The sequence below is a fragment of the Coffea arabica genome, chromosome 9e (genome assembly GCF_036785885.1).
Source record: "Coffea arabica cultivar ET-39 chromosome 9e, Coffea Arabica ET-39 HiFi, whole genome shotgun sequence".
Classification (NCBI taxonomy): domain Eukaryota; kingdom Viridiplantae; phylum Streptophyta; class Magnoliopsida; order Gentianales; family Rubiaceae; genus Coffea; species Coffea arabica.
Window position 1 is genome coordinate 9,307,474 of NC_092327.1, and position 72,089 is coordinate 9,379,562.

Here is a 72,089-nt window from a genome sequence, read left to right on the forward strand (position 1 = left end):
TGTATGAAAAGGTGCATGTCTGAAATTGTATGAAAAATCCAAGTGTTTGTGTGCAAGTGTATGAAATATAGTGATAAGTGCATATAGGTGCAATTAAGTGCAATTTTGTGAAGTAGAAATCAAAATGAACAATAAGGAAAGGAAAAGTGATGAGGAAATGTGAATTAAAAAATGAGTAAGTGATAAATGAGAATGAATGAACGTAAACGAATGCATCAGGTCGGGTATGGGAATGACTCCTAACTTTTCGACTTTCATTTTCCCTTTGATTAGAAGCAAAACTAGCGTGCTAAGGCTATCGAGTAGCCACACTCGCTCGTTTCCCTTATCAGAAGGGGACTCTTCAGGCAAATGTACCCTAACTAGCATGAGATGCAAGACCTAAAAATGAGAGGAAAAAAGGGGTTCGAGGAACATGGCAATGATAAAACTAAGAAAAATGCATGACATGTAGTGAACATGCAAATATGCACTAACAAAAGGGGATGGCCTATTGGGTCTAGCGTTGGACTAGCCCTTTCTATGGATTCCTACTAGCGTTGGACTAGTGGAAACGTACATTCATCCATCACATTCATTCATAGCTATGGAAAGCAAGTAGACATGTCCAACACTTATAAACACGTAGCACATAACACTTAGCATGCTCGACTAGATGCAAGAGCCTAATAAAGCAAATTAACACATAGTGACTAAACATGCAAGACACATAAAGCAATTAAACCCCTAACTATTACATTTGCTAGCTAGGCACATGTCTTCAACAGGTCTTCATCGAATGCTCCTCCAAGCCCTATCTATTACAAGCCAAGAGGTGTACACATACCCCATAATGAAATGCTTAAATAAAAGTAAAAGTAAATGAAACAAATGCAAGGAATTAAGTAAAGGCAAGGAAAGTGAAATAGGCATGCATATTCACATAACACGTAGGAGCACGTAGGAAAAATAAACTCAAGAATATAGAAGTTACCTCCCTTGCAATGGAAATCGAGTAAATGAGATATTAGCTTCAAAACAATAAAAAGGTCAAGGTACCAATTTATTTGGCAAATAATCACAAAGGATAAAAAATAAGCATGAATTTGAATCAATTAAATCATGTCGACAACCCACATTCAAGAAGTCAAAAGAAGAAAGGACTTGATCGCACAAATTAACAAAGTTTGGAGGTCAAAATTAAAGAAAAATAAAGTTCAGGGACCTATTTGCAATTAATTAAGGACCGAATTGAAAGAAGTTGAAAATGTCCAGGGCCACAATACAGCTAAGGAGAAATTCAGGGGCTGATTTGCAAAAACGTTTTCTGGTCTCCTAATGGACCAAACCATTGGGCCATTTCCTTTATTTGTTTGGGCCAAAAGCTTCCCAGCCCAATGGAAATCCAGAACAAAAAGGAATGGGCCATTTTATTTGTTCGTTTGGGCCAAACCCTTCCTGGCCCAACCGAAAACTCTAAGAAGCAAGCAGGCCAGCCTATCTTTAAGCCCAGACAAAGTGCAACTAGAACAGATGGGCTTCACCTCTCAAGCCCATGTCAAAGACCCAGAAAAACAAGTCATTAATCCTTTTGTCAAGCCCAAACAACAACTCTAAATCAGATCTCACCTTATTTCATGAAAGCCCAGTATGATAAAATCCAACTAAAATTTATTACACATTAAATCGCAGCATTAATCTACCCAGAAATCACACACAATATGCAAACAGGGGATTAAGCTTAAGGGGGAGAAATTAGTTTGAATTTTCCAGATTTTGAGCCTCAATGAAATTAGACAGAAATTGAGGGTTTAAATGGCAATTCTTTTGGAAAACCCAAACAAACTTACGAAGAACAGGTTTCTTTCTCATTTAGACAAAAGCTTCTGCAACTCAGCAATTCACAAACCCAACTCACAAACACAATCAAATCTAGCTTAATCTTGAACAAACAAAGCTACTACCTATACCTTTACTTTGCAACATGCAACCTCTAAATTTAAACCCAGAAGTCAGACAAAAGAGCATGCCAACATCAAAACAACATTCTGCAATTTTCCGGCTGCAAGCCGAAAATGGTGACCATGCGCAGTAATGGAAATGAGTACGTCGTGATCTGTCCACCCAACTCATATGAATTCCAAGTCCTCAAATTTATCATAATTCAAGTATAGTTGTCTATCACTAGTAATCCCAACAGAGAGTATCCAGGCAAGAAAACAAGAAGAACAGAAGATGCAAAACATCGATTCATCAGAATTTTCTCAAATGCAAAAAATTGAACTTGCTAACTTATTCAGTTTCTTCACACGCAAAAATGCAGACCAATTATCTTTTAATTAGAACACTTAGTTGGGCATTTCATCGAACAGGTTGTAGGCATCAAAATCCTACCAGATTTCTGCTCAAATTGAAGCATGACTAACCCAGAGATTTGTCAAAAACCAAGGAAATCAGTCCAAAACTTTATCAGCAACCCAAGAGAATTAAATCTAATCGATACGTGTATGTTCGACAAATTCAGACAATTTAACAGGAAAAATTGCACTAAAGCAAAACCACGGGGAATCTGTATCAAAACTTGAAAAAGAAAACGGAAATCTTAAAGAACAAAGGCAGCTTACAGTGCTCTGCTTGGCAAACTTTCGCCGATAACGACGATGGTGGTTCCAGCGGTAGTGAAGGTTGAAAGATGCGGCAGAGGTGGACTCGGCGAGGCGGTGACGGCATGAGCGGCGGTGGTTCCGGCAACTCTTCGGATGGACTCCCCTGCTTTCCTCCCTCTGTTTTCCTTTCCAGCTGCAAGCTGTAGCCGTTGCCCAGATTTCCCCATTGAAGATTTGAGGGCTCCGTGAAGGGAAGCCAAAGGCACCGCCTCCTGCTGCCTTTTTCTTAGCCTTTCTTTTCCTCGCCTAGCCGTGGCTCTGTTTTTGTTCTTTCTTTTAGACCCAGTTCCCTATTCTTGCTGATTTTTTAACTCCTCCCTCAATCTCCCCCTCTCGGTCTTTAATCCGCCGCCTCCCTTTGCTTGTGAAACCTTCTCCCTTCAAATTTCTCTAATCCGTCCCAAACCCTCTCCCAATTCTCAGATTTCCTCTTTTTCAAGCTCTCAATTTCCTCTGCTTTTTTCGCTGAAGCCTATCTCCCCTATTCCCCTTCTCTGTTTTCTTTTGTTATCCGCCGCCCTTCCGTTGTTTTTTTTTTGCTTGTTCTTTCTCCGTTCTGCCCAGACGTTGCAATCATCTTGTCTCTCTGTTTCCTCTTTCTCTCTGTTTCCTCTTTCTCAGCCCTCCTCTGTTTTTCTTGTTTCAGCCGTAGCTATTTTTCTTTTTTTTTCCATGCCCGATAGCTCCCTTCTCTAATTGTCCTCTCCCTCATTGCTTGCGGCTCCTCTCTTTTTAAGGCACCTCCCGAAAGAAAAACTAAACCTAAGATGAAGGGCTAAGATTTAATCCTCTAAAAATAGGCTTATGTGCAAAAATAAAATAGGATAAAGTAAAACCCTAATATTGAAACAAATTAAACTAAAAATTAAATGATTTAATTAAATGATAAAATGACTTAAAATAAAAATAAAAAATAAAAAATAAAAATTGAAATTAATCAAAAAAAATAGAAAAAATAGCAAACAAAAATCCTTAAAAATTTGGTGTCTACAAATATCATAATCCCGCACGAATTTTATTACATGTTTCACACTGAGCAACTACACATCTCTTCTTGAAGTGTCCATTCTTTCTTTTCTTCCTCTCTTTATCCTTCATAGCAAATTCATTTTCATACATCTCTTTATGTTTCCCTTTAATATCGCGAGTACTTCCTTCACCCCTTTTATCTTTATTATTAGAAATGTCTTGAGATGCTATTCGACTAGACGAATGCACTAATTCAAACTTATTCCGCACCTCTTCCAGAATCCATTCGTATTTCTTTTTCAGTTCTATGTTCTTGTGCAATAGCTCAATTTTCTCCAAATATTCTTGTTTCCATTGCCCTTCCTAGTGCTTAGCTAATCTCTTTTGGAACTCTACTTCCTTTCGAAAAATCTCTATTTCCTTATACATATCAGCCAAATATGTCATCTCACCAATTCTCTTAAACTCAAGTGATAGCCTGCCAGGCAAATCAATGGATCAAAATAAGTAACTAATTACAATTGGAAACTCTAACCATATACTTTTAAGTTTATTCACTTCCAATCCAACCACGAGAGATTAAACTTAACTATTCTCAAATGAGATAAACAGGAAAGTAGAACACAGGTGGGTAATATCTTAAGATACTATGCCACTTATTTCTTATTCTGGCATCTTAACACAAGGGGTATCCTTATCACTTATGTTCATAACGAAACCCTAAAGCATACTTCGTATATCAAAAGCTCCACACCATATCTCAAGGTTTTTGCATATAGGTATAGAACCCAAATCCCTTTTCTCAAATCCCTATACATAATTTCAAAACTCTCGATCTCGGCACGATAATAATCAAACCGAGTCCATACTTTGACATTAATGGATAGGTATTAAAGAAGTATAGGTAAGGGTAGTTCATCGAGAACCAAACTACGGGTATCAAATATCACAAGAGAGGTAAAAATACCACTATAGTTGCAGTTAAACTGCCTCAAAATCAAATAAACACTTATCAAGTTCTCACGTTCATAGGAGAAAGGAAACAGGTCTTCATCACTAATTTTCCAATGTACACTACAATCTAGCCACCATCTATACAAACCCTAACCAGACTATTATTAGATTAGTCCATGATAGCACTCTTAGATCTAATCCCCTCGATCAGTTCAATTACTAGGTCAAATGTTAGAATCTTCCGTGCCTTGACCTTTGCCATCAAAACTTACCTCAAGTGCAATCAAGATACAGACCCTTATTCTAGTGCCCTCCGCTTTTTGGTACTCAAGTACAAGAATCCACAATAAGATAATTCACAACTCGAACCGGCCGGTCCCAAGAGTAAATCACCCATATTAGAGATTACTACCTAACGTACATATCTATCTTCCCCAAGTACAACAAACGGAACTAAATTTGGAGTTTCGAGTATCGAGATACATCAGTTCAAATTTGGTCGCATTTTGCAAACTGTTCAGTCATTTTTCAGATTTGAAAAGCTATCTTTGAAGTATGATTTAGCCATCGAAATGGCATTGAAAATACACCAAATTTGGTACACTAAATCTGGCATATGTGAAATATATCTCTACCAAATTTTATGTGAAAACTCACGTGGGAAGACAGTTAACAAAATAGTCAAAGTTCAGGAAAATTTCAAAGCAAATCTGCCGTCCGTGGTTCTCTTTCCTTTTCAAACGTTTTGTCCCACACAATCAACCTCAATTAGCTCAAATGTTGAAACTAAGGTTCCATAAACATCCAATGAGTAATTTAGAGGTAATTTATGTGGCGACCCCACTTCTCCCTAAGGCGAACCAGAGGGTTGGCGGGTCGCCTGCCTAGCTCTCGTCAGGACTCACGCAAGCAAACCGACTAATTTTTCACGTATAACCTAAACCAAAACACCATACGTCTCCCGAACAAGCCAAACCTTTACAACCAGAATACTAAGAACACATTAACTTCAGAGATAACATTGCCATTGGACATCTGAACGTTCACTCTTAAACACATCTCCAACCAGCTCAACACATAACTACAAAATATATATATATATTACAAACCACACAGCGAATTCATAAAGTTCAAATAAATTTATACAAGCCAAAACTTATGGTTTGCACTTTTCCAGGTTCAAGTGGCAACCCAAAACAAAAGATACACAGACGATTCGAAACAACATTTACAAAAGCTAAAAGCAGACCTCAAATCTCTCGAATGCCAACACCTGTTAAGGAAAACAAATATCGTGTGGTGAGCTAAAGCTCAGTGGTGCCCCAAAACATGCAATCATATAACACAAATAGTAAATCATAACTTCAAGCTTAAATTCAGCAAGTAGAAAAGCGTATAACAGCACAGAGTAGGATACAGGGCTCTCAGGAGCCATTTTCCACGCACTTGATCAAAATTAACCACAGTTGACCCTCCGTCAACTCTTACTATCTAAAGTCCATGTAGATTCATTATTTTTTTTTTCTTAACACGTTCCAACCAACTTACTCCCACCGGGCCCGTTCTTCTCACGAGAGAGTTTGGTATTACTCGAGTATACCTTTTTGTAAACTAGTCGAGAAATTCATCCAACGACGTCACATTATAAACTAGTCGAGGGATTCACCCAACGACGTCACATTATAAACTAGTCGAGGGATTCACCCAACGACGTCACAACACGTTTTTACCAAGAGAGGATAAGAGGCCCTCCCACCCTAAGGTTGTAGACACCAAATTTTGAATAATTTTATGTAGCATCTATTTCATGATTTTCATTTTAGATTGCTTGCATTTTAGTTCGTTATTGTGTGTTTTGCACTTTTAGTTGTTATGATATTTTAGTTTTATTCATTTTCGCCCTTTTAGTTGACCTATTTCATTTGCTATTTATTCTTATTTACTTTTAGTTTTAGTTTTTAGTTTTAGCTTTTAAGTTTAAGATTAGCATAGAAGTTTTTAGAAAAAGAAAAGGAAAACATCAAAAAACATGTTTTAGTCATTTTTGCTTTTATTCAATGCTTTCTTGAAGAAAAAGAAGGAAAAAGAAGAGAAATTCAAAAAAATAGGTTTTAGTTGGCTTGGAAAAATAGAAAGAAAGAAAAGGGAAAATTGGTCACAAAAATACGTTCAAATTCAATCTTTTGGCATTTTGTTTTATTTTGTTAATTTATTTTGAAAAGAAAGGAAAAAAGAAAAATAGCGAAAACTGAGAAAAATGAAAAATGGAAAGTTGTGTTTTTGTTATTTCTAGTTTATTTTTATCTAACGATAATTAAGTTGTTCTCGTCATTAATCATTATTGTTTTGTTATTATCTTTTTGTTGTTTAACTAATTAATTAGTTTTTTTTTAAAAAAAAAAAAAAAAAAAAAATAGCAGAGCATGCACGCTGCAATTTTTTGCAGCGTGCAAAGGACAGCCACGGATAGCCATCGGATGGCTGGATGGAAAGGGAAGGACAAGCCTTCATCCTCACCATTGGGGTGAGGGTTTAGTGGCCTGGGGTTCCATATAAAAGGCAACAAGAAGGTTCAGCCGGGGAAGGGAGGTTTTTTAGAGAAAGGAGCGGCTGAAAAATCTGAGGAGAGGGTTAAGCAGAGAGTGTGGAGTGAAATCTGGAACGGCGGCTAGGGGTTTGAGGGAGTGAATGAAAGGAGAAACCCACGAAGAGCGAGAGAGGGTAGAGAAAAGCAAAAGAAAAACCAGGGGAGTTTGGAGAGTTAACGGGTTAAGAGGAGAGATGGCTAGGGTAGCCGCAAGGAGAGAGGGGGCCGTAGGATGAGGGGTTTGGTGAATGGGGGTTTTACATTTTGACAGCAGCCGCAAAGAAGAGAGGGAGGGGAGATAGAGAGTAACGGTGGGAAATCTGAAAAAGGAAAAAGGAAAAGAACAGAAGAGAGGGATCCAAGTTGACGGCTGCAAAATCAAACCGCGACAGGGGAAAGAGAGTTTGGAAGGCAGTGAGCCGAGAGGGAGCAAAAACTTGAGGGTTGAGAGAACGGCTGAGTTGAAAGATAGAGAGAACTGAAGGAGAAAGGGAGGAGCTTTGGGAGGAGGAAGATCTGGAAGAAACAGGGAAGGAAAGCGAAGGAGGTGGACATATAGAGCTAAGAAAAGGCGGCGGGCTGAGCAACGGAAAAGCAAAGAACACTGGACCAACTTTGGGCAGTGAGGGTTTTGGCTAAGGGAAGAGAGAGAGAAAATCTGGAAGGGAAGAAACCAGAAACAGGAAAATTTGTTGCAAAGAGCTGCGTTCGAACAGGCTGGGTTTCGGGTCACCTGGTGACCAACTTTCCGCTTCCCTGGAAGCTTGGCTTGATTGGATATTGATTTCTGCATAAATTAGTGAATCAGTAGAGCAAGTTTGTTTCAGAATGTTTACACAAAAAGCATCGACAAGACCCTTGAATCTGGTCCCCAAATCCGCAGCTTTGACTTCGCTGGTGCAGGTTCGGAGCCGCAACTTCAGTCGCTCTTTCACGGCGTTTCTTGTCCTGATTTCGATTCAACAAGCTACATCAGGTACTCCGCTAAACTGATGCCTTAGTTCCTTTCATCTTCATTTGTTTTGGGTCGTGATTTTGAGTTGCTTGTTCGTTGTTTTTGTTCGCATTTCTGTTTTCTTTTCCGAAGTAGCTGGACGAGCATTCTTCCATGTTTCATCCATGCCGTGATCCTTTTGTTAATGTCCATTGCATATCGGAAGTCAGCCTTTCCAGTCCCATATTTACTTGATGAGTTGTATCGAAGTAGATCAACATAGGAATTATGGAGTTGATATTGCAATTCATGAGCTGAAGTCCATTTTTGCTGCTCTTTGACCTCAGTTGCATAGTCTAGGCTTGCGGTAGTGTCTACAAATCCTTTTCCTTACTTTGGTTGCTGGGGTTTTTACTTAAAGCTGCATTTCATTGGTTTGAATTGGAACATGCGACATTGCAGCAGTAAATTGCAGCAAACATTTTTTTTGCTTGTGGAGTGTTTTGGATTGTTTGAAAGGTTTCTTTCGCGGGTTGCTGAGAGGTTTGGTTCGCGGTTCGCTGAACCATAGCGAGAAATGTAGCGTTGGTTTACTTACTCCTACATTAGATATTATGCCGCAAGCTTTACTAAATTGCAGATGCTTTAATAGCGAGTTGACCAGCCGTCTTTGCATGAAAATTCCAGAAAATGATTGTCTTTTGGTGCTTGTTTGGATGTTGAGGTCACGTGGTTTGTTGTTTAGCTTCAAATTACGATTTTGGTCCGAAAAATCTTCGGGTCAAACTGCATGTTTAGGTCTGAAATTTGGGAAGGAAATAAAAATGCAGCAAGTCTCATTGTTGTTATCGCAGAAAGCTTTGCTGCACTTTTTCTTTTTTCCTTCTTTTGCCGTTAGTTTTGGCCCCTTGATGATCAGCTCCCTTTCTTGATTCAGTCATGTAATGAGGTTGCATGATTAGTGAATGATGGATAGGCAGGATTTTGGTGTTGGATAAATCTGTTTTGCATGATGAATTGGATAGAATTGCGGCTGGAAAATTGCCGCAAGCTTGGAAGCAAAAGTCAGCAGATTTCATTCTTTTTTTTTTAGCTGCAGATTTTGAAGCCCTTTACGTATGCATGCATGAAAGCTTTAACAAAAATTACACTTTGGCCCCTCAAGTTTCCCCTTATGCCACTATGACCCAACCAATTGGATAATGTCCTCAATTTGGTCCTTGGCAGCCTTAATTTTTGTAATTTTCATTGTTTGTTTGCTTCAAATAATTACCATGCTTTGTTTCAATTGCACTTAATTCATGACTTTAGGGGCTTTATGACCAAGTGAGCTTGTGTTTGCCTATTTTTCCAAATAAATTGGTACCTTGACCATTTCTTTTATTTTGGAGGATAAATAAACGATTCCACTCCATTTAGGGCATCGATTCAAGGGAGGTACACTCTATCCCTCACTTGCACTTCATTTGACCCTACGTGCTCCTACGTGTTATGTGAACATGCATGTCTACTCCGCTTTCCTTACCTCCTTGCGTGCATCTACTTGCTTTTTATTTTATTTAAGTTTTATGGGGTATGTGTACACCTCTTGGCTTGTAATAGATAGGGCTCGGAGAGCATCTTGTCCATTTCCCTTTCCCCTTTTATGCTTTTATGGGGTATGTGTACACCTCTTGGCTTGTAATAGATAGTGCTCGGAGAGCATCTGGTCCACTTCCCCTTCCCCTTGGTTGCTTGTGTTTGTTGCTACGTGTTTAATCGCTTTATTAGGCTCTTGCATCTAGTCGAGCATGCTAAATGCTATGTGCTATGTGTTTACGAGTATTTTGGCATGTCTACTTGCTTTCATAGCCATGAATGAATGGAATGGATGAATGTACGTTTCCGCTAGTCCAACGCTAGTCGGAATTCATAGGATGGGCTAGTCCAACGCTAGACCCTTAGGGATTTCCCCTCGTTAGCACATCATTTGCTTGTTCACCACATATCATGCATTTTTCTTAGTTTTATCACTTGGCATGCTCCTCGAACCCCCCCTTTCCTTCATTTTAGGATTTTTTGCATTTCATGCTAGTTACAGGGTTCATTTGCTTGAGAATCCCCTTAAATATGGGATATAGACGAGTGTGGCTTTTTCTAAAGCCTTAGCACGCTTATATCCTCTCTATAAAAGGGCAAATTGAGTCACGATTTAGGTCTCCCCGTCCCACTTTGCATGAATTCCCTAGGCTCATGCATTCTAAGTCCACTCCATCATTACACTTTCACTTTCCCTCTCATTTGCACACGTACACCTTTTTATCCTTTCACTTGCACATGAACACTTTTCCTCCCATTGTTGCACACGTGCACCCTTGAGTTTCTTCACTTGCACACGAACACTTTTATCATTACTTGCACACATGCACTTCATATTATCATTTCACATACCGTACATTGCCCACTCACGTGCACACTTTCATTTACATACTTATTTTCTTTTATTACTTTTTCAAACTCATGTCCTCACATTGCACGCATGCATTTCATTCATTTGCATCCCACTTGCATTATTCGTGACTTCTTCAAAGGATTGATATTGGGCTTCACAATTAATGTGATTGGCACCACTCAACCTTTGAAGGGAAATTTCCCCCAATTCCCCTAGGTCTAGGGTTTGCATTCATGTAGGGCACTCAAATGTAATAAATTCTTTGGTTAAAACAAGAAAATCTTTGATTAAATCAACGCAACTAGCCTTGGCTAGGTCAAAGGGGTGCCCTGGATTCTATCCTTGCCTTCCCCTTTGTCAAACGTGACTCCCGAACCTTTTTTTCTTTGGTTTACGTAGACTAGGAGTCGTTTTAAAAAGGGTTTATTACTACTTGACTTCAAAACTCATTTTTGGGTGACTTGGTACACCTTAAACCATTACCAAGTGGCGACTCCAAACTTTTCATTTCAAAACCCTTTTTTAAAACTATTTTTTGGCCAAATCGTCGCTTTCCAAAGTCCCATGGCCTTTACTTTTACTTTGCACACGTTCACACACCACACTTCACACACATACATTCGACGATCGAAAAGTGGGGCGCGACTAAGGTGTGGTACATTCCCCTGCCTGGTAGATTAGTTGACGAGTCCACGCTCCAGTCAACAATTGCCAGATATTCGAGAAAACATTTCAAGCAAGTCACCACTCGAAAGGCTAGTGCGATAAAGTACACACTGCCACTTCGATGGTTCAGGAAAACCACTTTCCAATAATCACATAACAAGTCAAGAAAGCACCTTAACACTTAGTCAAAGAACAAGCACGGACACTCACCAAAAGTGAAGCTCAAAAGTCAAGCTGGGAATCGGAGTCCACGTCCTCGCTAAACCCTAGAAAACCAAGTTTTAAAAACTATAAGTTTTACTATACGAACTCTTGGTTTAAATGCAAAAGATTATCTGGTATAAAACTAATTTATTTTCTCGGAATAACTCAATAAATCTCTTAGAATTAAAGCTAGTAAAGTAATAAAATATTTCGGATGATTCCTTTAAAGCTACTTTTCCTTCCAGAGGTGCCACTAAAACCAAATTAATTCAAACAAGTTTTCTTGCTGAACAAGTTTTCTAAGCCCCCTTTTTTTAAAAAAAATTATTAAACTCTCACACTTTTAACAATTTTCCTCAAAACAACTAGCCAAGGATAATTTCATGAAAAACTTAAAGTTTGGAAATTAATACAATTACTTCTTAAAGGTAATAAAGCTAGTTTGAGCAAAGAAAAGACTTAACTAGTTGTCAAGGTTTTTAAAAAAAATCCCGACATTTACTTTAATATTAACGTACTATACTCAACTTATATAACTCGATATTAAGATAAGATATTTCAATAAAGCTTGATCAAAAATACTCGAATTCAAAAGACCAAAACGGACTTCACGATTCCAACTCATTTGCACTTTGAATTCCAAGTCACCAATTTAGTAAAATCACAATCCAAACATCAATTTCACTAGGGCTTCATCAATCATTAGCCCTAGGTCTCAACAGATTCAATTCCAAACAAAATTCACCAAAAATTAACTCTTGCGAAAATTACTCAAATGGCCAAGAGCTTCATCAATCATTAGCTCTTGGCATCAAACAAATATTTCTTACAACAAGTCAACTAGAACTTTAACTCAAACATAAAAGAAATTCACGGTTAGCTTACTCACAAATTCCCTTAGAAATTCAGATTTTCATTTCTTGTTTCGACAATCAAGGAAAAAAAATTCCAGCAATTGCCAAATCCAAATGTCCATTAAATCTCCATCTTTTACTTGCTAGAAACACTAAGCATACGGCTTATAATCCGCCCAACCTAAACTAAAACAAATAACACACAATTCCAGAAAATAACCTCCCCAAAAGTCTCAACTAATACGGCTAGTAACCATGTGCAAATCCAGCAAATGTAACAGTTTACTTATAGAGCTTTGCCCCTAATTTTCTTAAATTTTTACTTCAACTCAACATGCAAAAGGTGATTAGCAGCTACAAACTAGTCTTAAACATCCAATACTAGAATCTTAGCTAAAATTCGAAGGAAAACTAGTCAAGTGCTCAACTCCTTTCTCTCGGCCATGCTGGAAAATATTTTCCTTCAATAATTACTTCAGTTCATGTTCCAATTCACCAGCTTTTCAAGTGTTAAAATCAATAAGATAAACATGAAAACTAGAACAATATGTTATGAGACGTTTTACTTAGGATTATAGCCAATTATCATGGAATTTTCGAAATTAACAAGAGAGTTTCAGCCTTCACTCTCTCGGCCAACAAAACAGATTTTCCAGCAAGTTACTTCGAAATTTTCAACAAGGTTTCCATCCAGAAAATTCAACATGCAATACTAGATATAAGTCGTATAGGGCATACAATAAAATTTTCCAGCTTCAATTCACCAAAACATCCCTTAAAACTCAAAAGAACCACCATCGGCTAAGCTGGAATTTTTTTCCAACACCCTGCAGTCCTCCAAACAAGAATTCCAGCAACAAAACTCAAGCTTGTCACCATAAAACTTACATGCATCACCAAATAAAAAGCTATCTATCAGATTTGATCCAAAACCAAGTTCGAATGTCATCAAAAGTCACAATCTAACCAGAAATTCATCCAAATCCTCTCGGTTGACATGCATGCAACCAGATTTTTTTGTATTCCTTAAATTTTCTTGCTTTCTCACAGCTAATTAACTTCATGCAAAGCTTGATCATCCAATTTTTGGTTAGTTAAATACACATCTAAGCTCAGATTATCACAGATTGGCCAATTAAAGCTGTAAATTTTCCAGCTTACTCATTCGGCAACTCCAATTCTTTTGAAACCAGTTTTCTTGTGACTTAATCCTTCATCCAACCACACAACCACCACATGCAAGCTTATAATCAACATCATCTACCCCTAAACAACTAGTCTAGGTCCAGGAATTACCTCAGCTTGGTGTTCACACACACGGCTAGCAGCAGAAATATTTGCCTCCTCTCGGCAGTCCAGAAATTGCAGCCCGCTAGCTCTCTCTCTCCCTTGCTGAAGCTTGCGACTAGGATGGAGGAAATTTGGCTCTCAATCTCTTCACCAGTTCACGGATGGAAGGAAGAATGAACCGCAAGTCTCTCTCTTCCCTCTCTAGTTTACGGACAGAAAGGAAAAAGAATAAAAGGCTCAGCTCTTTCTCTCTTGCTCTCCACTCTCGACTCACGGTAGAAAAGAAAATGGAAGGTTGATGTTGTGGTGGATTGGAAATGGTATAAGAGAGTGTGGTAGTGGAGGATATATAATGAAGTGTTTTAAGTGGACTGAGTCGGCATTAATGATGGTGGGTGCTGGAATGAAAAGTGGAAACACACAAAAAAAAAATGGAACCGACAGAAATTGGAAGTGTTTGGAATGGAAGCTTGTTCGCGAATTGTTCCATGGCTGCATGGTAAATTTTGAGATGGAGGAAGGCTATTTCGGTCTTTTAACAACTTGTTCGCCCTTCCACTTAAGCTCTCATTCGTAAACTAACTCCAAGATCTTACCCCAAATGAAATTCGATAGCCTACTAGCATACTCGTCTCGCAAAAATTAAACTATCGAGATTCAATGTCCTAAGCGTAATTATAAAAAGTTTTGACTTAAAACGTTTCCGTCTTAATTCCAGGTTCCCGTTAACACCTAACGTTATTAACGCTTACAATTAGCTATTGAAATTCAAGGAATTAATATTAAAGCAATAAAACACTCTACGTCAAGAAATATTAATTTAACTTGGCAAAAATTCAAATAATCTAATATTTTGCACAATTAACCTATTTGCGACTTTAAACTTATTTTTACATACTTATCTAAGAACCAATAATAATAAAATTCATTCAAAGTCTAAAATGTACAAGCAACAAGTATAAATATATGTAAGTATATATTTATTTACTATTATTTTATTATTATATTTTTTTTTTCAAGGTTCTCACATCCTCCCCCCCTTAAAAAGAATTTTGTCCTCAAAATTCTCACCTTCTAATGAAATAACTCAGGGTATTCCCTCTGCATAGCTGCTTCCAGTTCCCAAGTTGCTTCCTCTATTTCATGATTTTTCCATAGAATCTTCACCAAAGGAATTTTCTTATTTCGCAAGTCCTTCACTTCTCTTTCCAAAATCTTAACTAGTCCTTCCTCATAAGTTAATGACTCATCCACTTCAATACCTTCTAATTGCAACACGTGGCTTGGATCGGGGTGATATTTCTTGAGCATAGAAACATGAAATACATTGTGAATCTTGGCCATGCTCGAAGGCAATTGCAGTTGATACGCCACTTTTCCGATTCATTTCAAAATTTCAAAAGGTCCAATATACCTCGGTTTTAACTTTTTACCCTTCTTGAACACTACTCCGCCCTTCACGGGTTTAACTCTTAGAAAAACTTTGTCTCCTACTTCAAATTCCAGATCTTTCCTCCTTGTGTCGGCGTAGCTCTTTTGTCGACTCTGGGCCGTTTGAAGCCTTTCCCTAATTACTTTCACTTTCTCACGAGCTTCTTCCATCCAAGGTATAACCGTCGGATCTAAAATTTTCTTCTCTCCTACTTCATCCCAATGAATCAGAGATCGACACCTTCTCCCATACAATGCTTCATAAGGTGCCATTTGAATTGAAGCGTGATAGCTATTATTATATGTAAATTCTACTAAAGCCATTTACTGGCTCCATTTACCTCCAAAATCCAATATACACGACCTCAGCATGTCCTCCAAAGTCTGAATTATCCTTTCCGACTGCCCATCTGTTTGGGGATGATAAGCGGTACTAAACCTCAACTTGGTCCCCAATGTCTCTTGAAATTTCTGCCAAAAACGCGAGACAAACCTTGGATCATGATCAGACACAATGCTTATAGGAATACCATGCAATCTCATGATCTCTTCTGTGTACAACTTGGCTAATTTTTCCAAAGAAAAGCTCATATTCACAGGTAGAAAATGCGCGGACTTGGTAAGCCTGTCAACTATCACCCAAACCGCATCAAATCCTTTTTGACTTCGAGGCAATCCCGTTACAAAATCCATGGTTATGTGGTCCCACTTCCACTCAGGGATTTCTAGTGGCTGCAATAAACCAGAGTGTTTCTGATGTTCAGATTTTCCTTGTTGGCATATCAGACATTTTTGTACAAACCTTGCCACGTCCTTTTTCAGACCGTCCCACCAGTATAACTCTTTCACATCGTGATACATCTTGTTCACTCCTGGGTGTATGGTATACCTCGATCGATGTGATTCTTCTAGAATCTCTCTCCTAAACCCGTCATCAACTGGAACCACAATCCGATCTCGAAACCTTAACACTCCTTCAGACCCTAGTTTAAAGTCTAGGGTTTCTCCCTTTTGCAACTGGTTCCGGATTATAGGGTCCGTTTTCTGTGCCTCTTTAATTCGCTCCAACAACGGTGATTTCAATGTCAGGTTCCCAAATAAAATCTTCAATCTCTCCAAGCGAGGGTTCCAACTACTAACCTCTTCTAGCATGTCCCATTCATTTACCATTAACCCCGCTACTTGAGCCTTTCTACTTAAAGCGTCTGCTACCACGTTGGCTTTTCCTGGGTGGTAGTTTATTGAGCAATCATAATCCTCCAAAAATTCTACCCATCGTCTTTGTCTCAAATTCAATTCCTTTTGAGAAAACAAGTACTTAAGGCTCTTGTGGTCCGTAAAAACTTCAAAGGTCACACCATATAGGTAATGTCTCCATTTCTTTAAGGCAAAGACCACTGCAGCCACTTCCAGGTCATGCGTTGGATAATTTTGTTCGTGAGGCTTCAATTTCCTAGAGGCATAGGCAACTACCTTACCCCTTTGCATTAGTATGCATCCTAGACCTTCCCTAGAGGCATCAGAGTATACGACATAACCTTCTACTCCGTCAGGCAATGCCAACACAGGAGCTGATGTTAAGCGCTTCTTTAACTCTTGAAAGCTTGACTCGCACTTTGGAGTCCAAATGAACTTATTATTTTTCTTTGTCAGCTCTGTCATAGGTCCAGCAATCTTTGAAAAGTCCTTGATGAATCGCCTGTAATAACCTGCTAGACCCAAGAAACTTCTAACCTCTGTTGGAGTTTCTGACTGTTTCCACATTGTGACTGCCTCAACTTTTGCCGGATCTACGGCAATTCCATCTTAGAAACTTTGTGCCCTAGAAAAGAAATTTCATCCAGCCAAAACTCACACTTACTAAATTTAGCATACAATTTATGCTCTCTTAAGATCTGCAGAACCACTTTCAAGTGTCGAGCATGTTCTTCTCGAGTCTTAGAATATACTAGGATATCATCAATGAAAACTACTACAAACTGATCCGAGTACTTTTTAATGACTCTCTGCATTAAGTCCATGAAGGCAGCTGGTGCATTGGTTAACCCAAATGGCATGACTGCGAACTCAAAATTTCCATATCTTGTATTGAAAGCAGTCTTAGGTATGTCTTCCTTCTTAATTTTCAACTGATAATATCCTTGCCTCAAGTCCAGTTTGGAGAAAACTACTGATCCTTGCAGCTGATCAAATAAGCTGTCAATCAATGGTAGAGGATATTTATTTTTAATTGTACCCTCATTTAATCCTCGATAATCAATACACAACCTCAAGCTTCCATCCTTTTTCTTAACAAATAGAACAGGTGCTCCCCATGGTGAATCACTTTCTCTAACAAAACCTCTCTCAAATAAATCCTGTAATTGAATTTTCAATTCTTTTAGCTCTGCAGGAGCCATTCGATACGGAGTCTTAGAAATCGGGGCCATTCCCGGCACTAGTTCAATCTTAAACTCCACTTTTCTCTCCGGAGGTAATGTTTTTAATTCTTCGGGAAACACATCTGGAAATTCCCTTACCACTGATACATCCTCCAACTTTACTTGGTCACTGGGAGCGTTAATCAAGAAAGCTAAGAAACCTTGCGCTCCTTTATGCAACATTTTCTTGCCCGAACTCCCGAAATCATAGCAGATGATGCTAACCTACCTTTCACATCCAATTTCAGGGTTGCTTCCCCAGGAATCCAAAATTCTACCACTTTTGCTCTACAATCAAGCTTAGCATGGTAATGAGCTAGGAAATCCATTCCTATGATAACTTCATACCCTTTTATGTCCAAACTGACTAGGTCTACTAGCATCTTACGCTCTCCAACCCAGAATTCACAGTTCTTATAGGCCAGGCTAGTGATTATACTCTTATTACCCATAGGTGTCCTAACTTCAAGATCGAAGGGTAATTTAACAGGTTGTACATTAATTCCGGGCATAAAAATTGGATTCACAAATGAGTGAGTTGCGCCAGGATCAATTAGTACTCTAGCTAATTGATGAAAGATTGGAAGAGTACCTTCCACGACCTCCGAGGAATCAGGTACAGGTTGATCGTCTATAGCGTACACCCTGGCCGGAACTTTGATCCTATTTCCTCCAGAAGTGGCTTGCCTAGCACTCGGAGTACCACCTTCTTGTATTTTTGGACAACCGAAAATCTGGTGCTCACTGCTTCCGCACTTCAAGCACTTCCCTTCTTTCCTCCAGCATCTGTCCTCAGTATGGCCAGCCCTCCTGCAATATCCACAAGTTACCTGAGGGGTGGTCACACGACCTCCTTGCGGAGCGTTCCTAGTTTGATTCCTTCTACTTGGTACTCCTCTAGCTCCGATATCTCTTCCCCCTGCACCTCTTGTCCCAGCTCCTCTCGCTAGAGCGCCTCCTGGTGCTTCAGGACTATTTACTCCACCCGTTCCTCGACCTACTTTGGCCGGTGGAGCATTTGCATAAGTCGGCTCCCGACTGCTGCCAGGGCCAAATCTTTTCTTGGCCTGGAAGGATTTTACTTGAGCTCTAGCAACTTCCACCCTCTGAGCTCTCTCAACAGCATCAGCAAACGTGTCTATCCGAACAGCAGCTAATCCCTCCTGAATTTTCACGTTTAGTCCCTACACAAACCTCTTTACACGCCTTTGCTCCGTGGCTACCAATTCAGGAGCAAAACGGGACAATTTTGTGAATTGGATCTCATATTCGGTGACACTCACCGCCCCCTGCATACACTTGATAAAATCATCCTCTCTTTTCTCTTGGATGAGAGGGGGCAGGAACTTGGCATTGAACTCCCGTGTGAAGTTTGCCCAGGTCCTAGGAATATGGTTCCTGTCCCAATTAACTCTAATTCGGTTCCACCAGGAACGAGCTGCTCCCTCAAACTGGAATGCTGCAAAAGTCACTTGTCTCTCCTCCGTATAATTTAAAGTTGCAAAAATGTCAGAGATCCTCTCCCACCAACCTTCTGCTACCTCAGGTTCTGGGCCTCCATAGAACTTAGGAGGTCCAAACTTCAAGAATCTCTCTAATGCCCGATCCTCAGTATCGATGGGGCCTTCTTGGTGATGCACCACCCCCGGGGCTTGGTGCTCAGTCTGGGAGGACTTGCAAATTCCTTACATATTTCTTGAAAATTTCCTTTTATTTGAAAATTATATGGAAATTATTATTTTATACCATATTGCTACTTAATCACCCTAGAAAAAGTGCCAATGATCATAGAAAATTAGGGTTTTTCTTTCCGATTTCAATTCGAAGTGAAATAGGGTTTTTCGTGTATCCGTCGTGTAATTATCCGTTACGGAGCGAGGATCAAATTTGGTGCTTAAGTATGACTTTTGGGTGAGAAATAATATGTGATTAGAAGAAATGATAAAAAGTTAGTGAATAGGAAGTAAAAACCCTAGTACGTGTGATTTAAGGAAAAACGGTGTGAACCGACGTGAACCGTGCACTACCGATTGAACACACCACTTGACCACCACTTTCTTACCATACAAGCTCATTAATATTTGAGCAAAATATCTCCTTAATTTCCAGCTAGCCTTGACCGAATTTTGGGGCTGAAATTGCAAGAAAAAGAAAATTTTGCTTGGTAATTGGTAGTGACAAGTGTCACACCATTAAGGGTTTTGACCAAAACCAATTGTCCAACCTTCTTATCACCTTGGAGCTGCAATTCTTCTTCATTTTTTCTGCTATTTGGCCGAGAGAGAGGGAGAGAAAAACCCAAGTGAGAGCTGCCATTTTTATCTTGAGTTTGTGAGTGTTAAGTGAGGAACTAAAATTCTAAACCGATTAAAGGGTGAGTTGTGAGCTTGAGAAGCTAGGGGAACCAAGAAGTCCAAGAGGAGGTGAAGTATTACTCTTACAAGCTTCATTTGTTGAGGTATAAGGCTAAACCATGGCTTTGGTTCTTTTATTTTGGTTTAAATTGTTATATAATACTTGTTTTGGTTGGATTAGTGGTGATACAAGTTGTTATGAGGATTTAAAGGTGATTTATGTGAGTTAGGGTTTGAGATATTTGCTGCCTATCCTTGCTATATGGATGATATATGTGGTATTTAAGCTTATATAAGTGGTTGTGGTGATGATTGGAGCAAGAAATCAAGAAAGGTTGCATTGAATCCCAAAATTCCAGGTTTCTGGAAAATTTCAGTTCTATTCTGTCCGGTTTTATTTCACCATGTTAGAGGCCAAATTAGGCTTAGAATAAAACATGAAAGTTTTAGAGAATGATATTTTATAGGTACCTATAAAATTTCAACTCAATCGGAGCAACGTAACCTGTGAAAAGACCAAAATATCCTCACTATTTTAGGATGTTTCCAGTGTTCCGTTTTAGTCAGTTCATCCAGTTTATCATGTTTATTCACTAGGTTTCGTGCTGATTTAGCCATTTATCAAAACATTAAAGTTTTAGTACTCTGTCTTAGTTTTTCAACGCCACCAAGAACGTCTTAAACGGACCTTGGTAGACGGAGATATGACCATTCTAGTACAGTGCGGTCAATTAGCCGTATAGTTGGAAGTTGGCTCTGTAAATTGGGAATTTGACCAGGTTACACTGGAAATTTAACCAAGTGATCTTCATCAAAGTTGTAGGATTTCGTCTTAGCTTCGAAATGGTATAAGTTCTACACCTATCCGATAAGCGTAGCCTCAGATGTGTTCTTCCCGCAAAAACCCGTCAAATCTGTCTTTTGTAAACTTCATTTCCGCATTTGTTATTAGTTGATTTATGTCCTTGTATTGTCTTGAGCCTATGGAACGGCTATTGAAATGCATTTGTGTTGTGTATAAACTTGGGCTTGAATGAGAAAAATAATGAAGCCATAAATGGCTGGAAAAATAGGTAAATACAAAGGGCGTGCTGCCCAAATTTTCGCTCGAGGGCTAAGTTTCTATTTGAATTTGTATATTTTCGTTTGGCAAATACTATGACCGTTTTACCATTCCAAAACATGATACCTCTTCGATTTGAAACACCAGATGTTTACTTACTCCGTACCCAAAATATAGAGGTATGATTTAGGGTTTTCTCGGCTACAAGTGAACCACGTTTAAGTGAGGTTTTAAGTGTGAACGTAAGGTAGTATTGTCATCCTTTTCACATGATTTTATCATGACGTGTAGTCTATACTAGCTGCTTGGGTATGAGGTGATTTTGAACTATCTAAACGATTCCGAAAACAATATTTTTAGCCTATCTCGTTGGAGTCCGAGTTGTCTTTGGTCCAAGTGTTTTCTGCCGGACATTTTATAACCCGCTTGAGTTAGTTTTGTGTTTGGTTTATGAAACCCTAGTTATTTTCGTCCTCCGATCCAAATATCCCCTTTTCACTATAAAGGCGTCTTTATACGTTTTACTTATCAATTGCCGGTTTTTCTTTGATTTCACTTACTTGTTTGTGCTAGATAGACTGTAATATTCTTTCTCATTTACTCTTAGGTTTTCTCGGTGACTGAGGTAATATCTGGAAAGATATTTGCACGTTGTTTTACGTAAATAGGTGAGTGTTCCTTGTTTGTTATGTTTCTTGATTATATGGCTTGTATATATGACTGATAACATGTTAAACGCTTTCAATGATTAGCCAAAACGAGTTTTCTAGCCGAGTGTGTACTTTATCGCACTCAGCCTAAATGATTGTGAAATTTTCAATGATTGAACGATTGAAATGTTACTTGTGCATGAATGTAAGCCTTTTGGCTGAACTGGCCACTGCCCCTTGTTACCGATTGACTCGAGCCAGAAGCGGACTTGGTCGAGCGATATGGTGACCTGGGTGAACGTTTGGTATACTCGAGTATTACCTTGAAGTCTGGTGGAGCCCGGCCAATGTCTGGGAAGGGAGTGAATGAAATGAACGAACGAACGAGGGTTTTACTTACAAAATATATTTTCAAGTGAATGAATGGAGGAATAAGGGGAAAGTCAGGAGAACGAATGAATGAATGAACGAACAAATGGATCCTTGTGAGCCTGTATCCTTTTAATGTATGTGTTATTATCGCTTTCCATTGTAAATGTTACTTGAATTATTGAAATTCTATATTTAATGTTTTGGATGGATTGCTGCTTACGTGTTCAGAACCTCACTGAGCTTTTAGCTCATCCCTTTAGTTTTGTTTTCCTTAACAGGGGAAGGCGAGCAAGGACGAGAGCTCTGTATAGACTAGCTTGGTCTAGTTCTTTGGTTTTGTAATAGTTCTCGCCCTAGTGCTTGGCACGGGCTGGTTGTATGGTGAATTAAGAACCTTTGTATATTCGACGGATGTACTTCCTTCTGAGATAACAATGTATATAATTTTGTTTTAAGTTTTCGATCCTTGTTTTGCTCTTTCTAGTGGTTTTATTTCTGATTTGCTTGAGTGAACGACTGAGTCCCGGCAAGAGCTGGGCAGGCGGTCCGCCGAACCCTTTGGTTCGCCTTAGGGGGAGGTGGGGCTGTCACAGGTGGTATCAGAGCCTGCTTCGCGTGGTCTCTGCGCGGAGTGAACCTGGACTGAGTGGTGAATAGGTATAAAGGATTAAGTGCTCATTCGAGCATAAGCTATGAATTGTGAATGGTATAGGCCTTAAATTTGCTTGTGGTATCTGAGGACCATAGATAGGTACGTCTGGTAGGAATTTCGATTTTAGATAGTTTACTCTTGGAACTGGCCAGCTCAAGATGTGAATTATCTTATTTCGGATTCTCGTGCCCGAGTACTCTTGAGCTGAGGCGATGCTTAGTATTTGGGATTTGCATTTTAGGAACATGAACAGGTTTTGTTCGACTGGAATGAGTACAAGAGGTTAATGGACATCGAGTCAGATAGAAAGTGACGTGAGAGACCGGACGGGGTTATTCTAATTGGGTGTGGGACGATATATCCCTTTTCTTTTGATTCGCCCGTATATTGTCACTACATGCCGTCAGTTGTGTATTTGTGTATATGAATATCTGCCTGACTTAAGACGTATTTGTATATTTGATTATTTATTTCCTTGATATGTTTATGTGGTGTGTTATGTGTGTATATGTTTATTTGGGTATTTGGCGCCCTAAATTTTAGTTACTTAAGTCACCTTATTGCGTTTATTCATTAAATTATTTTTTTTATCAAAAAAAAAGAGAGAAAAGAGAAGGAAAAATATATATGGAGGGAAGACGTAGTCAAGGACGAGGTCGTGGCCGTGGGACTAAGCGAGCCCAGGAGCCAAGAGAAGAAAGGGAAATCAGAGTTGAACAAGAGCAAGGACCAAGGGTCGAAGCCGAAGACCAAATGGCGACGGCGATGCAACAGATGACGAATATTTTGGCACGACTGGTGGATCAATAAGGCCAAATGGCCGTGAATCAACCGCAGAACCCTGAAATCGGAGAAGACAAGGCTCTTGAAAGGTTCCAGAAGTTTGCTCCTCCAAAATTCCTTGGAGGGCCTGATCCGGACGTAGCTGAACAATGGGTAGAAACCATGGTTAACATCTTCACAGCCCTAAACTACACTGAGAAAAGGCAAGTGAACTTTGCAGTGTTCCAATTTGAGAGACCGGCCCGAGCATGGTGGAACGTGATTAGAGCAAAGTGGGAAAGAGAACAGATCGTATGGACATGGGCGAATTTCATAAGGAAATTTAACGAGAAGTACCTCCCTCCTTTGGTCGAAGAGAGGAGAGAGGAGGAGTTTATTGGGTTACGCCAGGGAACGCTAAGTGTGGCCGAATATGAAATGAAATATACAAGACTATCCAAGTTTGCTTCTGAATTGGTGGCCACAGAACGGCGAAGAGTAAGACGGTTTATACAGGGATTAAATTTGGAAATCCAAGAAGCATTAGCGGCGGTACAAGTGAACACGTTTACGGAGGCCCTTGAGAAAGCTCAAAGAATCGAGACTGCAAAGGCACAGATAAAAGCCTCCCAGACCCGGAAAAGGGGTACATCGGGCAGTGTAGTGGAGGAATTAAGTGAAACAATAACACCTCCTAAAGTGCAGAAAGTGAACCCGTTACTCCGCCCACCATGGACATTAGGGGCGGTAGATGAAAGGTCTACTAAAGAAAGCCAAATCGGACCTGGGAAAAGTTTTCAAGAAAGCCAAAAGATGGCTTCTCACGTGGTCTGTGGATACTGTGGAAAGGCAAATCATGCCGAAAGCAATTGTTGGAGAAAAGGACGGAAATGCTTAATCTGCGGAAGTGACGATCATCAAGTTAGCAACTGTCCGAGGAGACAGTCACGTGAAAGCAATACTCCGCAACTGGATGGAGCTAAATCACAAGTGAATGAAAGAGGGAAACGAACTAGTATACCGGCAAAGGTTTATGCTTTAGACAACCGACAAGTTTCGGACTCCTCTGAGGCAACTGAAGGTAAAATTTCGAGGACGAAATTCTCTTAAGGGGGAGACAGTGTGAGGACTTGCAAATTCCTTACATATTTCTTGAAAATTTCCTTTTATTTGAAAATTATTTGGAAATTATTATTCTATACCATATTGCTACTTAATCACCCTAGAAAAAGTGTCAATGATCATAGAAAATTAGGGTTTTCCATTCCGATTTCAATTCGAAGTGAAATAGGGTTTTTCGTGTATCCATCGTGTAATTATCCGGTACGGAACGAGGATCAAATTTGGTGCTTAAGAGTGACTTTTGGGTGAGAAATAATATGTGATTAGAAGAAATGATAAAAAGTTAGTGAAAAAGAAAAAGATACCGAGATGGTATCCGAGGCAACTTCAAATGACTTTTTGATGAAAAAGATGATACAAGACCCGAGACTACTCAAAGAATATTTGGACTATTTGCAAAAGCAGGATAAAAAAGAAGAAACCACCAAAATTGACGAGTCAGTAGAATCATCCGAATCTACTTTCGATCCTTTCGGAGGACCATGCGGACAAGATCCAAATGACTTTTGAAAAAGATGTCGGCCACAAATAAAGTGTCGACTCAAAAGACAAATGAAATTCAAATGAAGATGAAATGAGAAGTCCCGAGCCTCTATAAATAGAATCAAAATTCAGAAGAGAGGCATCGGCGAAAACATCGACCATAGATTAGTTAAAATCTCCCTACTTTGTAATCATCCTTTTCAAGTTCAACCACTCCTTTGTATTCAAGCATCTCCACTTTTTATATTCATTAAAGAAGATTCAAGGTTTTGCATCTATCAAGCTTCCGTTGTTTACTCTCACTCAATATTCTTGTAAGTCCATTTATATTAAGACTATTACTTTTCTATGCAATCATTCATAGATAGCAGCCTGGGTAGAAGTGGTATCAGAGCCACATAGAATTATACATGCATATGCATATTTAAGATTTTGAACTATTATTACTTTATTTGAATTACGTTTCTATTTCAACTTGGCTAATTCATGCATTTATGTTTATCTATTTTATTAAACTTTTACTGAAATCGTTGGTAAGACTTGATGCCTTGTAAGACCGTTGGTAAGTCCATGATAGGATGTTCCAGGCATAGTGCTCGGTTGTTCCAGGTTAGGTAAAAATTTAATTAAATATAAAACATGGCTGTATTTCTTAGACAATTTAAAATAGGATCTAATTCAAAGCAAGCTAATATAGTACAAAGTCATGAATATCATATGCCTATAAATAATTCAGATTGGACTATTCCAGAAGAAAAAATAGAACATATTTATAGAATAGGCCCTTTAGATTTCAAAACAACTTTATTACAAGTAGATGCAGATAGACCTACAACTTATACACCGAAAAGATTAAAATGGAATGAAATAACTATACCAAGTGAATTTGAAATAAAAAATCCACAAATAGCAAGAAATATTGAACAAACTACTGCAGAAGATATTATAGAAAAACCTGATGGAAATACTTTAATAAGATTTGCTTCATTAAGGGAAAGACCTAGTACAAGTTATTCTTGGTTACCTGCTAGACATTCAAACTATGAATCTACTGAAATAAATTTTCCAATAGAAAATACTTCAACTTTTAAATATAAAACTCCAGTTCCAGAAGTAATAAATCAAAATCAAAATCAAACAGACTACTCTCCCACACACTCACAAATGAGAGGAGAAATAAATGTTATAAGTAAACCTTATATAATAAATCATACATATCTACAAGAAGATTTTGAAGATGACGAAAATACAGAAAAAAGAATTTGGTTTTTCCAATTAGAATCTGAATACAAGAATAAATTAATAATAGAATGGAAAAATGAATTAGACAAACAAAAATTTGATTTCCCTTTCTTTACATGGCTAACATTTTATATGTCAAAATTAGGAATACATGATATATATAATACATCTCAAATAAATGTTCAAACTAATTTATATAAAAAATGGAAGTTAAAAGACGATCAAATTATAACCTCAATACATCCTCCATTACAAGAAGTAAAAATAAATATAGGACAAGGAGAAGTAATAGCCTCACCTTTTAAAAAGGGTAGGGAAGCTGAGTCAAGTACAAATAATACACTAAATTTAGAAGATATTAAAAAAGTATACCAACAAAATAATTATACAAATCAAATTCTTCATACAATATCTCAACATATAGAAGTATTAAATACAAAACTAGATACATTAAAGAAACCAGATTTAAAGTTTCCAAATGATATTTCAGCACCACATTTCCAACCTAGAAGTTTGACAAGAGAAAAAGAACAAGAGTTAATCCAAAATATTAATACTCAAAAAATAAATACTACAGATAATATATTAAATAGAATATCACAATCATTACAGACTTTATCCAAGCCTCAAACCCCTAAAATTAATACTATGGACCAGATTATAGAAGAAAATTCAACTGAGGAATTAGAAAGTTCAAGTGAAGAATTAATAAATTCAGATATAGAAGAAAATATATTAGTACCCATAGAAACTCAATTTGAAGAAGAAGGCGATAATCAATTAAATAGAATAAGGAGACAAAGGATAAATAATAATACCAATAAAAATTGGAAAATGATAAGTACAAAAAATTATTATCCAAGACCTAGTCCTCCAGATATTCAATACGAATAAAGATCAAAATTTCGTACCACTAAATATGATGGAGATTCAATTTATGAATGGAATATAGATGGCAAAGCTGAATATGAAGTATTAAATAATTTGCAAGAAATGGGAATGGCTAGACTTGCTTATAAGATTAAAAATATTCAAGAAAGAAATATTGCAACATTATTAGTTTCAGGATTCACTGGACAATTAAAAAATTGGTGGGATAATGCTCTAACATTACAAGATAAATTATCAATATTAGAACATACCCAAGAAATTGAAGATGATCAAGGAAATATTCAAATACAATCAGATGCTGCAGAATTCCTAATAGTAACAATAGTAATGTATTTCATAGGAAATCCAAAAGAAGAATTAAATTCTAATAAAACATTTTTAACAAATTTAAGATGTCCTACATTATCAGACTTTAGATGGTATAAAGATATGTTCTTAACAAATGTATTAAGAAGACCAGATTGTAATGCTTCATTTTGGAAAGAAAGATTCATAACAGGATTACCAAGTTTATTTTCACAAAGAATAATGGATAGTTTGCAAAAAGAAATGGGAACAGATGTAATTTCATTTGAGAATATTACTTTTGGACAATTATTTGCATTTGTTAAAAAAGAAGGATTAATGTTATGTTCAGAATTAAGATTACAAATAAAATATGGTTCTAAAACCAAGGAAGTAGGATCATTTTGTGATGCATTTGGAATTAAAAGAATTAAATCACCATCAGCATACAAAAAGAAAATTAAAAAATATACTAAGAAAAAAAAATATAAAAGACCTAAAGAAGATAAACCAGAAAAGAAGAGAAAATTTATTAAAAGAAAAATAGTTTGTTACAAATGTGGAAAAATAGGACATAAAGCGAACAAATGTAGATTAAAGGAAAAAATTACAGAAATCTGTGTTAATGAAGAAGAAATTAAAAATAAATTAATAAACCTATTAATAAATGAAAAAGATCAAAGTTCTGAAGACGGTTATTATGATGATATACCTAGTTCAGAAAGTGAAGAAAATTGTAATTGTATTCCAAAATATATAAATGTTATAACTAAAAAAGAAGATAAAGAATTCTTATTAGACATAATAGAAAAAATCGAAGATCCAATAGCAAAAAAGGAATAGTTAGAAAGATTAAAAAGTTTAATCATTCAAGAAGATAAAATGCCAAAAATAATAGAACCTTTTAGTATCTCAAAATTAATAGATAAATATCCAAATATAAACATAATGAAAAAGGAAACTACCAAAGATCTTCAAACAGAAATTAATAATCTCAAAATACAAGTAAAACAATTACAGAAAGAAATTATAGAGTTAAAAACAAAAGATTTAGAAATAGAAGCAAAATTAACATTATTAGAAAATCAACCTTCAACTTCTAATTCTAAAACAGAAGAAATAAATATATCAGAAAAACCTACAAATGAACTTCAATATATAAATATTATAGAAAGAATGACATTCCAAAAATGGTTTGCTCTAGTAACTATCACAGTAGAAGATTTTAAAGAAACATATGTAGCTCTAATAGATAGTGGAGCTGATACAAGTTGCATTAAAGAAGGAATAATTCCAACTAAATATTGTGAAAAAACAAAAGAAAAATTAATGGCAGCAAATGGAGAAAATTTAGAAGTAACATATAAATTTACAAAAGGATCAATATGTAATAATGAATATTGTATTAGACATAATTTTATAATTGCAAAAAATATAAATTGTGATGTAATATTAGGAACACCCTTTTTAATTCAAATATATCCATTTTTTGTAAGTCATGAAGGAATTTCAATAAATATAATGGGAAAAACAATTATATTTAGATTTCTAACCCCAGTAAAACAAAGAGAATTACAGATATTACAAACCTCCTCTATTTATAAAACAATAAATAGTATTACTAAAGTACAACAACAAATAAATTATATTAAAGAAGAAAAATCTTATTTAAAAATTGAAGAACAATTGAAAGACGAAAAGATACAAAAAAGAATTTTAGAACTAGAAAAATTATTACAACAAGAAGTATGTGCTGACATTCCTAATGCTTTTTGGGATAGAAAACAACATATGGTTGAGTTACCCTATGAAACAGGATTCAATGAGAAAAATATTCCAACAAAGGCTAGACCTATACAAATGAATTTTGAATTATTAGAATTCTGTAAAAAAGAAATAAAAGCATTAATGGATAAAAAATTAATAACCCATTCTAAATCACCATGGAGTTGTGCTGCATTTTATGTCATGAATCAAGCAGAAAAAGAACGAGGAGTTCCAAGATTAGTAATAAATTACAAACCATTAAATAAAGTATTGCAATGGATTAGATATCCAATTCCTAATAAAAAAGATTTGCTTAATAGATTATTTAAAGCAAAGATATTTTCAAAATTTGATTTAAAATCAGGATACTGGCAAATATTAATAAATCCAAAAGATAGATACAAAACAGCATTCACAACACCCTTTGGACATTATGAATGGAATGTAATGCCATTTGGATTAAAAAATGCACCATCAGAATTTCAAAATATAATGAATGACATCTTTAATCCTTACAGTTCATTTAGTATAGTTTATATTGATGATGTATTAATATTTTCCGAATCATTAGAACAGCATTTTAAACATTTAAATATATTTTTAAAAATAGTTAAGAAAAATGGATTAGTAGTTTCTGCACCAAAAATGAAATTATTTCAAACAAAAATAAGATTTTTAGGACATGATATATATCAAGGAACAATAAAACCAATCAATAGAGCTTTAGAATTTACTACTAAATTTCCAGATGAAATAAAAGATAAAAATCAATTACAAAGATTTTTAGGATGCTTAAATTATATAGCAGATTTCTTTCCCAAATTAAGACAAGAATGCTCTATATTATTTAATAGATTAAAAAAGAATCCAAAACCATGGACAGAAGAACATACTCAAAAAATAAAATATTTAAAAGAAAAAATTAAATCATTACCATGTTTATGTTTACCACATCCTAAAGCATTCATGATAGTTGAAACAGATGCATCAGAATTAGGATATGGGGGGATATTAAAACAAAAATTAGAAGAGTCAAAAGAAGAGTTAGTTAGATTTCATTCAGGAACCTGGTCTGATCCTCAAAAGAATTATTCAACAATTAAAAAAGAAATTTTATCAATAGTTTTATGTATATCAAAATTTCAGGATGATTTATATAACAAAAAATTTTTAATAAGAATAGACTGTAAATCTGCAAAAGAGATTTTACAAAAAGATGTTCAAAACATAGTTTCAAAGCAAATATTTGCTAGATGGCAAGCTATTTTATCAGTTTTTGATTTTGATATAGAATTCATTAAAGGAGAAAATAATTCATTACCAGATTTTCTTACTAGAGAATTCTTACAAGGACATGGATCGTGAATTGATGGCTCAAAGAACAGATCGAGAAAATACCAATTATTTGAGAGCTCAAAGAGATTCTCCCAAACTCCAAAACAAAGAAAAGGTTATCCAATCCAGAGGATATCAATATTTTGTTCAAACCAGTCATGGTAGGCAAAGTATTCCAGCCTATCAAATTCCCAAATATGATACCATATACATTCAAAAAAGCCCTTATGCTACAATCACCCCACAAGAAAGAGCTTTTCTTATCCAAAGAGAGATTCAGAGAAATACTATCCGAATTCAAGTCCTGAGAAGAGTGGAAAGAAATGCAGAATTTATCCAACATTACAAACAACAAAATAAGCAATTATCTGACCAACTTAAAGATATTGTTTATTAATATTGTAGGAATATGGATTCAAAAGCAGGGAATTCCAGGCCAAAGACTCCTCAAGATTATGAGATGAGTCTAACTCCTGTAACTCAAAATAGATTCCAAATACTACAAGATTTTCCAGCATTGACTTATAGTCAGGCTGCTTGTACTCCAACTTCTTCTCAAATAAAACCTCTTCAACAAATTCCAAAATCCCCAGAAAAATCCACTGAAAATACCTATTTTACCAAACCATTTACTCAACATATTACTTTAACCAGATTTCAAGAAATACCTTTATACTCTACACTCAGTCAAATTACCCAAAGAATCTTTCCTCCAAAATGCTTTTGGCAACCAGATGATCCCTCAAAAAATTTGGACTATTATGAATTAATTCTTACAGATACTCAATCTGTAGAAATATTTCCTATTCCAGATAGAAAAAAATCCAAATATTGTCAGTCATTCAAAGTGTATAATAAAGAAAGTTTGTTCTCCCAATGAATGGACTTCTCTTTATTCTAAAAAATCCTTTTCAGTCAGATTCATTCCAGATGGATTTACATATCAAGACTACAAAATGGCATGGTATCGTGCTTTCCTTTTTAGACCATTCAATCATTCATGGTTCTTCACATTCAAAGAAAGTTGTAGCAGAGAATTTCCAATTTGGTTCAATCATTGGTGGAAATGGTTTGGACCACAACCAGAAATTCTACCTCCAAACGTGCTCATGGGATTTCAGACATATCTAAAAAGAGCAAAGGGGGAAGAATATACAAGGCCAATTTTATTTCATATGGAGTTCAAAGTTCCATGGATCTTTTGCTGGAGTTTCAAGATCCATCAAGAATTAGAAAAGCCACTTCCAATGTCATTGGCCAGAGAATTCAAAATTAAATGGTGGACAGGATTCAATTAAGAATTTGGAGATCAAGTGAACGTCATCAGATTCCTAACTACAGGAGACAAACTCAAATGGACAAAACAGCTACCTACTCCAACTACTCCAATACCTACTACAACAACTTCTCCACCAACTCCAACCACTATGGCACCAACTCCAACTACTACTCCAATAAAGAAAGAAAAAGAAAAAGATACCGAGATGGTATCCGAGGCAACTTCAAATGACTTTTTGATGAAAAAGATGATACAAGACCCGAGACTACTCAAAGAATATTTGGACTATTTGCAAAAGCAGGATAAAAAAGAAGAAACCACCAAAATTGACGAGTCAGCAGAATCATCCGAATTTACTTTCGATCCTTTCGGAGGACCATGCGGACAAGATCCAAATGACTTTTGAAAAAGATGTCGGCCACAAATAAAGTGTCGACTCAAAAGACAAATGAAATTCAAATGAAGATGAAATGAGAAGTCCCGAGCCTCTATAAATAGAATCAAAATTCAGAAGAAAGGCATCGGCGAAAACATCGACCATAGATTAGTTAAAATCTCCTTACTTTGTAATCATCCTTTTCAAGTTCAACCACTCCTTTGTATTCAAGCATCTCTACTTTTTATATTCATTAAAGAAGATTCAAGGTTTTGCATCTATCAAGCTTCCGTTGTTTACTCTCACTCAATATTCTTGTAAGTCCATTTATATTAAGACTATTACTTTTCTATGCAATCATTCATAGATAGCAGCCTGGGTAGTGCTTTCCTTTTTATTCAGCCTATAATGGATTCGAAAGTAGATTCAAAATCTTCTTGTAGATATGTATGATTTATTATATAAGGTTTACTTATAACATTTATTTCTCCTCTCATTTGTGAGTGTGTGGGAGAGTAGTCTGTTTGATTTTGATTTTGATTTATTACTTCTGGAACTGGAGTTTTATATTTAAATATATTTTTAAAAATAGTTAAGAAAAATGGATTAGTAGTTTCTGCACCAAAAATGAAATTATTTCAAACAAAAATAAGATTTTTAGGACATGATATATATCAAGGAACAATAAAACCAATCAATAGAGCTTTAGAATTTACTTCAACTGACGAGTACAACAACAGCTCCAAGACCTAGTCCGGATTTAAAGTTTCCAGATTTAAAGGTATTCCGAATTCCCTGCTTTTGAATCCATATTCCTGCAATATTAATAAACAATATCTTTAAGTTGGTCAGATAATTGCTTATTTTGTTGTTTGTAATGTTGGATAAATTCTGCATTTCTTTCCACTCTTCTCAGGACTTGAATTCGGATAGTATTTCTCTGAATCTCTCTTTGGATAAGAAAAGCTCTTTCTTGTGGGGTGATTGTAGCATAAGGGCTTTTTTGAATGTATATGGTATCATATTTGGGAATTTGATAGGCTGGAATACTTTGCCTACCATGACTGGTTTGAACAAAATATTGATATCCTCTGGATTGGATAACCTTTTCTTTGTTTTGGAGTTTGGGAGAATCTCTTTGAGCTCTCAAATAATTGGTATTTTCTCGATCTGTTCTTTGAGCCATCAATTCACGATCCATGTCCTTGTAAGAATTCTCTAGTAAGAAAATCTGGTAATGAATTATTTTCTCCTTTAATGAATTCTATATCAAAATCAAAAACTGATAAAATAGCTTGCCATCTAGCAAATATTTGCTTTGAAACTATGTTTTGAACATCTTTTTGTAAAATCTCTTTTGCAGATTTACAGTCTATTCTTATTAAAAATTTTTTGTTATATAAATCATCCTGAAATTTTGATATACATAAAACTATTGATAAAATTTCTTTTTTAATTGTTGAATAATTCTTTTGAGGATCAGACCAGGTTCCTGAATGAAATCTAACTAACTCTTCTTTTGACTCTTCTAATTTTTGTTTTAATATCCCCCCATATCCTAATTCTGATGCATCTGTTTCAACTATCATGAATGCTTTAGGATGTGGTAAACATAAACATGGTAATGATTTAATTTTTTCTTTTAAATATTTTATTTTTTGAGTATGTTCTTCTGTCCATGGTTTTGGATTCTTTTTTAATCTATTGAATAATATAGAGCATTCTTGTCTTAATTTGGGAAAGAAATCTGCTATATAATTTAAGCATCCTAAAAATCTTTGTAATTGATTTTTATCTTTTATTTCATCTGGAAATTTAGTAGTAAATTTTAAAGCTCTATTGATTGGTTTTATTGTTCCTTGATATATATCATGTCCTAAAAATCTTATTTTTGTTTGAAATAATTTCATTTTTGGTGCAGAAACTACTAATCCATTTTTCTTAACTATTTTTAAAAATATATTTAAATGTTTAAAATGCTGTTCTAATGATTCGGAAAATATTAATACATCATCAATATAAACTATACTAAATGAACTGTAAGGATTAAAGATGTCATTCATTATATTTTGAAATTCTGATGGTGCATTTTTTAATCCAAATGGCATTACATTCCATTCATAATGTCCAAAGGGTGTTGTGAATGCTGTTTTGTATCTATCTTTTGGATTTATTAATATTTGCCAGTATCCTGATTTTAAATCAAATTTTGAAAATATCTTTGCTTTAAATAATCTATTAAGCAAATCTTTTTTATTAGGAATTGGATATCTAATCCATTGCAATACTTTATTTAATGGTTTGTAATTTATTACTAATCTTGGAACTCCTCGTTCTTTTTCTGCTTGATTCATGACATAAAATGCAGCACAACTCCATGGTGATTTAGAATGGGTTATTAATTTTTTATCCATTAATGCTTTTATTTCTTTTTTACAGAATTCTAATAATTCAAAATTCATTTGTATAGGTCTAGCCTTTGTTGGAATATTTTTCTCATTGAATCCTGTTTCATAGGGTAACTCAACCATATGTTGTTTTCTATCCCAAAAAGCATTAGGAATGTCAGCACATACTTCTTGTTGTAATAATTTTTCTAGTTCTAAAATTCTTTTTTGTATCTTTTCGTCTTTCAATTGTTCTTCAATTTTTAAATAAGATTTTTCTTCTTTAATATAATTTATTTGTTGTTGTACTTTAGTAATACTATTTATTGTTTTATAAATAGAGGAGGTTTGTAATATCTGTAATTCTCTTTGTTTTACTGGGGTTAGAAATCTAAATATAATTGTTTTTCTCATTATATTTATTGAAATTCCTTCATGACTTACAAAAAATGGATATATTTGAATTAAAAAGGGTGTTCCTAATATTACATCACAATTTATATTTTTTACAATTATAAAATTATGTCTAATACAATATTCATTATTACATATTGATCCTTTTGTAAATTTATATGTTACTTCTAAATTTTCTCCATTTGCTGCCATTAATTTTTCTTTTGTTTTTTCACAATATTTAGTTGGAATTATTCCTTCTTTAATGCAACTTGTATCAGCTCCACTATCTATTAGAGCTACATATGTTTCTTTAAAATCTTCTACTGTGATAGTTACTAGAGCAAACCATTTTTGGAATGTCATTCTTTCTATAATATTTATATATTGAAGTTCATTTGTAGGTTTTTCTGATATATTTATTTCTTCTGTTTTAGAATTAGAAGTTGAAGGTTGATTTTCTAATAATGTTAATTTTGCTTCTATTTCTAAATCTTTTGTTTTTAACTCTATAATTTCTTTCTGTAATTGTTTTACTTGTATTTTGAGATTATTAATTTCTGTTTGAAGATCTTTGGTAGTTTCCTTTTTCATTATGTTTATATTTGGATATTTATCTATTAATTTTGAGATACTAAAAGGTTCTATTATTTTTGGCATTTTATCTTCTTGAATGATTAAACTTTTTAATCTTTCTAAATATTCCTTTTTTGCTATTGGATCTTCGATTTTTTCTATTATGTCTAATAAGAATTCTTTATCTTCTTTTTTAGTTATAACATTTATATATTTTGGAATACATTTACAATTTTCTTCACTTTCTGAACTAGGTATATCATCATAATAATCGTCTTCAGAACTTTGATCTTTTTCATTTATTAATAGGTTTATTAATTTATTTTTAATTTCTTCTTCATTAACACAGATTTCTGTAATTTTTTCCTTTAATCTACATTTGTTTGCTTTATGTCCTATTTTTCCACATTTGTAACAAACTATTTTTCTTTTAATAAATTTTCTCTTCTTTTCTGGTTTATCTTCTTTAGGTCTTTTATATTTTGTTTTCTTAGTATATTTTTTAATTTTCTTTTTGTATGCTGATGGTGATTTAATTCTTTTAATTCCAAATGCATCACAAAATGATCCTACTTCCTTGGTTTTAGAACCATATTTTATTTATAATCTTAATTCTGAACATAACATTAATCCTTCTTTTTTAACAAATGCAAATAATTGTCCAAAAGTAATATTCTCAAATGAAATTACATCTGTTCCCATTTCTTTTTGCAAACTATCCATTATTCTTTGTGAAAATAAATTTGGTAATCCTGTTATGAATCTTTCTTTCCAAAATGAAGCATTACAATCTGGTCTTCTTAATACATTTGTTAAGAACATATCTTTATACCATCTAAGGTCTGATAATGTATGACATCTTAAATTTGTTAAAAATGTTTTATTAGAATTTAATTCTTCTTTTGGATTTCCTATGAAATACATTACTATTGTTACTATTAGGAATTCTGCAGCATCTGATTGTATTTGAATATTTCCTTGATCATCTTCAATTTCTTGGGTATGTTCTAATATTGATAATTTATCTTGTAATGTTAGAGCATTATCCCACCAATTTTTTAATTGTCCAGTGAATCCTGAAACTAATAATGTTGCAATATTTCTTTCTTGAATATTTTTAATCTTATAAGCAAGTCTAGCCATTCCCATTTCTTGCAAATTATTTAATACTTCATATTCAGCTTTGCCATCTATATTCCATTCATAAATTGAATCTCCATCATATTTAGTGGTACGAAATTTTGATCTTTCTTCGTATTGAATATCTGGAGGACTAGGTCTTGGATAATAATTTTTTGTACTTATCATTTTCCAATTTTTATTGGTATTATTATTTATCCTTTGTCTCCTTATTCTATTTAATTGATTATCGCCTTCTTCTTCAAATTGAGTTTCTATGGGTACTAATATATTTTCTTCTATATCTGAATTTATTAATTCTTCACTTGAACTTTCTAATTCCTCAGTTGAATTTTCTTCTATAATCTGGTCCATAGTATTAATTTTAGGGGTTTGAGGCTTGGATAAAGTCTGTAATGATTGTGATATTCTATTTAATATATTATCTGTAGTATTTATTTTTTGAGTATTAATATTTTGGATTAACTCTTGTTCTTTTTCTCTTGTCAAACTTCTAGGTTGGAAATGTGGTGCTGAAATATCATTTGGAAACTTTAAATCTGGTTTCTTTAATGTATCTAGTTTTGTATTTAATACTTCTATATGTTGAGATATTGTATGAAGAATTTGATTTGTATAATTATTTTGTTGGTATACTTTTTTAATATCTTCTAAATTTAGTGTATTATTTGTACTTGACTCAGCTTCCCTACCCTTTTTAAAAGGTGAGGCTATTACTTCTCCTTGTCCTATGTTTATTTTTACTTCTTGTAATGGAGGATGTATTGAGGTTATAATTTGATCGTCTTTTAACTTCCATTTTTTATATAAATTAGTTTGAACATTTATTTGAGATGTATTATATCTATCATGTATTCCTAATTTTGACATATAAAATGTTAGCCATGTAAAGAAAGGGAAATCAAATTTTCGTTTGTCTAATTCATTTTTCCATTCTATTATTAATTTATTCTTGTATTCAGATTCTAATTGGAAAAACCAAATTCTTTTTTCTGTATTTTCGTCATCTTCAAAATCTTCTTGTAGATATGTATGATTTATTATATAAGGTTTACTTATAACATTTATTTCTCCTCTCATTTGTGAGTGTGTGGGAGAGTAGTCTGTTTGATTTTGATTTTGATTTATTACTTCTGGAACTGGAGTTTTATATTTAAAAGTTGAAGTATTTTCTATTGGAAAATTTATTTCAGTAGATTCATAGTTTGAATGTCTAGCAGGTAACCAAGAATAACTTGTACTAGGTCTTTCCCTTAATGAAGCAAATCTTATTAAAGTATTTCCATCAGGTTTTTCTATAATATCTTCTGCAGTAGTTTGTTCAATATTTCTTGCTATTTGTGGATTTTTTATTTCAAATTCACTTGGTATAGTTATTTCATTCCATTTTAATCTTTTCGGTGTATAAGTTGTAGGTCTATCTGCATCTACTTATAATAAAGTTGTCTCTTCTTTAAGTGTTGGGGTCATTATAAATTTTGGATTTAAATGCGACGATAAAGGTCTATAATATATTCTGTATATTATTGCAAAATTCTTTGTGTGTTTTTCAAATTCATTTCCTTGTAGATGAATATCTAATATGACAGAATTCAGAATATGTGGGTCAGTTAGATCTATTGAAAAATTTGGAGCACAGTTAAAATATATGGGTTCATTACAAACATTTGTTTGAATCATAGAAAGTAAAGAAGTTTTATATCGTTTGAGTCTTGTGTCTCTTAATGCTAAATATATTGGAGCATCTACTCCTAGATGGAATAAAGGTTTTACAGCAATTTGTATTAAACCTATATGAATATATCGATATCCTTTACTTAAATATTTTTGAATTGTACTATGATTTAATAATGGAATTGATTGATATTCTTCTTGAATAGATATTGTTTCTTCATGAGTTTTAACTGATAAAGCTGTTTTGAAATCTAAAGGGCCTATTCTATAAATATGTTCTATTTTTTCTTCTGGAATAGTCCAATCTGAATTATTTATAGGCATATGATATTCATGACTTTGTACTATATTAGCTTGCTTTGAATTAGATCCTATTTTAAATTGTCTAAGAAATACAGCCATGTTTTATATTTAATTAAATTTTTACCTAACCTGGAACAACCGAGCACTATGCCTGGAACATCCTATCCTGGACTTACCAACGGTCTTACAAGGCATCAAGTCTTACCAACGATTTCAGTAAAAGTTTAATAAAATAGATAAACATAAATGCATGAATTAGCCAAGTTGAAATAGAAACGTAATTCAAATAAAGTAATAGTAGTTCAAAATCTTAAATATGCATGTGCATGTATAATTCTATGTGGCTCTGATACCACTTCTACCCAGGCTGCTATCTATGAATGATTGCATAGAAAAGTAATAGTCTTAATATAAATGGACTTACAAGAATATTGAGTGAGAGTAAACAACGGAAGCTTGATAGATGCAAAACCTTGAATCTTCTTTAATGAATATAAAAAGTAGAGATGCTTGAATACAAAGGAGTGGTTGAACTTGAAAAGGATGATTACAAAGTAGGGAGATTTTAACTAATCTATGGTCGATGTTTTCGCCGATGCCTTTCTTCTGAATTTTGATTCTATTTGTAGAGGCTCGGGACTTCTCATTTCATCTTCATTTGAATTTCATTTGTCTTTTGAGTCGACACTTTATTTGTGGCCGACATCTTTTTCAAAAGTCATTTGGATCTTGTCCGCATGGTCCTCCGAAAGGATCGAAAGTAGATTCGGATGATTCTGCTGACTCGTCAATTTTGGTGGTTTCTTCTTTTTTATCCTGCTTTTGCAAATAGTCCAAATATTCTTTGAGTAGTCTCGGGTCTTGTATCATCTTTTTCATCAAAAAGTCATTTGAAGTTGCCTCGGATACCATCTCGGTATCTTTTTCTTTTTCTTTCTTTATTGGAGTAGTAGTTGGAGTTGGTGCCATAGTGGTTGGAGTTGGTGGAGAAGTTGTTGTAGTAGGTATTGGAGTAGTTGGAGTAGGTAGCTGTTTTGTCCATTTGAGTTTGTCTCCTGTAGTTAGGAATCTGATGACGTTCACTTGATCTCCAAATTCTTGATTGAATCCTGTCCACCATTTAATTTTGAATTCTCTGACCAATGACATTGGAAGTGGCTTTTCTAATTCTTGATGGATCTTGAAACTCCGGCAAAAGATCCATGGAATGGTTTGGTATCTAAATCATCCTTTTCAAGTTCAACCACTCCTTTGTATTCAAGCATCTCTACTTTTTATATTCATTAAAGAAGATTCAAGGTTTTGCATCTATCAAGCTTCCGTTGTTTACTCTCACTCAATATTCTTGTAAGTCCATTTATATTAAGACTATTACTTTTCTATGCAATCATTCATAGATAGCAGCCTGGGTAGAAGTGGTACGGAACGAGGATCAAATTTGGTGCTTAAGAGTGACTTTTGGGTGAGAAATAATATGTGATTAGAAGAAATGATAAAAAGTTAGTGAATAGGAAGTAAAAACCTTAGTACGTGTGATTTAAGGAAAAACGGTGCGAACTGACGTGAACCGTACACTACCGATTGAATACACCACTTGACCACCACTTTCTTACCATACAAGCTCATTAATAGTTGAGCAAAATATCTCCTTAATTTCCAGCTAGCCTTGACCGAATTTGGGGGCTGAAATTGCAAGAAAGAAAAAGAAAATTTTGCTTGGTAATTGGTAGTGACAAGTGTCACACCATTAAGGGTCTTGACCAAGACCAATTGTCCAACCTTCTTATCACCTTAGAGCTGCAATTCTTCTTCATTTTTTCTGCTATTTGGCCGAGAGAGAGGGAGAGAAAAACCCAAGTGAGAGCTGCCATTTTTATCTTGAGTTTGTGAGTGTTAAGTGAGGAACTAAAATTCTAAACCGATTAAAGGGTGAGTTGTGAGCTTGAGAAGCTAGGGGAACCAAGAAGTCCAAGAGGAGGTGAAGTATTACTCTTACAAGCTTCATTTGTTGAGGTATAAGGCTAAACCATGGCTTTGGTTCTTTTATTTTGGTTTAAGTTGTTATATAATACTTGTTTTGGTTGGATTAGTGGTGATACAAGTTGTTATGAGGATTTAAAGGTGATTTATGTGAGTTAGGGTTTGAGATATTTGCTGCCTATCCTTGCTATATGGATGATATATGTGGTATTTAAGCTTATATAAGTGGTTGTGGTGATGATTGGAGCAAGAAATCAAGAAAGGTTGCATTGAATCCCAAAATTCCAGGTTTCTGGAAAATTTCAGCTCTATTCTGTCCGGTTTTATTGTACCATGTTAGAGGCCAAATTAGGCTTAGAATAAAACATGAAAGTTGTATAGAATGATATTTTATAGGTACCTACAAAATTTCAACTCAATCGGAGCAACGTAACCTGTGAAAAGACCAAAATACCCTCACTATTTTAGGATGTTTCCAGTGTTCCGTTTTAGTCAGTTCATCCAGTTTATCATGTTTATTCACTAGGTTCTGTGCTGATTCAGCCATTTTCCAAAACATGAAAGTTCTAGTACTCTGTCTTAGTTTTTCAACGCCATCAAGAACGTCTTAAATGGACCTTGGTAGACGGAGATATGACCATTCTAGTACAGTACGGTCAATTAGCCGTATAGTTGGAAGTTGGCTCTGTAAATTGGGAATTTGACCAGGTTACACTGGAAATTTGACCAAGTGATCTTCATGAAAGTTGTAAATTTCGTCTTAGCTTCGAAATGGTATAAGTTCCACACCAATCCGATAAGCGTAGCCTCAGATGTGTTCTATCCGTAAAAACCGGTCAAATCTGTCTTTTGTAAACTTCATTTCCGCATTTGTTATTAGTTGATTTATGTCCTTGTATTGTCTTGAGCCTATGGAACGGCTATTGAAATGCATTTTTCTTGTGTATAAACTTGGGCTTGAATGAGAAAAATAATGAAGCCATAAATGGATGGAAAAATAGGTAAATACAAAGGGCGTGCTGCCTAAATTTTCGCTCGAGGGCTAAGTTTCTATTTGAATTTGTATATTTTCGTTTGGCAAATACTATGACCGTTTTACCATTCCAAAACATGATACCTCTTCGATTTGAAACGCCAGATGTTTACTTACTCCGTACCCAAAATATAGAGGTATGATTTAGGGTTTTCTCGGCCACAAGTGAACCACGTTTAAGTGAGGTTTTAAGTGTGAACGTAAGGTAGTATTGTCCTCCTTTTCACATGATTTTATCATGACGTGTAGTCTATACTAGCTGCTTGGGTATGAGGTGATTTTGAGCAATCTAAACGATTCCGAAAACAATATTTTTAGCCTATCTCGTTGGAGTCCGAGTTGTCTTTGGTCCAAGTGTTTTCCGCCGGACATTTTATAACCCGCTTGAGTTAGTTTTGTGTTTGGTTTATGAAACCCTAGTTATTTTCATCTTCCGATCCAAATATCCCCTTTTCACTATAAAGGCGTCTTTATACGTTTTACTTATCAATTGCCGGTTTTTCTTTTATTTCACTTACTTGTTTGTGCTAGATAGACTGTAATATTCTTTCTCATTTACTCTTAGGTGTTCTCGGTGACTGAGGTAATATCCGGAAGGATATTTGCACGTTGTTTTACGTAAATAGGTGAGTGTTCCTTGTTTGTTATGTTTCTTGATTATATGGCTTGTATATATGACTGATAACATGTTAAACGCTTTCAATGATTAGCCAAAACGAGTTTTCTAGGCGAGTGTGTACTTTATCGTACTTAGCCTAAATGATTGTGAAATTTTCAATGATTGAACGATTGAAATGTTACTTGTGCATGAATGTAAGCCTTTTGGCTGAACTGGCCACTGCCCCTTGTTACCGATCGACTCGAGCCAGAAGCGGACTCGGTCGGGCGATATGGTGATCTTGGTGAACGTTTGGTATACTCGAGTATTACCTTGAAATCTGGTGGAGCCTGGCCATTGTCTGGGAAGGGGGTGAATGAAATGAACGAACGAACGAGGGTTTTACTTACAAAATGTATTTTCAAGTGAATGAATGGAGGAATAAGGGGAATGTCAGGAGAACGAACGAACGAACGAACGAACAAATGGCTCATTGTGAGCCTGTATCCTTTTAATGTATGTGTTATTATCGCTTTCCATTGTAAATGTTACTTGAATTATCGAAATTCTATATTTAATGTTTTGGATGGATTGCTGCTTACGTGTTCGGAACCTCACTGAGCTTTTAGCTCATCCCTTTAGTTTTGTTTTCCTTAACAGGGGAAGGCGAGCAAGGACGAGAGCTCTGTATAGACTAGCTTGGTCTAGTTCTTTGGTTTTGTAATGGTTCTCGCCCTAGTGCTTGGCACGGGCTGGTTGTATGGTGAATTGAGAACCTTTGTATATTCGACCGATGTACTTCCTTCTGAGATAACAATGTATATAATTTTGTTTTAAGTTTTCAATCCTTGTTTTGCTCTTTCTGGTGGTTTTATTTCTGATTTGCTTGAGTGAACGACTGAGTCCCGGCGAGAGCTGGGCAGGCGGTCCGCCGAACCCTTTGGTTTGCCTTAGGGGGAGGTGGGGCTGTCACACAGTCATGCGCTCTAGAACATCGGTTATTCTATTGATTGCGGTGGCCACTGGGTCTCCGGCCACGTTTCCCCGACCATGATCTTGATTGACCTCAGGTTCCCTATCACCACCACCCTCGGGGTGTTGTGTAGTTGATCTCCCACGTTCTCTATCTCTAACGCGTCGATCCATAGCCTAGTTATGCCTATCGATATAAATGAAGTCATTAAGCGAAGATATTGTTATTTACTTACTTATTACTATTATATATAGTTTTCATTTGTAAGCAAAATCAACACGAATACCAAGGAAAGGAAAATAGAACACTTAACACATGTATTCACATACCAAAGTTCATACAAATAGCAGGTTAGGGTGCCCCCCAAAAGTATGGCACACAAGTTGAACGAATATGTACAAACAATCCCTTAAACCAAAAATAGGGACATAGTGCCTCAAAAGTAGGCCATCTAGCTGGACAAAATGCTATGACCTATACTAGTGTCACCCTAACTAACCCTGGATACCTATTTACAGGCAAAGCAAGGCTAGTCTAACCCTCAGCAGGGCTGCCAGGAGCAACGTCCTCCTCAGGGTTCTCCTCCGGATCCTCCTCAACCCCTGCCTGAGCAGTACCCTGAATGATCCCCATGACTTCGTCTATCATCATAGTGGCATCGGCCCTAATACCCGCATTCCTGTCTTGTACCTCCTCAGCTACTCGAGTCAATCGAGACCTCTGTCTCCCTAACTCCTCACAAGCGGCCTCTGACCTAGCCCTCTCGGCTGTTAACCTCTGCTCGAGCTCAGCTATACGATCCATCTGAGTATCAACCATGATGCTCAACTCCTCGACATCCTGGGTCAAAATGTGATTAGCGTCCCTCAACTGGCGACGCTCGTCGTCCAAGGACAGCACTAACTCGTTAGGGTAGGCATACGTGACCCTACACTGGCATCGAGGGTACCTATCAGCGGGTGTATAACGTATACGAGGTCCTTCGTCTCGTGGCCTATAGGAGATGGACCTAAGAGGCTCTACATGTCCATTAGCCACTCCGTTACCATTAGCATGTCCGTTTCCGTTTTCCATTCCTGCAAAATAACCAAAATCCAAAGGTTAATACTTAAATAGTTAACTTGCTCAAGTACTACTTAGAATGCGTCTAATTATCTCGCTTCTTAACTCTAAAAAGGTTCAGGGTTTCTAGCATATCAAATATATCTTCCAAATAATTTTTCTAACCTAGGCTCTGATACCATCTGTGGCGACCCCATTTCTCCCTAAGGCGAACCAGAGGGTTGGCGGGTCGCCTGCCTAGCTCTCGCCAGGACTCACGCAAGCAAACCGACTAATTTTCCACGTATATACCAAACCAAAACACCATACGTCTCCCGAACAAGCCAAACCATTACAACCAGAATACTAAGTACACATTAACTTCAGAGATAACATTGCCATTGGACATCTGAACGTTCACTCTTAAACACATCTCCAACCAGCTCAACACATAACTACAAAAAAAATATATATGTATATTACAAACCACACAGCGAATTCATAAAGTTCAAATAAATTTATACAAGCCAAAACTTATGGTTTGCACTTTTCCAGGTTCAAGTGGCAACCCAAAACAAAAGATACACAGACGATTCGAAGCAACATTTACAAAAGCTAAAAGCAGACCTCAAATCTCTCGAATGCCAACACCTGTTAAGGAAAACAAATATCGTGTGGTGAGCTAAAGCTCAGTGGTGCCCCAAAACATGCAATCATATAACACAAATAGTAAATCATAACTTCAAGCTTAAATTCAGCAAGTAGAAAAGCGTATAACAGCACAGAGTAGGATACAGGGCTCTCAGGAGCCATTATCCACGCACTTGATCAAAATTAACTGCAGTTGACCCTCCGTCAACTCTCACTATCTAAAGTCCATGTAGATTCATTATTTTTTTTTCTTAACACGCTCCAACCAACTTACTCCCACCGGGCCCGTTCTTCTCACGAGAGAGTTTGGTATTACTCGAGTATACCTTTTTGTAAACTAGTCGAGGAATTCATCCAACGACGTCACATTATAAACTAGTCGAGGGATTCACCCAACGACGTCACATTATAAACTAGTCGAGGGATTCACCCAATGACGTCACAACACGTTTTTATCAAGTCAGGATAAGAGGCCCGCCCACCCTAAGGTGTGGTACATTCCCTTGCCTGGTAGATTAGTTGACGAGTCCACGCTCCAGTCAACAATTGCCAGATATTCGAGAAAACATTTCAAGCAAGTCACCACTCGAAAGGCTAGTGCGATAAAGTACACACTGCCACTTCGATGGTTCAGGAAAACCACTTTCCAATTATCACATAACAAGTCAAGAAAGCACCTTAACACTTAGTCAAAGAACAAGCACGGACACTCACCAAAAGTGAAGCTCAAAAGTCAAGCTGGGAATCGGAGTCCACGTCCTCGCTAAACCCTAGAAAACCAAGTTTTAAAAACTATAAGTTTTACTATACGAACTTTTGGTTTAAATACGAAAGATTATCTGGTATAAAACTAATTTATTTTCTCGGAATAACTCAATAAATCTCTTAGAATTAAAGCTAGTAAAGTAATAAAATATTTCAGATGATTCCTTTAAAGCTACTTTTCCTTCCAGAGGTGCCACTAAAACCAAATTAATTCAAACAAGTTTTCTTGCTGAACAAGTTTTCTATGCCCCCTTTTTTTAAAAAAAATTATTAAACTCTCACACTTTTAACAATTTTCCTCAAAACAACTAGCCAAGGATAATTTCACGAAAAACTTAAAGTTTGGAAATTAATACAATTACTTCTTAAAGGTAATAAAGCTAGTTTGAGCAAAGAAAAGACTTAACTAGTTGTCAAGGTTTTTAAAAAAAATCCCGACATTTACTTTAATATTAGCGTACTATACTCAACTTATATAACTCGATATTAAGATAAGATATTTCAATAAAGCTTGATCAAAAATACTCGAATTCAAAAGACCAAAACGGACTTCACGATTCCAACTCATTTGCACTTTGAATTCCAAGTCACCAATTTAGTAAAATCACAATCCAAACATCAATTTCACTAGGGTTTCATCAATCATTAGCCCTAGGTCTCAACAGATTCAATTCCAAACAAAATTCACCAAAAATTAACTCTTGCGAAAATTACTCAAATGGCCAAGAGCTTCATCAATCATTAGCTCTTGGCATCAAACAAATATTTCTTACAACAAGTCAACTAGAACTTTAACTCAAACATAAAAGAAATTCACGGTTAGCTTACTCACAAATTCCCTTAGAAATTCAGATTTTCATTTCTTGTTTCAACAATCAAGAAAAAAAAATTCCAACAATTGCCAAATCCAAATGTCCATTAAATCTCCATCTTTTACTTGCTAGAAACACTAAGCATACGGCTTATAATCCGCCCAACCTAAACTAAAACAAATAACACACAATTCCAGAAAATAACCTCCCCAAAAGTCTCAACTAATACGGCTAGTAACCATGTACAAATCCAGGAAATGTAACAGTTTACTTATAGAGCTTTGCCCCTAGTTTTCTTAAATTTTTACTTCAACTCAACATGCAAAAGGTGATTAGCAGCTACAAACTAGTCTTAAACATCCAATACTAGAATCTTAGCTAAAATTCGAAGGAAAACTAGTCAAGTGCTCAACTCCTTTCTCTCGGCCATGCTGGAAAATATTTTCCTTCAATAATTACTTCAGTTCATGTTCCAATTCACCAGCTTTTCAAGTGTTAAAATCAATAAAATAAACATGAAAAATAGAACAAGATGTTATGAGACGTTTTACTTAGGATTATAGCCAATTATCATGGAATTTTCGAAATTAACAAGAGAGTTTCAGCCTTCACTCTCTAGGCCAACAAAACAGATTTTCCAGCAAGTTACTTCGAAATTTTCAACAAGGTTTCCATCCAGAAAATTCAGCATGCAATACTAGATATAAGTCGTATAGGGCATACAACAAAATTTTCCAACTTCAATTCACCAAAACATCCCTTAAAACTCAAAAGAACCACCATCGGCTAAGCTGGAATTTTTTTCCAACGCCCTGCAGTCCTCCAAACAAGAATTCCAGCAACAAAACTCAAGCTTGTCACCATAAAACTTACATGCATCACCAAATAAAAAGCTATCTATCAGATTTGATCCAAAACCAAGTTCGAATGTCATCAAAAGTCACCATCTAACTAGAAATTCATCCAAATCCTCTCGGTTGACATGCATGCAACCAGATTTTTTTGTATTCCTTAAATTTTCTTGCTTTCTCACAGCTAATTAACTTCATGCAAAGCTTGATCATCCAATTTTTCGTTAGTTAAATATACATCTAAGCTCAGATTATCACAGATTGGCCAATTAAAGCTGTAAATTTTCCAGCTTACTCATTCGGCAACTCCAATTCTTTCGAAACCAGTTTTCTTGTGACTTAATCCTTCATCCAACCACACAACCACCACATGCAAGCTCATAATCAACATCATCTACCCCTAAACAACTAGTCTAGGTCCAGGAATTACCTCAGCTTGGTGTTCACACACACGGCTAGCAGCAGAAATATTTGCCTCCTCTCGGCAGTCCAGAAATTGCAGCCCGCTAGCTCTCTCTCTCCCTTGCTCAAGCTTGCGACTAGGATGGAGGAAATTTGGCTCTCAATCTCTTCACCAGTTCACGGATGGAAGGAAGAATGAACCGCAAGTCTCTCTTTTCCCTCTCTAGTTTACGGACAGAAAGGAAAAAGAATAAAGGCTCGGCTCTTTCTCTCTTGCTCTCCACTCTCGGCTCACGGCAGAAAAGAAAATGGAAGGTTGATGTTGTGGTGGATTGGAAATGGTATAAGAGAGTGTGGTAGTGGAGGATATATAATGAAGTGTTTTAAGTGGACTGAGTCGGCATTAATGATGGTGGGTGCTGGAATGAAAAGTGGAAACACACAAAAAAAAAATGGAACCGACAGAAATTGGAAGTGTTTGGAATGGAAGCTTGTTCGCGAATTGTTCCATGGCTGCATGGTAAATTTTGAGATGGAGGAAGGCTATTTCGGTCTTTTAACAACTTGTTCGCCCTTCCACTTAAGCTCTCATTCGTAAACTAACTCCAAGATCTTACCCCAAATGAAATTCGATAGCCTACTAGCATACTCGTCTCGCAAAAATTAAACTATCGAGATTCAACGTCCTAAGCGTAATTATAAAAAGTTTTGACTTAAAACGTTTCCGTCTTAATTCTAGGTTCCTGTTAACACCTAACGTTATTAACGCTTACAATTAGCTATTGAAATTCAAGGAATTAATATTAAAGCAATAAAACACTCTACGTCAAGAAATATTAATTTAACTTGGCAAAAATTCAAATAATCTAATATTTTGCACAATTAACCTATTTGCGAATTTAAACTTATTTTTACATACTTATCTAAGAACCAACAATAATAAAATTCATTCAAAGTCTAAAATGTACAAGCAACAAGTATAAATATATGTAAGTATATATTTATTTACTATTATTTTATTATTATATATATTTTTTTTTCAAGGTTCTCACAATTTACATCAAAGTTTTCGAAACAAAACATTCCAAAACATGTTTGACCATTCGGCCAGCAAGAGGGAAGAAACTTTCCAGTTTCCAATTCTGTTGCAATTTAAAAATCTGGCCATATCTCACTCTATACAAACTCAAATAAAGAATGGTTGGTGGAGTTGGAAACTAGGTTCCAAAAGCTACATTTCATCAGAAGAAATCATTTCCAAAATCAGTTCACAAGTAGTTCAAATTTAAGCCACAAGTTATAGCTTCTCATTTCCATTCGAATGAACAGGCTGAACAGAACAGCCGACTTTATCAGTTCACTGCAGTTCACACAAAATGAACTAGATAGTGATTTTTATATTGTTTTAAAGCTAAGAATGTCTAGTTTCAAATACTGCAAATGGCACTCCATTTCGACTTTTGTACAAAGAGTTATGTTCAATCAAAGATACACTGTTCAGGCCTTCGGATGACCATTTCCAGATTTCTTGCAGTTTCGAAAATTTCAAGTTTTGCTCAACCAAATCAAATGATTTTTGGTAGACACTTTCTACACACCATATACCACATATATACATCAGTTTCACAGTCACTTGAGCATCAAAAATTTGAAACATAGGGAAGGCAATAACAGGACAGATTCGGCCAGCTTACTTCCTCTCACGGTTTTAATCTCTTTTTTTTCCTCTTCTAGTTTCTTCTAGTAAAACTCATCACAAACACACTAACACACACATAAACATCATGGCAGCCCTTATATAACCAAGATGGGAGTTCATAGAGCCAACTTCAACCAACCAAATCCAAGCAACAGCAACAATAAGGAAGCTACAAGCTTCAAAACCAAGAAATGAAACAAGAAAGTAAAAGCTTTGGTGGAGGTGTTTATACCTTCAAAACTCAAGATGAAACCAGAAATTTTTAGCCGAAACTGTGAGAACCCGAATTTTCTTATTTTTATTTTATTTTTCTGGTTTAATTAATTATTTACTCACCCGTTTTCTCTGAATAATTTATTTCAATCATTTTAAACATATTTACATGGAATAATGTCTCAATTATATTTTTAACACGTCTTGTTAGTAAAATTAATTTTTCTAGGGCTCGTTGAGCAAGAAATAAGGAGTACACATTTTTTGAGACTATGTTCGATCCGAGAGTACATTAGTCTTGGAAAATTAAGAATGATCAATAGTAGATTAAGAAAAGTTAATTGAGAGATTAGATGTGAGTAAGTTAAAATTAAGTTTATACCGTGCGCGCGTCGAAAGTTTTTCGAAAGACGCGCTGGTACAAATGAATTGGAGATTTGAGGAATTAATACTAGACTCATGTGAGGACTCATATTTTTATTTCTAAAATAGTTATTTTATGATTAATTACCCTAGTATTAGTTAGTTATATCATTGTTACAAGAATTTCTTTGAAATTGCATTTTATCGCACACGAGTCGGAAGTTCGCGTTTTCACGCCCGCGACTAATTGATGGACTTTAGAAATTTATTTTAGACTACTAAGAGTGAATAATTATAGTGTTAAAGGAATTACATTTGGAGATTTAGTGCACAAGTGGAACAAATCCGAGAGGAAACGGGCATGAAACGCGCGCGTACGCGCACTATTAAGACTTGACTTTGGTAAAGCTTTTGGGCCACAATTCTCGTAAGCTTCTAAGACAAGATTCAAAGTACAAAACACTCTTTCTTCCTCCTAGTATCAGCCGACCAGCAACCGCAAGGAAGAAGAGAAACAAAGCTCCCTTCATTTGTTTCCAATCTTGCTTCCAAATCTTCCACAAACCGAGTTTTGGTAGGAACAAAACTGGAAAATCGTATAACAGGGGCTCTCTGGCAGTAAACTTTGAACGATCATAACTCTTTGCTCAGATGTCAAAATCAAGTACCGTTAGTGGCATTTGAAACTAGACATCCATATTTTTCTAACAGTATAAAATGCATCCCCTGATTCGAAGTGAGTGAGCCGTACTAGTTTACCAAAGTTACCTGTTCTGTTTTATTGCTTTGCTCGAGGGTCAGTGATTATCTGAGGCTTGTTGCTTGAATTTGAGCTAGTTATGAACGGAATTTCAAAATGATTTCTTCTGATGAATTGTATCCTGTTCAATGTAGTTTCCAACTCCATCAACCATGCTCAATTTCAAGTTAAATTGAGTGAGATATGATCAAATTACTGAACTGCACTAGTGATAGAAAACCCTAATTTTGGCTAGCCGAATGGCCTAACTTGACTTGGGACTTGGTGTTTTGCAAATTTTGATGTCAATCACCTACCAAATGTATATGGGATGTTTCTCAGACTTTTGTTTCACAAATGAGCCAGAATTGGGTCGTTTTCATTGGGCAATATGTTTGAAAAGGAAGAAGAAAGCAAAAGACAGATTGGTCTTGGGATTTTCTTGAACTTTGGTAGTTTAGTTAACTACCTTCCCATGTGAATTTTCAAACAAAATTTGGTAGAGGAGTAGTCCTCATATGGAAGTTGAGTTGTACCAATTTTGGTGTCAATCCAAGACCATTTCGATACCTAAATGATGGGCCAAAGTCATTTTCCAAATCTGGAAAATGTTCAATCTGTCCTTATTTTTAGCTAACTTTGGACTGCTATATATTGATGCTCGAAACTCCGATTTTATTTTTGCTTATTGTGTTTTAAACCTTGATTGGAATTCCAATTGAGGTATAAATTTCAGAGGCTAGTTCACTTTCTGTGAATTTTTCCGAATTTCCAAATTTTACCGAAAACTAAGGCTGAAACTGTCTTTGGAGTCCAAGTCAGCCCCTTTAAGCCAAAATTTGAGTATCTTCCATTTGGAATCTTAGGAAAGTGTCTTCTAGGAACTTTTAGTACTTTGAAACTAGTTTCCAATGGTACCAAGTTTTCCAATTTTGGACCTACGGAGTGCAAGATATGATTTTTCTAGGCTTGACGCACAAAACTGAAATTTGCCGATTTCTTAGAAAATGAATTTTTGGAAACCTGACTTCTTATCTTGATATTAATCTATCGTTTTGAACCCAATTTCGTGGAGGATATGAGTTTCATCAGTAACTTTAAAATCCACACTTTTGAATCTTAACTTTCGATAAAATGAAACCCTTATAAAGACATTGACTTGAATTCTAAAGCAAGTGTGCATTCTTTCTTGTTTGATAAAGAATTTGTAAAATTGTGAGGGTGATTATTGGTCACTTTTCTTCAGGCGATCAAGAAGGTCTCGAAGAGAATCCCGAAGTGGATCATTGACGACTTTCTTTACTCACTTATTTTGATTGGTGAGTGTTCCATATAGGAGTACGTGACTTGAATAGTTTTATGACATGTTTACTCCATGGTCATTATATGTTTAACTGTTAAGTGCTACCGATAATTGCTCCTATGAACTTTTTCACCATTTTAAGGTGAGTGTGTACTTTATCGCACTCAACCTACTAAAATGATAAATTTTTACCGTTAACCGTGAACTACTTACCGTTTACCGATTTATTTGATTACTTACCGTTTACCGATCTATTTGATTACTTACTGTTTACCGATTTACTTGATTACTTGATTACTTGACTACTTGATTACTTGATTATCGTAAATTACATGTTCATATGAAATTACAGCATATTTCTTATGCGTTTAAGTGTTAAGTGTTACCTATAATTGCTCTTATAAAAATTGTCCACCATTTTAAGGCGAGTGTGTATTTTATCTCACTTGACCTACTAAAATGACAAATTTCTACCGTTTAACCATAAATGTCTACCGATTAACCGTCAATTACTTATCATTTACCGATTTACTTGATTACTTGCACATGTTGTAAGCTCTAAGCTGAACTGGATCCTGCCCTTGGTTACTAACCTGCTCGAGCCAGGATTGGGTTTGGTTGGGTAGGTTGGAACCCTGGGCCACCGCTTTGGTATACTCGAGTATTACCACTGGAGGGATAAGGTGATGGCCAGACAGACCGAGAGGATATGAAGTTATAAGGTGAAGTTGACCGAAATGGTTCCATTGGAACACCGTATCCTTCAATATGTGTTTATTTCTGTATAATGATAACTGTTTCATGTTAATGTGTCAATGTGCAACCTTGAACCATACATTTGTTATGCTCAAATTACTTGATTTATTAGAACTGCTAGAGTATCTTGGAACCTCACTGGGCTGTTTAGCTCATTCCACGCTTTTGTTTTCCTTAACAGGGTTCAAGACCGAGAGTGCTCGCGAATAGTACAAAGTTGTTTTCTTTTGAAGACCTTAAATTGTATTATAGTAGACGACTGTAGTACATATTCTTTTGGATTGTATTAAGCTTGAAAGCTAACTAATTGTAAGTATGAAATATTTTGGAGTACTTTAAAAGTATATTAGAAAAAAAATTGAAATATTTCGAGCTTTTGAATTATAGATTGTTGTGAGTCCCGACGAGAGCTAAATAGGCGTTCCGCGGATACCCTAGGGTTCACCCTAGGGAGAAGTGGGGGCGTCACAGAAACTCTCCAAGAAAAGTCCTCAAGATTGCTCCTTACTCCTAGATGAAGTGTTACTCCAAGTTATTTGCGATTTGGTGGAGGTTTGGTGAGTGAAATCAAGTTAAACAAATGGAGTTTTTCCTTCCCTTTTTCTTTCTTGTTGGTCTGACCAAAAATGAGGGAGTGAGGAGAGAGAGATGAGGGTTTGTTTGTGTGATGAAACTTGGAGGGAAAGAATGAAATAGTTGCTTTAAGTTTGGTGCAAAAAGTCAACTCTTAATAGTGCCCAGATGGTGTTTTGTACTACCACTTTCTCTCAGATTTGATACACTCATACACTAATCCTCCAAGGTACTTCCTTTAATATGGTAATTACTCACCCTTAGTAGTCTAATATTAATTCCTCAAATCTTCAATTAGTAGTACCAGCGCGACTTTCGGGAAACTATTGACGCGCGCGCGGTAAAAACTTAATTTTTAACTTACTCACATCTAATCTCTCAATTAACTTTTCTTAGTCTATTCTTAATCATCCTTAGTTCTCCAAAACTAATGTACTCTAGGATCAAATTTACCTCGAAAAATGTGTATTCGCTATTTCTCGCTGAACGAGCCGTAGAAAAATTAATTTTGCTAACGGAACGTTTTAAAAATATAAAAGGGACATTTTTGCATACAAATGGACTTAAAACGGGTGAAATAAATTATTTGGGGTAAACGGGTAAATAAATAATTAAATAAACCAGTAAAATAAAATAAAAATAAGAAAATTTTTTGGGTCCTCACACTAATTATCTCATAACACCTTATAAATAATATCCTTTTGCACAAAACTCCTCCTAATCTTAAAAAATTTAATGCACACACCTCACTAGTGGATCCCACTTCCATAATGCCTTACAAACTTAACATGTACTAACTCATATAAGGAAAATGATTTAAAAACTTGGATCACTTGTAAAAATATCTAGGAAATGAAGCCAATACAGTAAAGTAACGAAAATGTAATCGAAGAAATAAAATAAAATAAAATAAAACAAGAAAATTTTTCGGGTCCTCACAGAGTGTCTAGATGAGCGACACTTCATGCTTATCTCTGTCTTTCTTTTGTCTCTAGTCACTAGTGTGACAACCCCACCTTCCTCTAAGGCGAACCAAAGGGGTTAGCGGACTGCCTGCCCAACTCTCACCAGGACTAACGGTTTAGTTTAGAGCGATCTAATACGTTTCGGAACATACAAACGCGCGTAAACAAGTCAAAATCACAAAATAAAAAAAAAAGGAAAATCGAGCCGGTCATGGACAGTAACTGCCACGTCAGAATCCGGCCGCGAAAAAATTTGTTTCGCCGTTTGAAATCCGAATCTGTCCGAATTCTCACCCAACATCAATCAAACATTTATACGTTGAAATTAAGCATATACAATCCAAAGTGGCATACAAAAGTTATTCAAAAGTTTATACATGTACGGTTTGCCAAATCAAAAGAGAAAACGGACCCAAAAGTACATTTAGGGTTTCAATCAATGAGCTATACAAAAGATATGTCCATCTAGCTCAATTCGGCAACCAACTATCAAATCCAGTCCAAAAGTATTTATTTTCCTGTAAGGAAAACAAAAGGGACAGAGTGAGCTTACGCCCAGTGGTATACTATCACTCAAGCAACCAAGTCATATAGGCATAAAACGGTCAAGAAAGAAATAAACCAAGATCACACATTCACAAGATGGGTAAAAGGATACGGACGGCTCTCAAGAGCCCCTTTCCTCGCTTGTATACTTGATTGGACTTCATTGACCCTCCGTCAATGTTTACAAAGTAACCAATCGTAGGCTCCACTTTACTTCCATTCCTTCCACCCAACATACCCCTACCGGGCCCGAACTCCAAACAGTAGAAATTTGGTAATACTCGAGTATACCGGAATCAAGAGTCTCACTACTACAAGATTCCATATAACAGTCCCCATGACTCGTCAATTTTCACGACCAAACCCTCGTCGGCTCGATCCAATCGACTACCAATGGGGTTGAGCTCAATAGTATCAGTAATGGTCGTTGGATACTCGTCCAAGCGACACCAAATTCATGAACCAAATTCAGTATTTCATGTATCATTCAATCATTACAGTAAAACAGTAGACAGTCATATGAGATACCAAATGGGTGAGGGCGATCAAGTACACCCTCACTTAATCAATTTCAACGGAGCAAATAAGCCTTCAAGGCATCAAGTTCACATATACCAAAGCCACATTGTAAACAACAAGTGAGTAGTACACTCACCAATCAAGCAAATGATATTTCATGCACTTCCGCCTAAGAGCGTCTTGCACCACCGTCACGTCCTAACATATTCAAATAAGCACAATAAGACTCAATTACAAGTCATAAACCAATTCCCAATACTATCAAAATAGGGCTCCATAAGAATGTATAAGCACTAGAGTAAACCAGGGAAATCCGGAAATGGAATTAAGCTCTAATCCAAAAAATAGTTTTTGACAGCATTTTGCGGTTTTGGCACCATTGGCACTACGATTATCGGATGGAGGTGCAAGATACACCATTTCGAAGCTAACAGATAGGGCTACAATTTTTCAGAAGGTCACTCAGCCCAGTTCATAGTGAAACTAGGCCAAAAATGCAGGATACTAAACCAGAACCGCAAAAACAGGTGAACAAACCATATTCTGGTTAATAAACTGTAAGTCAGGCTACCTAAGTCAAAATCAAGTGATTCCAAAGCCATTTGAAAGCTAAGACATCAGGCTACATTTCTTCAGAAGACCTCAACAACCAATTCCGAAGTATTCCCAACCAACATAACCCATTACAGAAGCAATTCTCAAGTTCGGGTGAAAACAGGGCAGCAGGGGTATTTCAGTCTTTTCACAAGATACGCTACTCCGATTGGCCTGAAATTTTGTAGGAAACTCCAAAATATCATTCCCTACAACTTTCATGTTTTAACCCAAGGCTAATTCGGCCTCTAACTATGAGGAACAGTGCCAGACAGAATGAGGGGAAATGAAACCCTAACTTTCAAAATTTCTTTCCAAAGCAGAAATTTTCTGCAATTAACCACACTTTACACCTTCTAACTTCCTTCAATATCATTTCCAACCATCATACATAGCCACACCATAACAATCATATTAAAACAGAAATATCATGATTAAATAGAAAATGTCATCAATCTCAACCAAAATCATGAAATAACACCAAAGATCATTACTTCAACTCACATAGGTCACTAATTAAACATTATTGGAAAGACAAGAGTAGTCCCTTAGTCACTCACCTTATAAGACAAGAAAGGAAGCAATTCAACACCTTAGCCTTCCAAACAACTTCACCAATCACCTCACAATCACTAAGTGGAGAGGTTTTATGGAGCAAACACAAAATTAAACAGTGGAAATTGAAGATTGAGCAAGTTTGGAGCAAAGAAATTGGAGAGCTTTTCTTGTCTTGTTGCTTGAAGATGGCCGGCCACAAGAAGCAAATTTTGAGTGATTTTTGGTCAATTTTTGAGTTATTTTAAACAAATGGTAAAAGGGTGAATAGTAGTCAAAAGTAAGAATTAACCTCTAAGTGACACATGTCACTTTCATTAATTGCATACCTAACCTTTTTTTCTCTCTCACACCAATCCACTTGGTAACCTCTAATTATCTCATAACACCCGATAAATTAAACCCAGTATCCAAAACTTAACCTAACTGGCCGAATTTTTCTGAACTTTTCGCACTAGCAGGTCCCACATCCGATATATACTCTTAATTTTTCAAAAACTATCCGATACTAGAAAAATCATCTAACAACTATATTAACTCATAAAAATTATCTGAAAAATTTTCCTACTAAAGAAAATGCAGAAAAACATGCGACTAAATAAAATAAAACCTAGGAAAATGAAGAATTTACGGGTTCTCACAACTAGCATATCTTGTGCTCCTCCAATTAACTCTTAACACTTCTTGTCACATAATCCATTTTGCAAAATGCTCCTTCTAATTCTCCAAATGTATTGCACACATCTCACTAGTCAGTAACACCAGTATAATACACTATGAAACTCGACATGCACAAAGTTAAACATGCACCAAATTAAATAAGAAAATAGGTTAAAATCATGATTGAATTAGTAAAGCAACCAAGAATTCAAAGCAAAATAAGTTCAAATAAGAGCTATAGAGGCAAGTAGAATTTCGAGGTCTCACATGCAAGAATTTGGAAATGGTTGGACAAGTGCTGGTTCATGACCAGTGGTATGATATGGGGTTAAATTTGTCGGTCTCACACTTAGCCCGTGAGCCATCTGATCATGCCCCTCTTCTCATCTCTGTAGTTACTAGATTAGATAACAAACCATGGCCTTTCCAGTTCGTAAATGTATGGACATCACGGGGGGATTTTTTACCGATTATTAAAGCATCTTGGAATCAACCCTGTGTGGGGTCTCCTACGCAAGTTTTACGCTTTAAATTGAAATGGCTTAGGGGAGACATCTAGTGATGGAACAAAGAGGTGTTTGGGGACATCTTTCAATCTGTCAATCAGAAGGAACAGGAGGTGTATGCAGGGATCAAAGACAACCTAAGAGGGGGGTGAATTAGGTTATTTAAAATCTAATCAGGTTATGAGACACTTTTCTATTCAATATGAAATTTACCCTCTTTTGTAGGTGACCACTCAATAAATCAATTAGTGAGAAAGTAAGAATGTTTGAGAGTAGAAGAGATAAGCAATTAAGATTCACAAGATAGTAAATAATGAGGAAATAATTGCTTGAATATCACTTTAGAGAACAAACTTCTTCAAGTTGATAAAATACAACCAATCTTTGTGTACCAAGGAAGGATCACTTTCTCCTTGCCCCAAGCTACACTTGGTCAAGTTAGGAAGTTTTACTATCACTCCGGATAACCCTCATAAAGCTACACTATTGAAGTATTTTTCTCACACAAGAAAAGCTTACACGAAATTCACATAACTAAGAGTACAAATCTTCTTTGTATAGTATTTTCTCACTAAAACTACTCTTGATCTTTTGTATTTTCAATGTGCAAAAGTACTTTCAAAGTGGTTGATCTTGCACTATTTATATGAGATCAAAAAGTGCCTCCATTAATGCTTCCAACGGATAGAAGGCAGCTGAAAAGTCAACTAGCCGTTGGGAGTGTCGGACGTCCGGTATTTTCGTTATTTGCATCCGACAGCAGGCAGTGAGTTTGAGAAATTTTCTTCAATTCTTTCGTACGTCCGGTGTCTCTGATCCTTGCGTCCGAAAGCAGATGGTGAATTTGAAAAATCTTCTTCAATTCTTTCGGACGCCCGGTACCTCTAATGCTTTGCGTCCGAAGTGCTGCACAGTTTATCGGACATCCGGTATCTCTGATGCTTGCGTCCAAAAGAAGTCAGTGAGCTAGATGGAATTTCTTAATTCTTTCGGACGTTCGGTGATAGAGTTCTTCATGCGTCCGAAGTGCTGCACACTTTATTGGACGTCCGGTCCTGTTTTCACAAGCGTCCGACAGCTTTCACCTTTCTTTGTCTCTTTCAATTACACTTGATTTTTTAATTAGATTTGCTTCATGTCTGAAATTATTTCTTGAAACGTTATTAGTATCATCCAATTGTTTTGTAAACATCAAAAGTTAGGGACCAAGATTAACATTCTCCCTCTTTTTTATGATGACAAAACAATAGATGGAAGAAAGAAAAAGATTGAGTATAAACTCCCCCTAACTCATTGCATCCAAAATTTTTGAAGTGTCAGGATAACTCCCCGTCAGAATAACTATTTATAGAATAACTCCCCCTACACATTAACCATTAACCATTTACACACCATCCCAACATCCATTTCTCTCATTTTGTATCATCATAAGATGAGTTTAACAACCAACATCAACCAATCCAATCCAATCCAAAATCAATATACAATTCAACGAAAAAACAGAGAAGCAATCCAAAATCAATATCCAAAATCAACCAATATCCAATCCAATATACCAAACATACCAGAAATGCAATCCAATAACACAAAAACAGAGAAATGATACCAGAAATCAGCAATCACCAACATATTAATCATTCAGCAATCATTTGCTAGATGGAATTTTTTAATTCTTTCGGACGTCCGGTGATGAAGTACCAAACATAGAAATACCAACGAAAGTACATTAGCAAATTAACTAGAAACCATTAAATTAACCAAGATCCATTAGTACAGAGTACTTGAATTATCAAAAGAGAAAATACAAAGGTGCATCCTAATATGAACTGCAAATGCCTAAGAGTGCCTAAATGGTGATCTTGGACGATTCAGACCTTCTTCTTGCAAGGCGAAACTGAGCAAGATCCACTTCATCTTCAGTTTTCTCATCATCTTCATCACTAGCTTCAGTCGCTGGAGCCTTGTTTTTGTTTGAAGTCAAGGGATCATGAGGAGTAGGCTGAGAACTTGAGGCATGGATTTCAGGAGTAGACTCAGTTTGTGGCTCTTTATCTTGTGGAACAAGAGTTGACTCAGTGCGTGGCTCCTTTTGATGCACATATTCATCTTCTTGTGGGACAGGAGGTACAAGCAGGTTTCTTTTGTCCAGAAAAATGGCTTGTTGCTCAGATGACATGGTCATCATTAGACCATCTTCAAGAAGGAGAATATGTTGTTTGAGTTCCTCAAGTAAGAAGATGACTTCATGAGTGGATGAGGTAGGCTGAGTGAATGATTTTCTAGAATGGATGGAAAAGGGTGAAATATACTGAGACTGATCTCTGGGAGCTCTAAGAGTAACAGGAGTTTCATGACGACTTTTGGTCCTAGACTCCCAAACAGTGATGAGAACATGAAGATTTGGATTCCCTTCAAATTCAAGGAAATTCAATTGATGGTTGATGGTGCAATCGGGTTCAAGAATCATTGAAGATTTGTCATGCTTATTTCTTCTTATTTATTTAAGTAAGTTTCCAGCAATACTTGTTAGTTAGTGTTGAGTTATTAAGAGAAATAAAGGCTAAGGTCATGTTGACCATAGTTAAGCCAATTGAGTCAGTTAGTTTCTTATTCTAATTGAATTATAGTTTTAGAAAAGTAGTTAATTGTTTCCAAATTTATTTAGGAAGTTGTGTCAAGTCAAATAAGGAAGTTTGTATTATTTCCAATTTAGATTAGGGTTTTGAGTTTTGTAAGGCTATAAATAGCCAACTTTATTTAACTATTCAGGCAGATGATATTGAAGATGAATTAGTAAAAAGAGAGTTGTCTCCTTTTATGGAGTTCCTTGATGGAACTTGAGTTTCTTCTTGAACTGTATCAAGTATTTAGCTTGGATACTTGTGGTGTTCAAGCCAAGATGATTACGTCATCTTGTTCTTTCAAGCCAATAGCCAATCCACTAGGTTTCTAGAGACGGGTTCTCTTTAGGTCTAGCAAGGTAGTTATTGTTCCTTAACCAATAACCAATCCACTAGGTTTCTAGAGACGGGTTCTCTTTAGGTCTAGCAAGGTAGTTATTGTTCCATAACCTGATCAAGATAGATCCTTCCGCTGCCTGATCGACTTGGTTCTTCAAGACAGGTTCTTGCTGGGTTGAGTTCGTATCATCTGGTATCAGAGTTTCGGCTCTTGTTTCAGGTTAATATCCTTTTGTTTTCTTTTGTTTTCTATTTATTTTTCTAACAAAACCCTAGCCACCTTTTGATTTAAAAGAAACAAAAAAAATTTTTGATTCTTGTTTTCTTGATTTTATCACTTGAGTCTAACCTACCCTGTGATTGATCGAGGTTGAAAATTTGTGGTGTGATTACGTTCTTGAAAACAGGTTTTTCAAGGGTTTAACTTCCATTAAATTTTTTCCAAGTGAAGTCGTAACCTTGTGTCGAGTCGTCAAAAGCAAAAAAAAAAAAAAAAAATCTGAACTGTTCACGGAATACTGTTCATCGGCAATATTCACGCCTGTAGCAGTACTGTTCATCCGCTGCTACTGTATCAACACTGTTCATAGTACTGTAGCAGAACTGTTCATCCGAAAAAAAGAATTTTTTTTTTCCTTGTGTTTGTTTCCAAAGTGAGTTGTGTCTTGATTGGTTTCCAAATCTTGATTGATATCTTGATTGATACGAACTTGATCCAGCAAGAACCTGTCTTGAAGAACCAAGTCGATCAGGCAGCGGAAGGATCTATCTTGATCAGGTTATGGAACAATAACTACCTTGCTAGACCTAAAGAGAACCCGTCTCTAGAAACCTAGTGGATTGGTTATTGGTTAAGGAACAATAACTACCTTGCTAGACCTAAAGAGAACCCGTCTCTAGAAACCTAGTGGATTGGCTATTGGCTTGAAAGAATAAAATGATGTAATCATCTTGCCTTGAACACCACAAGTATCCAAGCTAAATACTTGATACAGTTCAAGAAGAAACTCAAGTTCCATCAAGGAACTCCATAAAAGGAGACAACTCTTTTTTTATTAATTCACCTTCAATATCATCTCCTCAATAGTTAAATAAAGTTGGCTATTTATAACCTTACAAGACTCAAAACCCTAATCTAAATTGGAAATAATACAAACTTCCGTATTTGACTTGACACAACTTCTTAAATAAATTTGGAAACAATTAACTACTTTCCTAAAACTATAATTCAATTAGAATAAGAAACTAACTGACTCAATTGGCTTAACTATGGTGAACATGACCTTAGCCTTTATTTCCCTTAATAACTCAAGACTAACTAACAAGTATTGCTGGAAACTTACTTAAATAAATAAGAAGAAATAAGCATGACAAATCTTCAATGATTCTTGAACCCGATTGCACCATCAACCATCAATTGAATTTTCTTGAATTTGAAGGGAATCCAAATCTTCATGTTCTCATCATTCCCCTCCTCTTGAAAGACGATTTGTCCTCAAATCGAGTGCTTGCTTACAAAGGAGTAACTCGGAGAATGTCTTGATAAATGCAATCCAAGAACCATGTCGCCAACTCAACTTGATTATGAACACGAACCATTGCACATGCTCCATTTGTCAAGAATATCTTTACCCAATTATTCTTGGCCAGAATTTGGAAGTCAACCAATATTTGGAAATCAATCAAGATTTGGCAATCAATCAAGATATCAATCAAGATTTGGAAACCAATCAAGGCACAACTCACTTTGGAAACAAACACAAGGAAAAAAAAAATTCTTTTTTTCGGCTGAACAGTTCTGCTACAGTACAATGAACAGTGTTACTACAGTAGCAGCGGATGAACAGTACTGCTACAGGTGTGAATAGTGCCGATGAACAGTATTCGTGAACAGTTCAGATTTTTTTTTTTTTTTTTTTGCGTTTGACGACTCGACACAAGGTTACGACTTCGCTTGGAAAAAATTTAATGGATGTTAAACCCTTGAAAAACCTGTTTTCAAGAACGTAATCACACCACAAAATTTCAACCTCGATCAATCACAGGGTAGGTTAGACTCAAGTGATAAAATCAAGAAAACAAGAATAAAAAATTTTTTTTGTTTCTTTTAAATCAAAAGGTGGCTAGGGTTTTGTTAGAAAAATAAATAGAAAACAAAAGAAAACAAAAGGATATTAACCTGAAACAAGAGCCGAAGCTCTAATACCAGATGATACGAACTTGACCCAGCAAGAACCTGTCTTGAAGAACCAAGTCGATCAGGCAGCGGAAGGATCTATCTTGATCAGGCTATGGAACAATAACTACCTTGCTAGACCTAAAGAGAACCCGTCTCTAGAAACCTAGTGGATTGGCTATTGGCTTGAAAGAACAAGATGACGTAATCATCTTGATGTGAGACGGATCTAGACGAACACCAAGTTGGGATGATTGGCGGAACTTTGACCCTTCTAGAATCACGAGCCACGAACTAATGAGATTCCTTAACCCACGACTAGCAAATTTAGTGAACCAAAAGTATGGATAGAAGAACGCCACAATCAAGGAGACTACTTGATTGATAAGTTCGATGAACAACTTGAGATTAATTCTCAAGTATTCAAAGGAAATTCTCTTGAGGCAAGAGAGAGTGAAATAACTCACATATATTTTATAAAATCTGAATTGTTCTTTAATGAACGAAAACCTAGGCTATATATAGCCTTACAATTTGAAAACCTAAAGTGACTTGAAAACCCTAACTCGGCTAGGCTAGGCCTTTGGCCCGATTCCACTACTCAAATCCACTATCTAATGGTCAGCTTATAATCGATCCAATGAAAGCTTTAAGCTGGCCCAACATAACCCAATAAAAGCTAATTAACCAACTTAAGTTATAGTGAGCCTAGACTCTATAAATCGGATCCAACTCAACATGAGGTCTTGGACCGAATTTATTCATAGCAAATAAAATAGAAATCTAGAAAATAAACTACTAACTATTACTAAAAAATTCAATCTCTTGCAGCCCAAAACATGGCCCATAAGCGGCCCATATTTCGTATCATTCCCCTCCTCTTAAAAAAAGATTTGTCCTCAAATCGTGTTTGGAAATGAATGGTACTACAAGAGTTGGCAGTATGAAACTTCAAATCTCCACATATTGGCTCTCTTAGAATGGATGATACTTGCATACGTCGTGATTATTGTAATTCGCTGCACATGTCTCTTGGTTAGCTTGAAAATGCTCACAATCCGCCATGGGAAACTCAAGGCTTTACTCCAACCACTCCAAAACTCTCTAATCAGCATTGTGTCATGAATGGTCGAATTTGGACCTACACAATAAATCACACGATTAGGATTTGTAGGTATAAAATCACTTGACAGCTTACCATTCACATTCACAAGATAAGGATATTCATAGTGATGCTCAATCAGGTTAGAAAAGTCTCGGACATGATTGTGCAAAGTTATAAAATTCATTGCAAGTTGTTGTGGGTATGACCTATCTTGCACAAATGGAACAAGATCGAGATAGGTAGCTTTTGAACCCTCAAATTGAAGAATAAAACCAGGTTGTAAGGAATCAGAATTTGGACCAATGAGGAAAGGATTGTCACCAACAAAATAAGAAGGAAATGTATAACAAGTTTCAAGTGTAGAAACTCCCTTTGAAACTTCATTATTCCTCCCAACAAGTAAATCAGGCTCATGGTTGACGTTAAACATCAGTGGATGACAAAGGGAGACAACACTTAAGGTGCAAACTCCATGAAAAGTTTGATATTCACCAATGGATTTAGGCATAGAACATGCCAAGATCAACTCAATTTTTCCTTGCTTAACCTGCATAAAAGTAGAAACACTAAACAAAGTAGAGTCAAGATCGTTAGAAAAAACATATGATCTCACATCCTTTCTCACAATCAGCTTACTCTTAGAATTTTTAATCTCTTTTTCATGCTCAGTAGCTGACTTTTTCCCCTCATTGTTCTCAACCTCTTTCTCCTTTTCAACTCCCTCGAATTTTACCTCTTCAGTCACAATTCTCTCCTCCAGCTCTTTCTTCATACTATAACGCTCATGCTCACTCTTCATGTATGCTAGATCAATACAAAGTTGCTTAGAGTTAAGCGACACAAGCCTGGTACGACGGCCATTAAATGTGAAGGAATACTTATTAGTATATCCATCATATTTGACTTCTCGATTAAACATCCACCATTGTCCCAACAGCACATGCGTCACTTGAATGGGAACCACATCACACAACACCTCATCCACGTATTGACCAATACGAAAAGGAACAAGTGTGTGCTTAGTAATCCAAATATCACCACTATCACTTTGCAACTTGTAAGGGCGAAGATGATCAATGGTTGGAAGATTCAATTTCTCAACCAAGACAGTACTTGCGAGATTAACTTCACAACCCTTATCAATGGCTAAGCTGCAAACTTTATCCTTGATATGGCAACGTGTATAAAACCAATCATTTTTTTGAGCTTTGATGATTTCCAATTGCTCAGTTATCTCACGCAATGCCACAGTATTTACTCCTTTAGGCACAAGATGGTGGAGCTCCAGTTGAGCATTCGTTTGTCTCATACTTTTATTACCTGCAAAACTCAACAAAAATTAGTAGAACAGTCCTCACTCGCTCCCTTACGTGTTTCGCTCACTCTCGTGTTTTGCTCAAGTGTTTAAAACACTCTAATGATCTCACCAATTCACTCCTCAAGCCTACTTGATTGTTTCCTTTGAAGAAATCAGAAATTTTCTCAAGGAAGTTCAATCAAACTTTAATCAAAATAGCTCCCAATTGTATCAAAGGAACAAGGAAACAAAAAGTAGAAATGGAAAGCTCAAGTAATGAATAAGGAATGGAAGAGGAAAGAATTGATGTACAAAGAAAAAAAAAGAAAGTCCAAGTACGATGATGGAGTTCCCAAGTGCTTTACTTAATTGCCCAATTGATTTTTTTTTTGGAAACAAGTTAGGTGTTGGACTTATTTGGAAATTTCCTTAAAGTCGGCTAACCAAACAGAATTATTACCAAAATTTTTCCAGATTCCCTCTCCAAAAAAAAAAACCTTCCTAAAGTCGGCTATAACAAATCAGAATGGTTCCCAAAAAAAATTCCAGATTTCCTTCTCTTTTGAAACCTCCCAAAGTCGGCTGCAAAACAGAATTTGGTAGCTAAAAAAAATTTCCAGATTTCTGCTCCTTTTAAACCTTCCAAAGTCGGCTGCAAAACAGAATTTGGTAGCTTCCTAACCGCTGAAAATTTCCAGATTTGTTACCTTATCAAATCAGAATTCCTTCCACGAAAAAAAAAAAATTCCAGATTTCCTTTTCCTTATGCCTTTCCTAAAGTCGGCTGGTCAACCAAGTGCAAAACAGATTTTTGGTAGCTTCCTATTCTACCCGAAACTATCCTCCAAATTTCCAGAATTTCCTCTTCTTAAATCCCTCTCAAAGTCGGCTAGAACTTCCTAAAAAATTGTCCAGATTTGGTAGCTTCTAAATTTTCCAGAATTTCCTCTTCTTAAAGCCGATCCTTACCCTCCAAAATTTTCGTCCCTTACTCTCCCTCAACAACAAACAATTCGGCCCCCCTCCTCTTTGCTCCACACAAGGACAGATTTGACTCTTGGTCCTAGGCAATGGCTTCACAAGATAATGCAAGTGATGTTACACAAGAATTTCCCAAGCGGCTTGCCCAAGAATCCCCCAAGAATTTTTTCCCAAAAACAAGAAAGCCCTGTATGGATGCGAGAGCGTACAAGAAACTTTTTGTACGAAGAGAGGTGCAAATCTTCAAGAATCAAGGTGGTCAAGATCCTCAAAAATCTCAACGGGTGATACAAGTGATCAAGGCTCAAGGTGCTCAAGATTTTCAAAAGGAGGTTGGTCAAAACTTTTGAGTAGTATTTTTTTTTTTTTTGATGTAATTTTCTGGTTTGTTGGAACAATTGCAACAAAACAGAATTTGGCAAATAAAAGTGCGGCTTCCTTCTTTGTTGTTTGCTACCCGAATGCCTTTTCTCTTTTCCTTTTTCTGTTTTTTTTTTGACTCTAAAACACACAATTACTCGGCTGTTTTTTGGGTAAAATTCCAGAATGTTAATGTCAAACCAATGTTCTCTTTCAATCCTCCAATAATGATCAAGACATGTATCAAAGTTTCAAGACTTCAAGATTAGTTTCAAGAAACTCAAGAAACCCTAGATTATGGTAGTCCCTCTTCAAGATTCCAACCCCAAACAAGTTTATCCACAAAAATCAGTTTAGGAAATTAATTAAAACAACTTGGTGGAATAAACTAAAGTTTGGACAGATTTGGCAAGAAACTTGCGCCCAAGGAAACCCTAGTTGCAAGTGAAAACCCTAGCCGTCGCAATTTTTTTTTTTTTTTATCCAAACAGAATATGCAAGGCACACAACTCGGTTACACTTGAAGGCAGGCTTCAAGACAGAATCACACAACAAGTAATGCACGAAGTGGACGCGAAGCAAAAGAAAACAAAGAGCTACGCAACAAGAACAAACAAAGGCGGACAGAATTTGTTTTTTTTGTAAAAAATAATCGGACTTGACACAAAGAGAGACACAACTAGTTTTGCAAGATAAAATTTACTAGAAAGCTTACGAACAAACTCAACAGGATATACTTGATGTCGTCGACTAGCTCTGGATACCAACTGATGTGAGACGGATCTAGACGAACACCAAGTTGGGATGATTGGCGGAACTTTGACCCTTCAAGAATCACGAGCCACGAACTAAGGAGATTCCTTAACCCACGACTAGCAAATTTAGTGAACCAAAAGTATGGATAGAAGAACGCCACAATCAAGGAGACTACTTGATTGATAAGTTCGATGAACAACTTGAGATTAATTCTCAAGTATTCAAAGGAAATTCTCTTGAGGCAAGATAGAGTGAAATAACTCACATATATTTTATAAAATCTGAATTGTTCTTTAATGAACGAAAACCTAGGCTATATATAGCCTTACAACTTGAAAACCTAAAGTGACTTGAAAACCCTAACTCGGCTAGGCTAGGCCTTTGGCCCGATTCCACTACTCAAATCCACTATCTAATGGTCAGCTTATAATCGATCCAATGAAAGCTTTAAGCTGGCCCAACATAACCCAATAAAAGCTAATTAACCAACTTAAGTTATAGTGAGCCTAGACTCTATAAATCGGATCCAACTCAACATGAGGTCTTGGACCGAATTTATTCATAGCAAATAAAATAGAAATCTAGAAAACAAACTACTAACTATTACTAAAAAATTCAATCTCTTGCAGCCCAAAACATGGCCCATAAGCGGCCCATATTTCGTATCACATCTTGCCTTGAACACCACAAGTATCCAAGCTAAATACTTGATACAGTTCAAGAAGAAACACAAGTTCCATCAAGGAACTCCATAAAAGGAGACAACTCTCTTTTAATTAATTCATCTTCAATATCATCTCCTCAATAGTTAAATAAAGTTGGCTATTTATAGCCTGACAAGACTCAAAACCCTAATCTAAATTGGAAATAATACAAACTTCCTTATTTGACTTGACACAACTTCTTAAATAAATTTGGAAACAATTAACTACTTTCCTAAAACTATAATTCAATTAGAATAAGAAACTAACTGACTCAATTGGCTTAACTATGGTCAACATGACCTTAGCCTTTATTTCCCTTAATAACTCAAAACTAACTAACAAGTATTGCTGGAAACTTACTTAAATAAATAATAAGAAATAAGCATGACAAATCTTCAATGATTCTTGAACCCGATTGCACCATCAACCATCAATTGAATTTCCTTGAATTTGAAGGGAATCCAAATCTTCATGTTCTCATCATTCCCCTCCTCTTGAAAGACGATTTGTCCTCAAATCGAGTGCTTGCTTACAAAGGAGTAACTCGGAGAATGTCTTGATAAATGCAATCCAAGAACCATGTCGCCAACACAACTTGATTATGAACACGAACCATTGCACATGTTCCATTTGTCAAGAATATCTTCACCCAATTGTGCTTGGCCAGAATTTGGAAGTCAACCAATATTTGAAAATCAATCAAGATTTGACAATCAATCAAGATTTGGAAACCAATCAAGACACAACTCACTTTGGAAACAAACACAAGGGAAAAAAAAAATTCTTTTTTTCGGATGAACAGTTGCTACAGTACTATGAACAGTGTTGCTACAGTAGCAGCGGATGAACAGTACTGCTACAGGCGTGAATAGTGCCGATGAACAGTATTCCGTGAACAGTTCAGATTTTTTTTTTTTTTTTTTTGCGTTTGACGACTCGACACAAGGTTACGACTTCGCTTGGAAAAAATTTAATGGATGTTAAACCCTTGAAAAACCTGTTTTCAAGAACGTAATCACACCACAAAATTTCAACCTCGATCAATCACAGGGTAGGTTAGACTCAAGTGATAAAATCAAGAAAACAAGAATAAAAAATTTTTTTTGTTTCTTTTAAATCAAAAGGTGGCTAGGGTTTTGTTAGAAAAATAAATAGAAAACAAAAGAAAACAAAAGGATATTAACCTGAAACAAGAGCCGAAGCTCTAATACCAGATGATACGAACTTGACCCAGCAAGAACCTGTCTTGAAGAACCAAGTCGATCAGGCAGTGGAAGGATCTATCTTGATCAGGCTATGGAACAATAACTACCTTGCTAGACCTAAAGAGAACCCGTCTCTAGAAACCTAGTGGATTGGTTATTGGTTAAGGAACAATAACTACCTTGCTAGACCTAAAGAGAACCCGTCTCTAGAAACCTAGTGGATTCGCTATTGGCTTGAAATAACAAGATGACGTAATCATCTTGGCTTGAACACCACAAGTATCCAAGCTAAATACTTGATACAGTTCAAGAAGAAACTCAAGTTCCATCAAGGAACTCCATAAAAGGAGACAACTCTCTTTTTACTAATTCATCTTCAATATCATCTGCCTGAATAGTTAAATAAAGTTGGCTATTTATAGCCTTACAAAACTCAAAACCCTAATCTAAATTGGAAATAAATAAACTTCCTTATTTGACTTGACACAACTTCCTAAATAAATTTGGAAACAATTAACTACTTTTCTAAAACTATAATTCAATTAGAATAAGAAACTAACTGACTCAATTGGCTTAACTATGGTCAACATGACCTTAGCCTTTATTTCCCTTAATAACTCAAGACTAACTAACAAGTATTGCTGGAAACTTACTTAAATAAATAAGAAGAAATAAGCATGACAAATCTTCAATGATTCTTGAACCCGATTGCACCATCAACCATCAATTGAATTTCCTTGAATTTGAAGGGAATCCAAATCTTCATGTTCTCATCAAACAGCCTCCTTATAGCACCAATGACCATCAAAGAATCTAATGCTTTTTCTTTCAAAGTAAACTTTTGAAAAGATGGAGGATGCATTCTCTTTTGGAGATACTCCAGCGAAAGGAATTTTGAAATGAGCAAAAATTGGAGTTAAAAACTTTCCATAGGAGAGTTTCCTACGGCTATCAGTGCTGATTTTGAGCAAAAATTTGCACATGACAAAATCAAAATCAATTCGGACTTTCTCAACAAAGCAATAAAATAAGTAAAGCTCCATTTTATTGGCATCAGTCCTATGACTATCAGTAGGAACCAACAGGTTTGAAATTATTGTAGAAATGATCAGATTTTGAGGACTGAGATTCTCCAATTTTACCTCAGCAAGTGTGTTAAAGTGTTTTTGAAAGTAAGTCATCAATTTTTCAATGTGAAAATGGTGATAAGCAGTCGGAAACTCTTCATAAGAGAAAAAATTTGTAATTTTACCCTGAAAGCCATCTTCAATTTTGGTCTTTAAAACCATATTGACAATATCAGGAGTGAGTGCAATGTTTACTGAATTGACACGAGAGACAAGTTCAGTGTGGGAACTACCTTTCCTAAGGTTAGCAAAGAATTGATAAAGTATATCAGGATAATATGTAGCAATTATCGGATAAATTCATAGGAACAATTATCGGTAGCACTTAATAGTTAAACACATAATGACCATGGAGTAAACATGTCGTAAAACTATTCAAGTCACGTTCTCCTATATGGAACACTCACCAATTCAAAACAAGTGAGTAAGTGCTCAAACAAGTGTTTAGGCATCCGATTCGAGTTCCTTTTGAAGGTCCCCTTGAGCACCTGAGCAAATAATAATTAACTTCACTCACAATCATGCATTTACCAAGAAAGGATGCACACTTATTTAGACTAAATCAAAGTCTTAAAAGAGAGCTTTAATTCTTTCAACTCGAGGTTCAAGAGTGAAGTTTTAAAGTCCGAAGAGAGACTAGCATCTTCCATGAAATCGAGTTCAAAACATTCAATCGATATCGAGAAAAGAAGTCAAGTTCCCGATGCATTTTCTAAGTAATCGGCAAATTTCAGCTTTGCACGACAATCTTTGGAAAATCGAATCTGGAGTTTGGCATATCGAAAAATGGAAAATTTTACACCATTGGAATCTTTGTTCAAAGTACTAAAAGTTCTTAGAAGACACTTTTCTAAGATCTAAACGGAAGACATTCAAATTTCAGCTTAAAGGGGCTGACTTGTATCTCCAAGACAGTTTCAGTCTTGGTTTTTGGTAAACTTTGGAAATTTGGAAAAATTCACAGAAAGTGAACTAGCCTCTAAAATTCACAACACTAGTAGAGTTCCAATCAAAGTTTTAAACACAACAAATGGAACTAGAATCAAAGCTTTGAGCGCCAAGATATAGCAGCTCAAAGTTGGTTAAAAACAAGAACCGCTCGGTCCATTTTTCCAGATTTGAAAGGTAACTTTGGGATCTTATTTGTATATCAAAACAGTCTTAGAATGACACCAAAATTGGTACACTTCAACTTCCATGTGAGGACTACTCCTCTATCAAATTTCATTTAAAAAATTACATGGGAAGGCAGTTAACAAAACAACTGAAGTTCGTAAAATGTTTCCAAGCAAATCTGTCTTCTTGCTTTCCTTTCTTTTCAAATCATTTTGCACAATGAAATCAACTCAATCTGGATCATTTATGAAACAAAGGTCTAAGAAACATCTAATATACATTTGGTAGGTGATTAACATCAGAATTTTCAAAACAACATGTCCCAAATCAAACTAGACCAGTCGGCTAGCAAGAAAGAAGGATTTTTCAGATTTCCAGCTTTGGTGCAGTTCTGTAATTGGACCATATCTCACTCAATACAACTTGAAATTGAGAATGGTCAGTGGCATTTGAAACTAGATTCAAAAGGTTACATTTCATCAGAAGAAATCATTGTGAAAATCAGTTCATATAGCTCGAATTCAAGCGACAAGCCGCAACTTATCACTGTCACTCGCACAGCCCACCAGAACAGAACAGGTAACTTTGGTGAACTACTACGTCTCACTCAGTTCGAATCAGAGGGTGTATTTTACACCGTTAGAAAACTATGGATGTCTAGTTTCGAATGCCACTAATGGTACTCAATTCTGACCTCCGTACAGAGAGATATGT

The 72,089-nt window shown here is 35.9% G+C and overlaps 1 protein-coding gene across 1 annotated transcript; it reads right to left on the reverse strand.

The window, feature by feature from the left end:
• Window positions 1–15,289: 15,289 nt before the first annotated feature.
• LOC140014588 (uncharacterized) lies at window positions 15,290–43,248 on the reverse strand. Its single transcript, XM_072065650.1, has 6 exons — window positions 43,078–43,248; window positions 18,669–19,049; window positions 17,664–18,548; window positions 17,202–17,610; window positions 16,471–16,755; window positions 15,290–16,191 (listed from the first exon to the last, which is right to left on the reverse strand). The coding sequence occupies exons 1-6, from the start codon at window positions 43,246–43,248 to the stop codon at window positions 15,290–15,292; spliced, it is 3,033 nt and encodes a 1,010-aa protein (XP_071921751.1).
• Between the last annotated feature and the right edge of the window lie 28,841 nt (window positions 43,249–72,089).

Excerpts from the sequence above, each read along its gene's own strand:
- LOC140014588 (XM_072065650.1), bottom strand. The coding sequence starts at position 43,248 with ATGGATCGACGCGTTAGAGATAGAGAACGTGGGAGATCAACTACACAA. Across the intron at positions 17,611-17,663 it reads TTGATTGTAGAGCAAAAGTG|GTTAGCATCATCTGCTATGA; the intron begins GTAGAATTTTGG and ends TGTGAAAGGTAG. Across the intron at positions 16,192-16,470 it reads CTCTGATGCCTCTAGGGAAG|GAAAAGCCAACGTGGTAGCA; the intron begins GTCTAGGATGCA and ends ACTACCACCCAG.